Consider the following 71,882-nt stretch of genomic DNA (forward strand, 5'->3'; position numbering starts at 1 on the left):
CCAGCTCTACGTGACCTTATCCTTTCTGTACATTGGTTTCTTGATCATAAAAAGGGGCACAAGAGAGTGTGATACCTTTGCAGTACATCACCACCAAGGAGAAACTCCAGGACTCCAAGCCACAGCTCAGGCAGTCCTGGGAGCTCAGGGAGAGTAGAAATTCTACCTTACTTCTCCCTCAATGTGTCCCTTGTTGAACTCCTGACCTACGGAGGAAGCTGGGCTGTGTTGGGCCTGGAGATGAGGTGACAGACTGGGCAGACAAGGAGAGCAGAGCAGGCAAGTAGAAGATGAGAAGGGTGCAGCTATGCTGGCAGAGAACCAAAGGGTGCAGCAATGCTGGCAGAGCAGGCTGGAGGGTGGGAAGTGGATCCCCGGCTTCCTTCTCCTCCCAGTCACTTAGCCTATGGGAGGAAATGGAAGGAGCAGAAATGCGGGCTGTGAACATGGGGGAAATCGGGGAGTTGTCTCTGGAATTTTGCCAAGAGGAAATGTGCTAATACTGCCCCCACCTTGAGTACAGGACTTTCTAATGGGGCCCCTGTCTGGGTACGGGTTGTGCTTACCCTGTGGTTTGGGGAGAGATGTTCTCAGGCTCAGATTTGACGTCTTCCTTCTTTTGTAAAGGCTAGACCTACCCTGCTGGTCCTGGCAGGAAGTCCCAGGGTTCATAGGAGCCCACAGGGCCACCATTGTGGGAGAGGCAGGACTCGGTGAAGCCTTATCCTTCAGGAGGAAGCTCTAGTTTCTAAACCAACAAGACTTCCATGTAGGAAAGTCTACCCTGGCTTATCCCTGACTCTACTCTGCATGACTCAAAATGTGTGAATGTGAGAGAAGGCCCAGGAAGCAGTTCTGCCGAAAAGGCTAGAGCAGACACAGACTGTGGGAAGATTGATAGCTTCATCCAGGGCCAGACTCATTATTCTCTGCTCACCTGCCCCAGGTTTCTCAGCTCCCAGGTCCAGGTTAAAATACCAGACGCTCTATCACATGATGTTCAAGGTCATAACTATGGTCTTTAGGTGAAGCATGGAAAGCCTTTTTCTAGACTGTATTTTACCCACTTAGATCCAGATAAGTAAAATTGTCCTGCCTCTACCATTTTAAACTGACCACCATTTGGCACTGTTACTGTGGAATCTGACCCCCATCCTTTCCACTGGAGCCCAACCTGGATACTCTGCTGTGTCCTCAGTGGGATGAGAACTTTCCCAGACTGAGTTCTGTACAACCTAAAGGGTAGCCCCATGGACAAAACACACAGGAAAGAAGAGCCATAAAGCTGAATTAGGGGATAAATGTCTACACTGGTCAAAGAAGGAATTAAGTTCCATGTCCCAGGTCCATAGACCTATGGTGCATCAGAGCCAGAGGTTGGGATATCAAAGGCCATGAGAAGCTGGGAAAAAAGTACTGGCCATTCTGGGAGGAATGTGATGTTTAAGAAAGTAGGTCTGAGCTAATAAAGTGACTTCTGGAAAAGGATCTTGGAAGAGGAACTTTGAGCATCTGTCAGTGAATGGAGCAGAAAATAGCCATTGGATATTTCCTTCCTCTGACTTAACCTCTCCCTAAGGGTGGAGGGAGCATAAAGACTGCACTGCAGTTGGAGGAATTAGGCTTAGATAACACTACTGATAGCCTCTGGGACAGGTAATCTGGAAAAGCACACTCTAATGTCTCCATGTGACTGGGCTGGTGAGGAGACATTCCATCCAGAGAAGACTGTCAGAAGAGCATGGTCTTTAGTCAGATGAGGGTTGATACAAATCCTAGTTCTATAACCCAGATGGGTGACCTTGAGTAAGTCTGTTAACTTCTCAGAAACTAAATTCCTTATCCATCCTATGGAAATACTAACAAACCATAAATCATTAGGAAATCCACAGGTCAGCCTATGCCAAATTCTCAGAACACTGCCTGACAGAAAGATGTCTCTCAGTAAATGCTGCAGTGTCCTAAGCCCCAACCCCCACCACTACCCCTCCAAAATCTCTGTAGAACTATTGATTATCTCTCACAGGCTCCACTTATACTCTGCAGGGACAGAGCCAGGTGGGACCATGAGAGATAGCTGGATTCTATATGGCCTACTCTCAACCAGACTGCACTCCTCTCTGGGCCTGGGCCTTTTGTCCTGCTGGGGTTACTGGGACAGGAGGCCTTGCATGCCTGGATTTCTGTGCCTATGTGCTTGTTGTACATGACAGCTTTGGCAGGGAATGCCCTTCTATTGGGGCTGGTGGCAGCTGACAAGACACTCCAGGCACCCATGTACCAGATGCTAGGACTTCTGGCAGCTACTAACTTGGTTCTGGCCATATCCACAGTGCCCAAAGAAAGTCTTGGCTGTGCTCCAGGGTGTGTCAGGTGAGGCTTTGGGGCTTACCTAACTCAGCTCTTTATTGCCCATATGTCCTTCACTGCTATGTCCTCAGTGTTGCTAGCCATGGCTGTGGACTGCTATGTGGTCATCTGCCAAACTCCACACTATGGGATATTGCTGGCCCAGTGCGCAGTAGGTATAGTGGCCATAGCCATCGTAACACATGGTGCCTGTGTCATGGTACCCTTTGTGGTCCTGCTGCAGAGACTGCCTTACTGTGGCCAGAGGGCACTGCCCCACACCTACTGTGAAGGCATGGGTACAGCTCTCCTGGCATGTGGTGACATGCACCCCAACACCTGGTAGGGACTAGCCACCATGCTGCTCTCTCCTTCCTTGGACCTAGGGCTCATAGGTGCTTTCTATTACCTCATTCTTTGTGCTGACTGTTGGCTGCCATCCCATGGTGCCCGCCAGAAGACCCTGGGTACGTACCTGTGGGGCCCATGCAAGGGTCATCACTCTCTTCTACAAACCTGCCCTCTTCTCCTTCCTGGTTAACTCTTTTGGTCACCACACAGTGCCCAGCCATGCCCACATCCTCCTGGCTAATCTTTATGTGGTGGTGCCCCTGCTCTTAATCCTGTGGCCTATGGAGTGAGGACCCAGCAGATTTCTCAGAGGCTCACACACTTGCTTCAGCTCTGCTGGGCAAGGGCCAGTTAGGGATGTGGGCCTTGAGAGGGCCTCCCATGGAAATGAATGAGTACCCTATTTTCTCCAGTGTGTGCTCTCAGATGGCCAAGTAGTGCTGCAGGACCCATCTGGGCTGAGCTCTAACTGAGACATCTCCATAATCTGCCAATAGAAGGCGCTATGCTCACCCCAGTCTCATTCCATCATGGGGGTAGAATGCACATTGAATTGACCTGTGTCTACCATGCCTGGACTATTCCTGCTCTTTCTAATTCTGTACTGATCTCCATGGATGCATCATACATATATAGAAGAGTCTGGGCCTGGACCATGACAGATAGGGAGGCCCAGGATGCAGCCTGTGGATAAGGATGTTATCTTTCTCTAACACTCTGCTCAGCCAGAACCAGATTAGTGAGAGGCAGCTCTGAATGGGGCCTTTTGGACAGTGTGTGATACTAAGCAGGAACTGCACATTTCCTGAAGGGATGAAAACAGAAGAGGCTAGGGAAATAGCACACTGTGAATAAAACAGAAAACAGTTCACACAACTGACATGGTTTCTGACCTGGGTGATTAATACCTAAATTTTGGGAGACCTGTTGGCTCAGAGAATAAGTACCTCCCTCAGCTATTTCCTCACTTAGCTCAGATGCTGAGCCTTCTCCTGCTTTTCCAACTAGTACCACTCGCTAGTTTCAGCTGGTAAATAATAGGAAGATGATCCCCGCACTAGTCGTCATGCTTCATGCTCTATCTGTTGTTCCACCCTTCCTTCTCCTGTCCCCTCCTTCCTAAATTTCTAACAACACCCACCTGGACACTGATTCTGGATAGGTTTCCTGCTCCATACAACTTAGTTTTCCCAACTCATTTCTTTCTTACCTCCCTAACTTTGGTGGTTCTTCTGGATCCCATGGTTATAGCAAGGCCAGGCCAGAGGAGTTAGATAACACGATTGACAATGGATTCCTGGCCTTCGGCAGGGAGTCAGAGGGTGAAAATCTGTAAAGCAGGATAAAGGTATGATCTCTCATCAAGGATTGCCTAACAGAGCTCAGGCCATGTCTTCTTAGAGTCATACGTTCACCTAAGCGCTCGGACCCTTTCCCTAGGAGGAGAAGTAGAGGCTTCAAATGCCTTTCTATACTAGGTATTAGGCTGGTGCAAAAGTAATTCTGGTTTTAAAGGTTAACAATTGCAAAAACTGCAATTACTTTTGCACCAACCTAATATTATGTGCTAGGCAAAGGTCTCTATAGGATGCGATGAGTAAGCAGAAGGTCTTTATGCTAAGTGCCCATAATAGCTGAAGTGGGGGACGCAGTGAGAAGTTGGGAAGTAATAAAGGACACAGATCTCAGAGCTACAGACACCTAATTCCTCTGTGGGAAAATGGGGTTGGGGGGCAACACACACTTCCCAGGAGATTTGACATCTCCCTTGGGTGGGTGTGAGACTCGCCACTGCCTGACACGTACTCAAGAGACATAGCAGAAAAGGACAGAGTAATTTAGGGGGGCTAGCACTAGGGACACTGAGCTATGACTCCTTGTCCAAGACTCAGGACCCAAACTCTTCCTTTTCTGTAGGGATACCCCATTCAAGAGCCCAGAGGACTGGAGGTTCAACAGGCTCCTATGGCTGGTTAGAAAATATTGGGAGGGAGCTTTCATGAAGGACAGACAGGGAGGCTACTAGCATCAAAAGCTTGAATTGGGGGCTACATTAGAGTAACGAGTGGGTTGGAAATGTTTAGAGAACCCAGAACAGTGGAGGAGACACATTTCTAGGGGTGAGGCAGAGCACATAACAAAGTAGGCCAGTAGAGTTGCTGAAGCAACCCTCCCCACCCCCAGATGTACACCTTGGCCCTTATCCAAAGGTGAGTGGTTGAGTTAATGGCTTCTGTCCTTCAGATGGAGCAGGTAGGGTTGAATTTCCTTCCCTCCCTCAAAGCTGAGAGTAAGAGCATAATCCCTCCTGAAAGGGACCCATTCTAAGGCCCCCACAGGATGTCTCAGGTTTGCCTTAATCTGTTTGGACAGGGGGGCCCAGCAGGACAAGGGTTAGCCCTCAGCTTGGGGATGGACAAGAAAGACCCTGTTTGTAGTGAGAAACTTACTGCCAATTCATCTCTGGAGTCACCAGTCTGTCGCAACCCTTCTCTCCTAACCTCTACTCCCATACTCTCCCCACACCCTCTCAGACATTTCAGATGTCGAAATCTGTGCCCCTCCTGCGAAGACTATTCACTTGGACCAGAGATAAAAACATGAAGAAACTCAGAGGTTTTAGTCCATCCTACAGCTGATGCAAGATGCAACCCATCCCAACCCTCCTGACCACTCTACTGCTGCTGCCTGTGGTACTCCCAGGACAGCCTCAGGTACAGGCAGAGGGTGGAGGGATCACAAGCAGGGAGGGAGATGGTTCTGTACTTTGGGCTGGCTTCCCTCACTGCTCTGATCCTTTTCAAGAATCCCCAGGCTCTGGGAGAGAGTGAAGGTGGAGAGGGACACATGGAAGGAGGGTGGGGTACTCTGCCTGTTCTGATGACCTCTGCTTCATTATCCCCCACAGCTAAACTATTGGGCTGCAGTTGCAGGCTGAAGACACAGCCAGATTAACTACCAGGGCCACAGAAGCTATGTGTGGGGCTATTCAGAGAAGGGCAGGGCGACATCTAACTTCTTGAAGATTCTGTAAAGAAACTCCAGCTGGTGCCACAGTCCTAATCAACAACTTGGGAAGTAGTCTTGGATTCAGTACTGGCTCATCCAGCTCAAAGTGGGAGTGGAGAGATGGACATAGGGGATCATAATAACTAATGGGCTAATAAGAGTCTTAATAACCAATGGTAATAACCATAAGTTAGTAGGAGTCTTTACAAATTAAACTCTACATATATTTATAATTCTTAAAATGAAACACAAGTATCCTCATTTACACACAAGGACACTGGGACAGATAGATTAAATAATTTGCCTATTTTCACTGAGTCAGAAGTAGAACTCAGGCATTCTGGCTCTAGAATCAGTGGGTTTATAAGTAAGATGATAAGTAAAGGGGAGAAAACCCCAAATCATGCATCTTTTACCCTTAGAACCTTTCTCCCCTTATTCTATTTAGCTGAGGAAAGGCAGCTGCCTCCCCCATCATTCTGTTGGCCTGCATTGCATACCCACCCCAACATAACTTGGGGCTCTGCTGCTCCCTTAGGAATAAAAGCAAAAAATCTAGTACAAACATGAGACCTGCAGGCAGCTTGCAGCTTGCTCACTTATTAATCATGTGACCCTGAAATATTTTTTTAAAAATTCTCAGAAACTCTGATTTTTCAATTGTAAGATGTGGATTACAAGTCCTACCTTGTCACGTTCTTGTGAATGCCGTATATCAGTCCAGAATGGTGCCCCATGGTGCAGTTAATATTAATTTTCTTTCTTTGATGATTTGAAACTCTCCGTTCCTGCTGTCTTCAAGACAAAGTGGGAATATACTAAATCTCTGTGGTGGGGGAACTGCAGAGAACCACAGCCCCTGAGCTGGTCCTTTGATACTTTTCTTCGTAGCACCTTTCCTCTCTCCCCCAGAGCATCAAGGAAAAGTCTGCTTCCAGCTATATGAATGGCAGCCAGATCGAGCCAATACATGAGGTAGGGTGAGGGTGGCCCTTCCAGTAAGAGCGGGAAGGAGACTGTGGCTTCAATTCTGGGAAGTCAAGGAAAAGGTCACACAAACCCATGGCAGAAGGAAGCCCAGGCAGTCATGAACAACCTCCTGTGCAGACAGCCGTTCTCAGGCACACCAGAGTAGGCTCAGACTCTTCTCCTGCCTCATGTTGCTAAACAGCACATTGTGCCCTAACATATATGCTTAATGTGCCTGTAACCATGCTTTTGCAGCTTATAAGAGGTGTGCCAGGCTCCATGGATAAAGATGGCACATGCCATTGTGTGGTTTACCTGCCCAACAACGCCATCTACCTACAGCAGCTGGAACAGCTACAGAGTACAGCCCAGGAGCTTATGGGCAAGTATGAGCAGGAGCTGTCCTGGGTGAGTGCTGGAGTTGGCAGCTGGGGCTGGGGCTGGGGCTGGGAGGAGCACAAGCACAGCCTCTCCCAGACCCAGCTCGGGAATGAGCCCTGGTAGTAGAGAAGAAGCTGAATGAAGTATAGTCCTCTTCTTCGAGGTGATTCTTTAGTATGAAGGGAAAATTGGGTACTGTTTTGGGATCTCCAGAGATAGTAACAATACAGAGATGCTTATGTAGGCAATACTTCCTACATTAATGGGTGAATTCATTTTTATTTTATTTTATTGGGGAATATTGGGGAACAGTGTTTCTCCAGGGCCCATAAGCTCCAAATTGTTGTCCTTCAATCTAGATGTGGAGGGCGCAGCTCAGCTCCAAGTCCAGTCGCCATTTTCAATCTTTAGTTGCAGGGGGCACAGCCCACCATCCCATGCAGGAATTGAACCAGCAACCTTGTTGGTTTAGAACTCATGCTCTAACTAACTGAGCCACCCGGCCGCCCCTCCAGAAGCTCTGGAAGCTCAGCGGCAGCTCGATGTCTTCAATCTAGTTGTGGAGGCTGCAGCTCACTGGCCCATGTGGGAATTGAACCAGCAACCTTGCTGTTCAGAGCTCACGATCTAACCAACTAAGTCATCTGGCCACCCCTAATGGGTGAATAAATGAATGAATATGGATCCACTGGGAGATGGGAAGAGAATATAGAACACGAAAAGGCTTGGAAGTGGGATGACCAGTGCAAAGGAGGCAGGAAAGAGTTTGAGGAAGAGTTAAAATGGAGGCAATATATGGAGAGATTTGTAGGCCAAGCTGGTGAGCTCGGAATTGATGCTGTAAGTAAGGATGAGTGAATAGAAATGTTGCATCAGCAGTGTGATGTTGTTTTTTGTAATGGTTACTAGTGGAGCTCCTGGGGAAGGTTGATGGGATGGGGCCAGACTGGAAGCTGGAAGTCTGTCCATTTCTGTACTCACTAAACCACTTCCGAGAGTGTGTGGCTTTAACTAGTAAAGGAAAGATAGAATCTGGATGATGCAGGGGAAAGAGTTATTATTTTTCCTGCAGTGAAAAGGGTACTAGTGTCCCTCAAGAGCTGTTCATGGAATCAAGTAAGGTGGCAGATATGAGAGAATTTTGTAGGCTGTGTTGCACTGTTGGGAATTGTGAATGCATGAGAAGAGTCATAGGAGTTGTGGTTTGGGGAAACTGTCTGACCCTATCCCCCATGTCCAGGTCAGTGAGTATGCACGCACCATTGAAGATCAGGAGAACCAGGTCCTGGAAATGAACAGTGGAAATCCTACTTTCCTGGCTTCCTCCTATGAGTTCCCAACTTTCAACCTGCTGCGCCTGGAGCTGGAGGGAGCACAGGAGTTGGTGGCCCAGCTTAAGGCTAAGGGAAGAGTTAGTGGGGTCAGCGACCTCCTCCATGAACTCCAGAGCCAGGTATGTGGATGGATTAAAGAATCTCTCTCCCCTTCATATCCTCCTGTCTTATCTAACTTCAAATTTGACAGTTTCCAAAATCACTTCTTTCTGAGGAAGAAGATCCTGAGCTGAGAAACATGGGAGCCTGAGTTTGGTTCTTAACAACATTCAGTGAATCACATTCCTGGTCTCTCCTTTCTACAGGTGGCTAATGCCAGCCTCACACTCAAGCTTCTGGCTGACTCTGACCAGCGCAGCTTCCGTGCTCTCCGCCAGGAGGTAGATGTCCTGGAAAGCCGGCTACATGAGTGTGAGAGGGAGAAGGAGCAAGAAGAGACCTCCATACATCCTGACCCACCCCTGTCCCCAGGTGAGGCCTCAGATGAGATCTTCCCAAGATCTCATCTCCCCAAGGACAGGATTGGACATTCAGGGCTGCCTATGATATACTGAGGGGTGGGCAGTTGAAATCTTGACGTAGAATAAATCTTCCATTTCCTTGTTTGGTGTATCACTAAGGGATGCAGGCCAAGATTGGTACATTCTCACACATGGGCATACCCACATACACACACATGTAAATACACCGATAATCAGACATAAACACTAACATTTATTCATATACAATTATACCTCCTTATAGATTTGTATATGCACCCAGGTGCATAAACATACACTCAAATGCACACATGGTTATTACACTTTCATATTCTCCTCCCGGTGAGTCATGTGCCTCACACCTAGCTAATACCTTGCTTGCTCTCTTCCCTAGGTTCTTGTGCCCATGGAGGCCTCCAGAAAGTCAGCAGACCTCTCGTGGTGCAGCTTAATTGGAGAGGCTTCTCTTATAAGGCAGGTGCCTGGGGCCGAGACTCGGCCCCCAGTCCAGCCTCTTCCCTCTACTGGGTGGCTCCTCTGCGTGCAGATGGCAGGTGAGTCCAGGAGGGTTTCTCTTCTGGAATGAACCAGGTTCATTCCAAATGTTTTCTACCCTGCCCTAATAGGTTTCTTTGTGGCCCTATCCCTGCTTCTTCTATTTCAGGTGTGCCCCTGGGCAAATTTAGCCTAGGACTGACAGATTACCTCCTCTCATGGGTGCTCCTCTCATGGGTTAAAGATGGACCAGACTGCCCTCAGCTTCCTTCACAAATTCACTGTCTGAAATTTCTAATCCCCTTGTAATCCAGAGCTGGTTCTATTCCTAACCTGATTTTATCTCAAGAACAAACTCTTATACATATGGGCCTCAGAATCCTAACTTCTGCTTAGAAGAAGTTCAGAGGATGAACTTGACAAAGCTTGAGTCTTAGAGTCAAACAGGCCTAAGTATGACTCTCAGTACTGCCACTTAAGCTGAGTGACCTTGGAGAAATGAATTAACATCTCAGATGTATTCTTAGCTAGCTATAAAATGAGAGTAATTAAACATATGAGAATATCACGTGCGATTACATAGTAGATACAGATAAATATTTGTTAGAGGAAAGAACAGCTAAATGAGTCAATGAGTAGGTGAATCAGCCCTTCAATAAACTGGCAGTCTGACTAGGAAGACAGGGAGTTTGAAGTCAGTACATACAGAAGTGTGATACAGAACCAACTGAGTAGTAGGTCATGGGAGAGAAGGATAAATGTGGGTTGAACCAGTCATTGAAAAACCCCAGTTGAAGCTCATCTTAGAAAGATGAGCTTTTTACTGATAATAATGCTCCCCAATTCCTATAGACATTTTGCAGCACGTGAAACATGTTTACATGCTTCTGTTTTTTAAGTCCTCTCAACATCTCTGTGGGTAAGGGAGGACATAGTGCCCAATATTAACAGATGGAAATACTCTTAAGTCAGGAATGATTTAAGGGACTTTCCAAAGTGAACTTCTGAGCATAAATCTCCCTGAATCCAGCTTCATAACTATGTCCTGCTACAGGGCATCTCTGTCTCAAGGTCAAGCGCAAGGCAGTGACGTCTGGGCACAGAAGATTATCCATAAAGAAGAAAAAAAAAAATAGCTATCATTTGCTTACTTTGAGATGAATACTCTAGGACTTATTTTATTTGCATTATCTTGGTCAGTCCGGACAATCAAGGAGGTAGATTCTTTTGTTTTTCCTTTTAGGAATTTACTTATGAGCCGATTGACCTTGAACCAATTACTTAACCCTTCTGAGACCCAGTCTCCTAATCTGTGGGGAAAAAGCCTGTCTGACAGTGTTTTTATTATAATTAAATGAGATAATGCATGCACAGTGCCTATTAGGCATTGTTGCAGTTGATGTTATCACTATTGTTACTTTTTAAAAAACAATTATTTATTATATCATAGGCTATTGTAAGTAAAAAAAAAAAAGCACAAAACAAAACAATTAAAAATCCATTCTGTTTGATTCCAAAGCCCCCACTATGAAATAGAACACGAGCTTGTCCATTTTTAATAGCAATTTTGTTACCCTGCTTCTTGCTTCTTGCTGATAATTCGGTGTGGGGCTTGGCCTAGGTACTTTGACTACTACCGGCTGCACAAATCCTATGACGACCTGGTACTGCTGAAGAACTATGAGCAGTGGAAGATGGGCTATGGTGATGGCAGTGGCAATACTGTGTACAAGAACTTCATGTACTTTAACTACTACGGCACAGGTGAAATGGCCAAGGTGGACCTCTCCTCCAACAGCCTGGTTCTGCGGCGCCCATTGCCTGGTGCCACCTACAACAACCGCTTCTCCTATGCTGGTGTGCCCTGGAAAGACTTAGACTTTGCTGGTGATGAGAAGGGGCTGTGGGTTCTCTATGCCACTGAGGAGAGCAAGGGAAACCTGGTTGTGAGTCTCCTCAATTCCAGCACCTTAGAAGTGGAGAAAACCTGGCGCACCAGCCAGTACAAGCCAGCTCTGTCAGGGGCGTTCATGGCCTGTGGGGTGCTGTACGCCTTACGCTCACTGAGCACTCGCCAAGAGGAGATCTTCTATGCCTTTGATACCACCACTGGGCAGGAGCGCCAGCTGAGCATCCTGCTGGATAAGATGCTGGAAACACTACAGGGCATCAACTACTGCCCCTTAGATCACAAGCTGTATGTCTACAATGATGGCTACCTGGTCAATTATGACCTCAGCTTCGTGACACTGAAGAGCAGGCCACCCGCCAAAAGACCCTCAGGCACTCAGGCTCCACCAAAAGCCATCAAACGCATCAAGGCCTCCAGGACCTGAGACTCCAGGGCGGAGCACTGGGAGAAGCATGTTCTCCTCTTCACCCTCCAAGTGGACCACTCCCCCAATAGCCATCAGCCCTGATGATTAGTGGCATTGATTACATATCTAGTTAGTTCTTTATACAATATCTCAATCAGCACATTAAAGTTCTCTTTAATAATGGTCTAGGTGGATTTGATTGGGAAACAAAATATGAGATGGAAAATGTTACTCTCTACCAGATTCCAAATTGTAGGAGCTAAATGTATCATTTTAAGAACAGATCTCATATTCTGTGTTTTGAGGACTCTGTGAGCTAGCTTTGGAATTGTTTAACTCTCAGGTTGAGAGCCTCTGGTTCTGGTGCAGAAGATCCAGGGGAGTTGTTATTAGAGTGGGATGTGCACGTTCCCTTTTTTATCCCCAACCTCCTGTGTGGTACCTGGGGAAAAAAGAGGCAGTGTCTTGGTGTGAAAATCAATGTTTCATTGTCCTCAATCAATCTCAATTTTGAATGTAATTGAGAGAGGGGCTTAGGTCTGAGTCCTACTCAAAGAAGTGGGCAACTGATGGCTGAGCTTGACATGGGTCTGACATGGATTGGGCTGGAGGTCCAGACATTCTCAATACAGAATCTTTTGGTGTGATAGCAAGAAGTCTCCTAGCCAGCTATCTGTAGTTTCTTTGCTCATCTTCAACACACCGAGAATATATGGGACTGAACTCTTTGCTTGACACTTACCTTTCTGCATGGTACACCTCCCCTCCAGACAGGTGGAACATTCAAAGTTTCAGACCCTGAAGTCTTCCCAGTCACACAGAAACCAGAATACTTCACACACACTGTCTCATGCCTACAGTTTCACATATGCATTCACAAATATATATCCAATCAGACGTATGCCTTCTCATTCTTACATATATAATATTTCCATTCACACCCAAACATCAACATAGATATAAATATCATTTAAACCTATTCACTAACAGAAAATTCATCTGCTACCCAAATAAAAATCAAGCACTATCCTCCAAATCATGTTACATAGAACTGGAAGTCAGTAAAAAAAGTAATCAGCTCCTTCCAATGGGAGAGATTCCATTCTTACCCACAGGTATGTGGTTTTATCTATGACTTCAATAGACCCAACTTTTCATACAGCAAGCTTAACATACCTATAAGGAGCCCACACTTATCACCAGAGAAATACACATCCCACATAAACAATCGGTTTTTTTTTTTTTAATTATTCCATTTTAAGAACTTTGTCCTCAGTTTTCTAGAAAATTATCTTATTTCATTCATGGAGATCTGGACAAATATGGTTTCCTTTTCCAGCTAGTCCTGGCAGGGACTGTGAGGCCAGATTAACATCACAATATCCCTTTTCTGAAGAGGTTCTGCTCCTGATGGGTGGGGCAGGGGGAGGGGCAGCCCTGGGAGGAGTCATGTCCACTTCGTCCACCTTGCACCAAGTATGAGTCAGTAGCGACGACAGGCTTCAGCTGGCCACATCTGGAGAACTGGGGTGGGGGTAGAACATTGCAAAATATCTGGCCCCAGCCTGGTTACTCATCCTTTTTTGGGCAAAAAGGAAGCTAGCCTGAGAATATAATACCTGACACAGGGGCCAGTGGAACAATCTGTCTGCCCTCACCCTTCCTGGCCCTGCTTTTACCTGCTCCCCATCTGCCTACCCACTAAGGTCCATGCCACATATCTTCTCTCAAACACCCAGAATGGCTCCGGCTGGGCGTCCTTCAGGTCTGCCTGCAGACAAGAACATCTCTCTGAGTGTCATTCGAGTGATAGTGAAGACACCAGGCAAGCAGAAAGACTTTATGATAACTGAAGATACCTCGGTAAGGCAGTTTAAGGAGAAGCTATCGGCTCACTTTAAATGCCAAATGGACCAATTAGTACTGGTTTTCATGGGCCGTCTTCTCAAAGACCATGACATACTGAGTCAGTGGGGCATCCTAGATGGCCACACTATCCACTTGGTCATCAAATCTAAAGAAGGATCCAGATCCCTGGCCCATTCCTCCCAGAAACTTCTGGCCAATGAGCCCTGCTACCAGGACAGAAACACCAGAGGAAACAGCAGTGGGGTATACCAACCTGCTAGTGTGAGTCACACCCTAGTGGAATCAGCTCTCTCTGTAGAGCCTGATGCATCTCAGGTGCATACCCAGCACCTGGAAGTGGGAAGTCCAGAGCATGCAGCACAGGAGATGGAGAATCCTAGCATCCAGCAGCTTCTGTCCAACACAGATCTCATGATACAGCTCATCTCAGAGCACCCAGACATGCAACAATTGATGCAGCAGAACCCAGAAGTCTCACACATCCTTAACAATTCTGAGACCCTACGGCAGATGCTGGAGCTGGCCAGGAACCTTGCCATGATTCAAGAGATCATGCAGATCCAGCAATCTGCACAGAATCTTGAGCATCCACTGAACACACCATCACAGCTGGGAGGAGAGAAAATCCCAGGTGGGTCCAATGTCTTGGGTCAGAGCCATGCTGATTCCAATGATCAAATGCTGAACAGCTCCCAAGATTCCTTTAGGGACAACATTTTCACAGCTCTCCTGAGAGAACAAGTGCTGGAACATGTCCAGTCCTCACCCCCATCTCCACCCTCACCCCAGGAAAAGTGGGACCAGCTCCTTAAAACCCAAGTCATCTATACTAGTTCTTGTGGCTTATCTTCAATGACCTCAGACAGTGCTACTCCCAACAAGGTGTATCATACCTCTAGGGCCAATACTGCTGCTAATTCCAGCAAGGGCCAGAGTCATACCTGTACCATTCAGCAGCCAGCTGGGATACCTGCCTTGCCTAACATAGAGATCACCGAGCAGCCCCAGGAAGAAGGCAAAGATGCCACCTTCTCTCTAGATAGCTCTGACCAGAGGTTAGAGGATGAGCAGACCAGCTCTCAGATCACAGGAAGCATGATGCAATTGCTTTTGGACAACTCCTACCTGGCAGCTCAGATGATGTCGTTCATGAGTATGTCCCAGCTGAGTGAACAGTGGAGGCAGCAGCTGCCCACCTTCCTGCAACAGACACAGCTTTCTGACATGCTCATAGCCCTAGCCAACCCTAAGGCATTGCAAGTAATGCTGAAGATTGAGCAGGGAGTGCAGCAACTGGCCACTGAGGCTCCCGTTCTTCTGCCTTGGGTTGCACCTTACCTCTGGGGCCTGGGCTGGCTTCCTGCCCCCAGCTGCAGCTACCCTGACACAGAGCCCTGGGACTGGGATGTGCCAGATGTGGCTGAGACCAAAGGGCCTGAGTGCAGCCACAAATCTGGAGCACTTCTGCAGAAGCTACAATCCCTAGCTAGAGATCCTTCCCACATTCCGCAAGCCCCTGAGATTTGTTTCAGCAAGCAAATGGAGACTCTTCAGGCCATGGGATTTGAAAACCACCACGCCAATCTGCAGGCCCTCATTGCCACTGCTGGGGACACCAGTGCTGCTATTCGCAAGCTCAAGAGATTCCAGGGGTTCTAACAACCATGCCTGCCTATTTGCTTGTTACCTGCATACTGACCCACTTGACCACCTCTTCTGCTGCTTCCAGCCAGACGTCTTGGAGCAGGAGAAACCAACCAATGCTTTCTCTACTGAATAATAGACCACTGGCTGAGGCTGGAAGACCTGTCAATAAAATTGCTACACCCACTTGCTCCCATCTGAGGTTTGGCTTTGTTTCTTTTGCGAAAAAAGGCAACTATCTGTGTGTGATATCCCTGTCTCATCTACCTACATACATGAACAGGTACACACACACACACACACACACACACACACCACATGCATATGTTAATACAGAGTCATCATTGCATACATAGACCACAAGCACAGACATCATACCACACTCACATACCCAATAACATGCATACGTATGTACACATACACAAGTCACATAGCTGAAAATTCACATATATAGGCACATAAAGTCAACAAACAGGACAGATATACACACCCCTGTGTATACCATATATACACACATACATAGGGTACGTAAACAGACCCACATGTAAGGAAGACAAAGCATAAAAGGGAAAAATCCTACAGATAGACTCAGATACTTAGTCATAAAGACTTCCTTGATTTCTCAAATCCAAGTTTTAAGTTTCTCAAATCCAAGTTTGAAACTGGAAGAAGAAAAACCTGGTGGGCCAGGGTAGGAAAAAAGTCCACATTTAAGTCACGTCTTGATGCATGTCCTTTATAGGAGTCTTCTACTAATTGCCATGTTTACAATCATAGGGCTTTGCTGGACTGTTACTATTCTCTCCTAGCACAGAGACATACAGTTGCTGCCACCCTCACTCTTATTCCATGTACAAAAAAACCAGGTGTCTGTGGGGCACATCTTCCAACAATATCATTCTTCAGCATAGCTAATGTGTATAGCTTATATTTTCTACAGTTAGCCAATGACCCTTCCTCCTTTTCCTGCCTCACCAAGAGTATTTCAGCCGATTGGTACGAAAACAATTGTGGTTCAACTAGACAATTATTAAATAATTTAATAAGCTCTTGCCATAATTTAAGAAGTCAAATATTTTAGGCATTGAATAAATAGTAGTGATAAAACAAAGACTATTTCTGGAGTTTACTTTTTTGTGTGGGGATACAAACAGTATTTAACTTATAGACATGTTAGGTGCTAATAAGTGCTATGAAGAAAAATGAAGCAGGTTAAGCTGTTCTAAATAGGAAATAGTCAGAAAAGGCCTCTCTGAAAAGGTGGCAGTTGAGCAGAAATTAGAAAGAATTAGGAGAGGTGAACGTGCAATTTCTTGGGAGAATTATGTTCCAGGCAGAGAGGGCTGAATAAAAAAAGTAAAAGCCCTGAGGTAGGAGTATTTTTGTAACTGAAGTATAACAAGGAGATGATGTAGCTGGAGTTGAGTGAACAAGAAAATGGGGCAAAAGAGGACATCAGAGGAATCATGCAGAGCCTTTGTAGGTCTTTTAAGCACTTTGGATTTTACTATGAAAATCACTGCTAGATTTTGAACAAAGGAATGGAGTGATTCAATTTATCAGTCTGGCTTCTGAGCGGGGAATTCTGTGGTAAAGGGAAATGTTGGAAGCAGTAACACTAGTTGGTGTTTTTGTGATAGAGCAGGTAGGAGATGGTAGTGTCTGAGACTAGGGTGGCAGCAGAGGAGGTGGTGAGAAGTGTTCAGATTCTGGACTGCAAAGGGGATCCACAGAGTTGTGTGTGCCCCTCACTGACCACCCATCCTCCAGCCTTGACAAAACCTTCACTCTTGGCAAGAGCAAAGGACAGATCCATAGAACTCTGACTGTGTCTAACAAACATACTGCCAAAGACACCCACTCCACCACGACAATCTACCAAAAAGATACATCACAAGAAAGAAATTATAGCTAAAACTGATTTTTTACCTCCCCAATAAGACATATCTATTAATCCAATTAAGCCTTAAATCTTGATTGCCTCAGTTTACATAAAAAGCCCAAGCTCTCCAGGTTACCTTTCTAATTCTTATCCCAATATGCTTGAAAATCTCTCATCTGACTCAGTGTTCCACTCATCATCAATTCTCCAAATCTTTCCACTGTACCATTTAGAACTCATAGTTTAGCAACAGCAAAACCCTTATATCCACAGCTTTCAAAATGTGCCCTCACCTTTCTTCTATAACTGAAATCTGGCTGTCCACTGAGGATACTGCTTCTCCAGCTGTGCTGGCTGCTTCTTTCATTCCCTGTGGACTTAGAAGTGGGGTTGGTGTTCTCCTTGAACCTTCTTTTGTTTCCTGACCACTATTCTCTAGTTTCAACACTATGATCTACGATCTATCAGTATAATCATTCTGACATAATACCTAGCAAACTCACCATGGCATATCCAACTCTGCCCAGTCTCTGAGTAGACAGAGAAAAGCAAACAATTGTGCTGACTAGTCCTACCTAAATTGATTACCAAAGGCCTTAACTGGTCTGGCAGTAATCTTACTACATTTCCCTACTCCGATAATTCTCACCGGAATCTGCATCAGAATCACCTGGAGAGTGTCTGTCATGCACGGTCTCCGCTCCTGTTCCCCACAGAAACACGCAGGATATGATGAGGCCAAAAAGGAACACCCACGGAGCCATAGGTAGGGAAGTCATACCACTATATTCTCGTTTTTGGCTGGGTTGGAGACAGGAAGCAGGAGCCGCAGTCCACCATCCACTTCTCTGCCGACCAACCAACCCCCTAGCGTAGCCATGGTAGTTATATTAGTGGCTAACGGCTAACTAGTTACAACTGATGACTAACTAGTTACAGCTGATGACCATCTACTACCAGAGCCAACACCTTTCCATGTGAGGCTGAGAGCCTGGAAACTGCTCTGTGGGACTCTGTCCCCATAATGTCACAACTCAGATTTCTGAGCTCTATTCCAAGAGTTTCTCACTCAGTAGGTCTAGATTGGATCCCCAGAGTTTGTATTTGTAACTTTCCAGGTGATGCTGATACTGTTGGTCTGGGGACCACACTTGAAGATTTAGTGCCCTAGTTAATTCACTACCTTATTCATTGAGATCATTTGATACCTTTTCTGCTCTTCTTAAACCTTCACCATCTCCTTTTCGTTTTTTAATTAAAGCTTATTGGGGTGACAACTGTTAGCAAAGTTACATAGATTTCAGGTGTACAATTCTGTATTACATCATCTATAAATCCCATGTGTGTTCACCACCCCAAGTCAGTTCTCCTTCCATCACCATATATTTGATCCCCTTTACCCTCATCTACCACCTCCCTCCCCCTTTACCCTCTGGTCACCGTCTCCTTTTCTATTCTCAACCACAGGTGATGTTTTGCTTATTCCAACAAGAAGACAAAAGTGATCAGAGGTGACTTATACCAGTGTCCATCACTAAATCCACCAACTAACTTGCATCTGTACCTGTACACTCTGCCTTCCAACCTATTGTATTGAATAAACTGGCCATACGCCTAAATAAAGCTCTCCACTAATCTATCTACTCAGTAATTTACTCTTACAATTATTTTATCTTTCTCCTGTATCAATTTTTTCCTATTGAATTGTTTCCATCAGAATAAAATATGATTTAATATTCTCATCTTAAGAGAAAAACAAAACAAAAAAAATTTATCCTCACATTCTCATACAGCTATTATCCTTTTTTTTTCTCATTTAAAATACTCTTGTTGGATTCACTTTTTTTCCCAATTCATTTGCTTTTAAACCCATTCCATTCAGGTTTTCTGTCCCTGCCACTCTTCCAAACCTGGTCTCATCATGGTTCCAATTCTCTCTTGTCAAATCCAGTATCAGTTCTCAGACTTTATCATACTTATTTACCAGCATCATTTGACATATTTTGTAATCTCTCCTTTTGAAACACTTCATCTGCTTTTCTCATTCTCTATGCTTTTTTGACTTTATGTTTTATTTCTTTTAAATATCCTTTGCTGAATTCATCTAATCTTCCAGACTTCTAAATATTGTAGTGCCCATGACTCAGTCTTTTTACCTCTATCTTTTTCATGTACTCACTAATCTCATGATTCTAAATACTTTGTCAATGTGAATGGACTCTAGACTCATGATACTGAATTACCTTTTTACATTTCCATTTGGATATAAAATAGACATCTCAGATATATGTAAAACTGAACTCTTAATGTTCTGTTTAACAACTATATTTCCTGTTTTTTGTTTTATCTCAATACATGGCCAATCCATTCTTTGAGCTCTTCTGGGGGATAATAATGATTTTTTTAAAAAGTAAAATAAAAATTTCATGTCATCTTTGACCCTTCTCTCATACTTTAGTAGTTAGTCTCTTGCCCATCAGAAATTCAATACTTTGAAAATATATAAAGAATTCATGGCTAATGTTGAATCAGAGAAAAGACAGGAATATAAGATGCCAGGGAGAAGAGGGTTGACTGGAGAGTAGCTGAATTTGTCTTAATGGGGACACAAAAGATTAAGGAGTCTTTCTTAATTGTCCAATCCAAGTGAGTCTCCACATAGCACATAGCAGGGTACGTGGAAGGAGGACTCTTGGTCTAAGAAGAAGGGTCATCCCAGGTCCCTCATTATGAAAAATGCAATTGAGATAATGGAAGTAGAAAAGTTAAAGGTTGGGAGAGAGGATATTCCCAGGGCCCCAGAGCACCTTGGAGAAATCTCAAGAATCCATTGTATGAGACTGTGATGTCAGCACTGAGGTCACAGAGGTGAACTGATGGAGTGGGTTCCAGCTCAGAAAGCTTCAGGGGTGGCTGTTCAGCAAGATGAGGGTGGTTTGGAGCCCTGTATAAGAGGAAAAACGGGGTCACAGCTGACTGGTATGTATTCCCTAAACTGAGCCCTTCTTCCTGCCATTGTCCCTTCACTCATCAACAGTCGACCTCTTTCCCAGGGCCACAGGTGTGCCTTCTCTGACCCCAACATCTCTCAAATCCTTCATCCTTCTAAAGCATCCTGTCCCAGGAACCTCATAGGTCTTTCCATGTGGCCCTCCAGTTCCCCCACCTTGAGATTCCAGGCCCTCTTTCTGTTCACATTTCCGACTTTCACCACTGCCAAAAAGAATGATCTTGGTCTCCCATTCCCATTCCCCAGCTGTGTCCCCACAGACCTGGGCCTCCTGCTGCCCACCATGGCCAAAAGTGGAGAGGCCCTGCCACAGGGCAGCCCAGCACTAGTCCAGGATCCCCACCTCATCAAGGTGACAGTGAAGACGCCCAAGGACAAAGAGGATTTCTCAGTTACAGACACTTGCACCATCCAGCAGCTGAAGGAAGAGGTAGCTCAGCGCTTCAAGGCTCACCCTGAACAGCTGGTCCTAATCTTTGCTGGCAAAATCCTCAAAGACCCTGACTCATTGGCACAGTGTGGAGTGCGAGATGGCCTCACTGTTCATCTGGTCATCAAGATGCAGCGTACCCTGGGCACTGAGTGCCCAGCTGCTTCAATCCCAACCCGAGCCCCAAGTCCTGGAGTTCTCCCTCAGCCAAGCTCCATTAATCCAGCAGATGGGCCACCCACCTTTAGCTTAGGTGTCCTCACAGGCCTCAGTGGGTTGGGCCTGACCTCTGGTAGTTTCTCTGACCAGCCAAGCTCACTGATGTGGCAGCATGTATCTGTGCCTGAGTTTTTGGCTCAGATCATTGATGACCCCTTCGTCCAAGGTCTGCTGTCCAACACAGGCCTAGTGCGCCAGCTAGTTCTTGACAACCCCCGTATACAGCAGCTGATCCAGCACAACCCTGAGATTGGACATATTCTCAACAACCCTGAAATCATGAGGCAGACACTGGAGTTTCTACGCAACCCTGCCATGATGCAAGAGATGATGCGTAACCAGGACAGGGCGCTCAGTAACTTGGAGAGCATCCCAGGTGGCTACAATGTGCTTCGGACCATGTACACAGACATTATGGACCCAATGCTTAATGCAGTACAGGAGCAGTTTGGTGGCAATCCCTTTGCGGCTACCACTACTGCTAATGCTACCAACAACAGCAGCCAACCTTCAAGGACGGAGAATTGTGACCCTCTTCCCAACCCCTGGTCTTCCACATGTGGAGGCTCAGGTGGCAGGCGAGGCAGGCAGCCTGGGGAGCAAGAAGTATCGGCAATTAGAAATAGGGTTCCCAACATTCTGGGTAATATAGGGCTCTATGACTATCTCCAGTTACATGACACCCCCCAGTCCCTGAGAACCTACTTGCAGGGGACTGTATCTAGCGACCTCAGACCAAGTCAAGAAGCACAGCCACCAGGAAACCAGGTTCCCCCACCTTCACCCTCATCCCAGAAACCTGAGTCAGGCCAGCTGCTCCCCAAGGAATCAGTAGCAATCAAAGGAACACCCTGCTGCCCAGGGTTGCTGAAATACCCCACAGAGAATATTACTAGACAAAATGGAGGCCAACACAATATGACAGGGACTGGCTCTACTTGTCACAGCACCAACATGCCTGATCTCGTCTCGGGGTTGGGAAGTGCTGCCAGGACCCCATTTGTTTCTTCACCACCATCCCCGATGGTGGCTACCCCTGGAATCTCTGAGCATGCCTGGCAGCCACCACTAGCTTACCCAAGACCTCTGAGGTCAGCCAGCATAAATCAGGTCCCACAGTTGCATGCTGAGATTCACCGGCAGCTGCCAGTGTTGCTGCACCTTCAGGCAGCCGTGGCAAACCCTCGTGCTATGCGTGCTCTACTGCAGATTGAGCAGGGTCTGCAGGTCCTAGCTACTGAAGCGCCCCATCTCCTACTCTGGTTCATGCCTTGCCTAGCAGGGTTTGGAAATATGGCAGGAGGTACAGAGCCTAGAGAGGGTACTCTTATGCCTGAGGATCTTCCCCCAGCCCCAGCTCCTGAGGTTCCCCCAGCACAGGGCTCTGTGGAGCAAGGCCTCCATTCCACACCCTTCCTCCAGATACTGCAAGCCCTAGCTAGTGCCAATTCCCAGCAGCCCGAGACACACTTCCGGGTGCAGCTAGAACGACTGCGGGCCATGGGCTTTCTGAACCCTGAAGCCAATCTCCAGGCCCTCATTGCCACAGGGGGTGATGTGGACGCTGCAGCAGAGAGGCTGAGGCAGTCATAGGTGGCCTGAGTTGTTCAGACCATATCTTTTCCTCTGTGTTCTTTCCCTGGCATCCCATTGCCCAACTCCCCTATTCTTGAATGTAGCCGCACTAAGAACCAAATTTACTATTATGCCCTTACTGTGGAGACAATGTTGTTCCAGAGTCAATGAGGAACAATGAGAGACAGAAACAAGGTGGGGGTGCTGTGAGTGACCCAACTACCCCTGACTCTGTGCCAACGTGGGACACCAGTCTGAGCTCTGCACATACCTGTCTTGAGATGCAATTACATCCAATCTCCAGTATCAGTTGCTTCTTGAGTCTGATTCTTTGTGGGCTGTGAGAAAAGGGAGCACGTGGGAAAAGAGGTGGTGATAAGAGCGACTGTGCATGAATGGGAGGGCTTGAGAGGAAATTGAAAGGTCTGAAGTTAGAAGATTAAGAGGCATGGAGAACAGAGGAAGGAGAGCGGAGGCAGCTTGTTGATGTGCCTTCAGAGGTCCCCAGATTCTCTGTCCTGTAGGAGCTGCCACAGGCTGCTGTCACCATTTAGCAGCCTGGCTAAAAAGTGAGAGTGGGCACAGTTTCTTATTTTTATTACCCCTGAAGACTATCCCACAGGTGGCTCTCATTTTCTGGATCCGTTGCTTATCCCTGAGTGGATAGATAAAGAGCGGGATTCAGGCTAAGTTCTAAGATTCCCTAATCTCACTGTTTACAAAGTTACTGTCCCTAGTAGCCAGATTCAGAGTTGCTTTCATTGCCACAAACTACTTGTCCTGCATTTTGTCTTTCTTGCAACTCCTAGCTCAGAAATTGAGCACCTACTCTGTGCTCAGCATTCAGCATTAGGCGTTCAATGTGAGTGAAAGAGACATGGTCCTACCCTCGTGAGATTATGATCTAGTAGCAGGAACCATTCATACTGTGAGTATTTAAAGAGTGCTCATATGTAATTACAAACTGATAAATGCTATGAAGATAAAGAAGGAGAGTATGAAATAGCATAGCAAGGGTTTGATCGAGTCTGGGGAGATAAGGAAAGCTGCCTTGGATATTCATTCCAAGCTACAATCTTAAAAGTAAGAATGAAGTAAATAAAGATTTGAGAGGGGGAGGGAAGAGTACCGCAGTGAGAGAGTCATTAGGTACAAACGCACTGAGTGAGGTTGATGTATGCCAAACACAGGAAGCGCTCTCGGCATCTCAGATTAAATTCTAGTTTGCACTCAAAGATGATTCCAATTGCCCACATACTTCTAGGATGAAAGTGTTGCAACTCAATTCATAAATCAAGCGAGTGAACCATGACTTCCAGTGCACATACACGTAAATGTGCCTGTGGACTCACACGGGTATGTATATTGTGGAGAAATACACCAATATGCAATGCATATTCACAGGTAAACATACCTTCACACGAGCACATCCTGTGTCCACGTGGGTAAGCAGATGCACTCAATACCGTCTGCTATAATTTTACCACACAATGGAGTGTCAACATTAAAAAACACACACATTAATGCTATATTCCTGTCAGGAAAAAAAAGTGTCTTTTATAGAGGATACATCTACGGTAAAAGTGGCCGTGGTTTGTGTTTAAACATCCGAGACTCAGTATTGGGGGTCCTTTCAGGAACTGGGGGAAACAGAATCTCTCCCTGGAACCCAGGATACTTGGACCAACCTGTCTTTACATTTTAAATACCAGTAAGTGGCTTAGAGATAAAATGAGCTTTGGGGACAACTTTCTCCCACTGTTTGAGGTTTCAACCTCTAGGAGGAGCATGAGATTTCACACACCCTTCCCAGCTCCACCTCCCCATTCCTCCAGCTTTGCTCCCCATCAGTGGGATAGTTCTTGTCCAGATCAAAGGAATTGTTGTTTATGGTGCTGCTAGGGGAAACAAAGAGAAACTCGTCTCTTTGTTTCCTGTAACTAGCAAAGCAAGAATTCTGGAGCTCCCTCTGACTGGGGACGATGTACGTGTAGAACACAATCTCTAATTTCCATCCTGGAAAGACCAGGTAGGTCTGAGGAAAAAAAAAAAAAACAGGGAAAAAAATGTTGCTGCTTTTGTCTTTCATATGGGCAAGGGAAGAATGAAGGCTCATATGAAGGAAAGTCGGCTCACCAAGGCAGACAGCAGGTGGGTCTAAAAGTCCTGGCTAGGGAGGAGAGTGTTCATTTAATGGACTCTCTTTTGTCCATATCCTCTTGAGAGACCCCTATAGTTGATGGGGCATTTAGAATCCTTGCCATAGCCTCATCAGTAACTGAACTCATCCCTATGCCCAGCTCCATGGTGAAGGAGGTGAACTTCAAGGAGAAGGAGGTTCCTGGGTCAGGAACAGTCACCGTCCTCCACCTAGAGCTAACATAGGGTCTGGCACATGGAAAGCACTCAATAAATGATTGAATCAATGTCAAATGAGGAGTGAGGAAGTGAATGACTAAAGGAGAAAATGGTTGAGGAGACTAGGTAGATATGAATCAAATGGGGATACAGCTGTACCAGAGCTTGTGCTTGGGGAAATAAAGACTGATGGGGTTTGGGGAAGAGGAGACTCCTGCAGGCTTGATGTTACTGAAAGGGCAGGCCTCCCAAGACGGCCCATTTGTGGTCCCAGCTCTCATTCTCACACTGTCAGTGCTCCAAGACAAATAATTTGGGCCTTGGAAGAACCCCACACTAGAGGGTTGTGTGGGTGGACTATAGAAGTTAACACATTTTGAGGTTTTCCTATATGCCAGGCTCTGTTCCAAGCTCTTTACATCTAAATGCACGCAATAGTTCTTTAATGCAAGTCATATTATTATCCCTATTTTTCAGATGAAAACCGAAGCATAAGGAGAGGGGAAGTACACTGCTTAAACTTACACAGCTTCTGCATAATACAGCCAAGATTTGAAATTAGACAATCTATTTCCAGAGCCTACATTCTTAGCTACTATACTAAATCAAGTTAATGCTTTAATTCTCACCCATTTGAAAGGGGCAGAATTTGTGGTATTTAATTGTAATTTTTACACCCCTGACTCTTGAAAATATCTTCACTGGATTGAAATACATTCTTTATCATATTCTACATATGCGTGTATATATGTATATATAAATATATACACACTAATACCATACTTCTTTAATTATTATTATTATTTTTTAATTTATTGAGGTGACAATTGTTAGTAAAACTACATAAATTTCAGGTGTACAATTCTGTATTACATCATCTATAAATCCCATTGTGTGTCCACCACCCAGAGTCAGTTCTCTTTCCTCACCATATATTTGATCCCCCTTACCCTCATCTCCCTCCCCCCACCCCCCTTACCCTCTGGTAACCACTAAACTATTGTCTGTGTCTATGAGTTTTTGTTTCTCATTTGTTTGTCTTGCTCTTTTGTTGTTTTTGGTTTATATACCACATATCAGTGAAATCATATGGTTCTCTGCTTTTTCTGTCTGACTTATTTTTCTTAGCATTATACTCTCAAGATCCATCCATGTTGTCACAAATGTTCCTATATCATCTTTTTTTACTGCCGAATAGTATTTCATTGTGTATATATACCACAACTTCTTTATCCGTTCATCTATCAAAGGACATTTTGGTTGTTTTCATGTCTTGGCCACCGTAAACAAAGCTGCAATGAACATTGGAGCACACATGTCTTTATAGAGAAATGTTTTCAGAGTTTTTGGGTAGATACCCAGGAGAGGGATTGCTGGGTCATATGGTAATTCTATTCGTAATTTTTTGAGGAACCTACACACTGCCTTCCATAACGGCTGCACCAGTCTGCATTCCCACCAACAGTGTATGAGGGTTCTTTTTTCTCCACAGCCTCTCCAACACTTGTTACTATTTGTCTTGTTGATGATAGCCATTCAGACTGGGGTGAGGTGATATCTCACTGTGGTTTTTATTTGCATTTATCTGATGATTAGTGATGTCGAACATTTTTTCATATGTCTATTTGCCATTTGTATGTCCTCTTTGGAGAAATGTCTCTTCAGGTCCTCTGCCCATTTTTTCAATTGGGTTGTTTATTTTTTTTGTTGTTGAGTTGTATGAATACCTTGTATATTTTGGATATTAGCCCCTTATCGGAGGCACTGTTTGCAAAAGTCTTCTCCCATTCAGTTGGTTGCCTCTTTATTTTGTCAATGGTTTCTTTTGCTGTGCAAAAGCTTTTAAGTTTGATATAGTCCCATTTATTTATTTTAGCTTTTACTTCCCTTGCCTTTGGAGTCAAATTCATAAAATGCTCTTTAAACCCAAGGTCCATAAGTTTAGTACCTATGTTTTCTTCTATGCAGTTTATTGTTTCAGGTCTTATGCTTAAGTCTTTGATCTATTTTGAATTAATTTTGATACATAGTGACAGATAGCAGTCCAGTTTCATTCTTATGCAGGTGGCTTTCCCATTCTCCCAGTACCACTTATTGAAGAGTCTGTCTTTTCCCCATTGTATGCTTTTGCTTCTTTGTCAAAAATTATCTGTCCATATTTATGTGGTTTTATTTCTGGGTTCTCAATTCTATTCCATTGGTCTATGTGTCTATTTTTCTGCCAATATAATGCTATTTTGATTATTGTTGCCCTGTAGTACAAGCTAAAGTCAGGGACTGTGATACCTCCAGCATTGTTCTTTTTTCTTAAGACTGCTTTGGCTATTTGGGGTCTTTTGTGGTTCCAAACAAATCTGATGATTTATTGTTCTATTTCTTTAAAAAATGCCTTTGGGATTTTGATGGGGATTGCATTAAATCTGTATATTGTTTTGGGTAATATGGCCATTTTAACTATGTTGATTCTTCCAACCCATGAGCATGGAGTGTCTTTCCATTTCTTTGGGTCTTCTTCAATTTCTTTTAAAAGTGTCTTGTAGTTTTCAGCATATAGGTCTTTCAAATCCTTGGTTAAGTTTATTCCTAGGTATTTTATTCTTTTTGCTGCAATTGCAAAAGAAAATTTTTTTTTTAATTTCTTTTTCTGAGATTTCTTTGTTAGTATATAGGAATGCAATGGACTTTTGTATGTTGATTTTGTAGCCGGCAACTTTACTGTATTCGTTGATTGTTTCTAATAGTTTTTTGGTGGAGTCTTTAGGGTTTTCTATATATAGCATAATGTCATCTGCAAAGAGTGACAATTTAACTTCTTCATTCCCAATTTGGATGCCTATTATTTCTTTCTCTTGCCTCATTGCTCTGGCAAGGACTTCCAACACTATGTTGAAAAGCAGAGGTTATGGGGACAGCGCTGTCATATTCTTGATTATAGAGCAAAGGGCTTCAGTTTTTCACCATTATTTATGAGATTAGCTGAGGGTTTGTCATATATGGCCTTTATTATGTTAAGGTATTTTCCTTCTATACCTATTTTATTAAGTGTTTTAATCATACATGGATGTTGTATCTTGCCGAATGCCTTTTCTCCATCAATTGATATAATCATATGATTTTTGTCCTTTATTTTATGTGATGTATCACATTGATGGATTTGTGGATGTTGAACCATCCTTGTGCCCCGGGGATGAACCCCACTTGGTCGTGATGAATAATCTTTTTAATGCATTGTTGTATTCAATATGCTAAAATTTTGTTTAGGATTTTAGCATCAGTATTCATTGAGTATTCATTGGTCTGTAGTTTTCTTTTTTTGTGTTGTCCTTACCAGGTTTTCATATCAGGGTAATGTTGGTCTCATAAAATGAGTTAGGGAGTACTGTCTATTCTTCAATTTTTTGGAAGAGTTTGAACAGGGTTGGTATTAGATCCTCTTTGAAAGTTTGGTAGAATTCACTAGTGAAGCCATCTGGTTGAGGACTTTTGCTTTTGGGAAGGTTTTGGATGACTGATTCTATTTCGTTGCTGGTGATCGGTCTGTTTAGATTTTCTAGTTCTTCATGGTTCAGCCTTGGAAGGCTATATGTTTCTAAGAACTTGTCCATTTCTTCTAGGTTATTGAATTTGGTGGCATATAGTCCTTCATAGTATTCTTGCATAATCCTTTGTATTTCTGTGGTGTCTGTGATAACTTCCCATTTTTCATTCCTGATTTTGTTAATTAGTGTCTTCTCTCTTTTTATCTTAGTGAGTCTAGCCAAGGGTTTGTCAATTTTGTTAATCTTTTCAAAGAACCAGCTCTTTTTTTTTTTTTTTTTTTTTTTTCAATTTGAAAACAGTCGCTGTTTATTTTATTAACTGACCAGATTACAAAAATACCCATGGTAGACACCTCAGTTCATCCTCCTAATCAGCCTGTTGATCTGGTCTTCCCTGTTGCCAGCATCTCCCCCTTCTACGAAGTGGGTGGTCTTTTTCTTCATGCCACCTCGTGGAGAGGACAATTTGAAGGGCCAGAGGAAGTTGTTTGCTTCTTTGAAGCGTTTTCCAACAGTGTAGATCTCATGAATCAGATCCTCCATGCAGATGATGCCATATTTACCAAGAGACCGAGCAATCAATGTGTTATCTGTCAGGGCAATTCGCTGTTTGTTGATTTTGCCATAACCACGCTTGTAGATCAATTCATTTACGGACTTCAGGTTTGGGTACCCCCATGCGATGTATGGCTCCACGATCCTCAGCATGTTAATGGAAGCCTTGTTGAGCTTGACAAAGGTGCCATTGAAGATCTGGCGAAGGCGAAGCAGCTGCAACACCTTCCGGACCTTTGGGCTCACGCCGTTGATGCCTCTGATCCTGATGACAAATGCCAGCTTGGGCTCCGCAGGCACGTAGAAGTTGCCGGCTTTCCTTGCCATCCTCGCCATGCGAATCTCCGTCCGGTACATCTGCCTGTATTCTTTGTGGTAGTGCTTGGCTTTTTCATAGATGAGCTTCCTCCTCGCCTTTCGAAGCATCTTTTCGGCGAACTTCTTTCTCAGGCGCTTGATCTTCAGCTCCGCGAAATTCCTGCGCTTCTTCTTGAGGGTTTCGGGCACGGCGGGGACCTTCTTCTTCTTCTCCGGTGCAGCCTCCATGGTTCCGGCCGGGAAAGCTAAGAGGCAAGAACCAGCTCTTTGTCACATTAATTTTTCTATTGCCTTTTTTTCTCTATTTCATTTAGTTCTGCTCTGATTTTTTAAATTTCCTTTTTTCTGCTGACCTTGGGTTTCACTTGTTCTTCTTTTTCTAGTTCTTTAAGGTGTAACATGAGGTTATTTATTTGGGATTTTTCTTGTTTCTTGAGATAGGCCTGTAATGATATAAATTTCCCTCTTAAAACTGCTTTCACTGCATCTCCAAAATTTTGGTAGGATGTATTTTCATTGTCATTTGTTTCTATGTATCTTCTGATCTCTCCTCTAATTTCTTCTTTGATCCGGTCGTTCTTAAAATTATGTTGTTTAATTTCCATATGTTTGTGTTTTTTCCTGCTTTCTTTTTGTAGTTGATATCCAATTTCAAAGCCTTGTGATCAAAGACTAAGCTTGGTATCATTTCAATCTTCTTAAATTTGATGAGGCTGCTTTTATGTCCCAATATATGGTCTATCCTTGAGAATGTTCTATGGACACTAGAAAAAAATGTACAGTCTGATGTTTTAGGATGAAGTGCTCTGTATAAGTCAATTATGTCCATTTCATCTAATGTGTCGTTTAGGGCTGCTATTTCATTATTTATTTTCTGTTTTGATGATCTATCCATAGCTGTCAGTGATATATCTAAGTCCCCTAGTATAATTGTGTTTTGGTCAATTTCTTCCTTTAGTTCTGTTAGCAGTTGCTTGGTATATTTTGGTTCTCCCTGATTGGGGGCATAAATATTGATGACTGTTATGTCTTCTTGTTGTATAGTACCCTTTACCATTATGAAATATCCATCTTTGTCTCTTGTTACCTTTTTCACACTGAAGTCTGTTTCACCTGATATCATTATGGCTACACCTGATTTTCTCTGGATGTCAATTTCCACCCTTTCACTTTGAGTCAATTTCCACCCTTTCACTTTGAGTCTATGCTTGTCCTTGTAGCTGAGATGTGTCTTGGGGACAGCATATGGTTGGGTTTAGTTTTTTGATCCACTCTTGTACTCTGTGCCTTTTTATAGGTGAGTTCAGTCCATTTACATTTAGGGTGACTATTGATATGTGAGGATTTCCTGTCATTCTATCTTTAGTTTTCTGGCAAGGTTGTGTCTCCATTGTTTCTTTGCCTTTTTGTTGTTGTCTATTATTTCTATGTGGTGGTATTCTATGATGTTCCCCTCTGTTTCTTCTTTTATTACAGTATATATTTCAGTTTTTTTTTTTGAGTGGTTACCCTTAAGTTTATGTAAAAGAAAGTTTGATATTTAGAGTATTCCATTTTTTTCAGCACACTTACTTTCTCCATTCCCATATTCCGGTTCAGGCCTTTACTGTCCCCCTTTTTATGTTGCCACAAATTGTCCCTGTTGATGGTGGTCGAATAGCCTCTTTTAGTATTTCTTGTAGTGCAGGTCGTGTATTAGAAAATTCCCTCAGCTTCTGTATATCTGGAGAGGTCTTTATTCCTCCTTCATATCTAACGGATATCTTTGCTGGATATATTATTCTTGGCTCTTAATTTCTCTCTTTCAATAGTTTGAATATTTGGTTCCACTCCCTTTTGGCTTGTAGAGTTTCTGCTGAAAAATCTGATGATAACCTAATGGGCTTTCCTTTGTAGGTTACCGTCTTCTTTTCCCTGGCTGCCTTGAGAATTCTTTCTTTGTCATTGATTTTAGACAACTTCAATACAATGTGCCTTGGAGAAGGCCTGTTGAAATTGAGGTAATTAGGTGTTCTATTTGCTTCTTGGATTCGAGGATCCAGTTCTGTCCACTAGGTTGGGAAGTTCTCATCAACAATTTGTTTGAATATATTCTCTGTTCCCTTCTCTCTTTCTTCTCTTTCTGGTATGCCCATTATTCTTATATTGGTCTTTCTGAAGGAGTCAGAAAGTTCTTGTAGAGTTCTTTCATTTCTTTTAAGTCTCAAGTCTTTTTCTTCTTCCATCCATGTAATTTCCAGGTTTCTATCTTCGATGTCACTGATTCTTTCCTCCATCTGGTCAACTCTACTACCTAAGCTGGCTGTTTCATTCTTCATTTCTTTATTGAGTTCTTAATCTCCAGAGATTCTATTTGTTTTTTTTTTTTTTTTAATTTCAATCTCTTTCGTAAAATGCTCATGGTGTTCTTTGATTGTGTTTCTGAGTTCATTATACTGCCTTTCTGTGTTTTCTTGCATCTCGTTGAGTTTTTTCAGAACTGCAATCTTGAATTCTCTGTTATTTAAGTCACATGTTTCCATGTCTTTAAGTTCCTTTTTTGGAGACTTTTTACTTTCTTTCTGAGCTATCTTGTTGTCTTGGTTATTCATGGCAATTACTGATTTATTATTTGTCTTCCTACACATCAACAGGGTGGCTTCTGCAACAGGTTGATAGGAAGAGGTCTTTCTTTTGTTTTCCAGTACTTGTTGATAGAATGTTTTATTTTCTCTCCGACTGCAGCCTTTTTTTCTCTCTCACACGGTAGTGCTATGTTTTCTCTGCACTATTCCAGCTTCTCACACAATGTGGGGATTCCCTGGGAGAAGGGTTTCTCCTCTGTTAACAGTTCGCCTGGGTGATAGGGTGCCATGTCCCTGTGGGGATGCGGAGAGCTTTTGAAGTTCCAAAGCTCTTTCTGCACCAGATTCAGAGGCCGTTTGTTTCAGCAGTTTGTTTACTCCTGCAGGCATCCACACAGATAGATGGGGCCAGGGGCAGGGTGAGTTGTGAGAGGTGGCCCAGAGCAATGGCAGCGACCACCACCATAGCCAGTCCTGCTTCCACAGCTCCCTCCCTTTTCCCGGAACTAGTTGGACTGCAAATCTGTGTCTGCAGTCCACAGTTCTCAGAACAGCAAATATTCTGTTCTTTTGATCTGACAGTGCTGCTGTTCCACTTCTAGCACCGGGCAGGTGGGGACGGGGTGAGCTCTGGGAGGGTAGGGACGGGGCGGCTAGTCTCAGTGCCTAAGGCTTCCGTTCTCTGCTTGGCAGTGAGGGCTTAAACCACCGTTTTCAGCCTTCTTCCCTCAGTCCTTTCTCCGAGGTCTCTGCCGTGAGCGTTGGGTTCAGCCGTGTTATATGCTGCCCCCTCAGCCCTGTGGGCCGTAAGCGGAGCCCTAGCAGTCCGAGTCCTTCCCTCTCCTGCAGCTGCAGTAGTTCTGGGATGCATTGAGCTCGGAGCACTGAGTGAGGTCTGCGTCCTGTGCCTGCGTGGCTCCATCTCCGCACTTCTACCTTCCTTCCTCCCCCGCTCGTGCGATTTTCCCACCTTTAGGTGAATTCAGTAGTGGGCCGCTTCGTCTTGCCTGTCTGCTGTGTAGGGAGTCCTTTGTGGAATTATTGTGCGATTAGTTATAAATTCCAGGGGAGCTTTACAGAGGGTCACGTCATGCTGCCATTTTGATCCTTCTTTAATTATTTTAACTTTGAAATATTTAATGACAAAAAGATCAATACTTTACTCATTATTCCTTTGCAAATCGCATTGTCTAATTTTGTTTATTTTTCTGAATACCCTTTATATTAAATGTAAAATTTCAGCAAAGGACAAATGTCATTTTGATTGGCTTTCCATTATGTTTATAAATTAGAGGAAAATCGAGAAATGTATAAGAGATGGTCTTTTCTTTTAGAATAAGGAATGTTTCCATTCAAGTTTAATTTGTTTATAAAGAACTGTAGTTTCTTTATATAACTTTTATACATTTAGCTTTAGTTAAACATTAGATATTTTTTGGTTATTTTGAATGAATTTTTCCCCCCATTATATTTCCAGAATGGATATTGCTGTGGTGAAACTGTGCTGTCACTTGTTACATTACAAATTCTTATTTCAGAGAGAATTTTCATTGTTTTTCATACAGCAAACATATGCCTCCTTGATAAATTGTCACAAAGCCTCCACTCTTCTAATAGTTAAACCTCTTTTCTAAAACCATAATTTGACTTGTTTTCTCAGTTTCAAAGTTTTAATATTTTAAAAACTATGTAGTTAAGGTTGATAAGTAAAATAAGAATACAAAAACACCCAGCAATAATCCCATTACCCAGATAGTACTACTAATACCAAGATGATGTCCTTTCACACATTTACAAAACCGTGACCATATTGTATATAGTGTTTTACAGCCTGGATTTTTAACTTGATGATACAGCATGAAGATTTCCCCCAACTTATTAAATTAGCCTTTTGCAACTCATTAGTTCAGTAAATATTTCTTGATTACTTACTATGTGTCAGAAACTGTGTTTGGTGCTAGGAATACAATGGTAAACAAGATAGATATGGTTCCTGCCCTAAGGAGCTTACAATATAGTGGACATAACAGACCTCAAACAAACAAGAAATAGAATAGGTAACACAGAGCACTCACCAAAAACTAGGCACCGTTCTGTAAGCTTATGAGTACTAACTCACTTAGTACTTAAAACAACCCTATAAGGTAGGTACTGTTTTTAAAACCATTTTACAAATGAGTAAACTAATGAAGTAGGAATATTTTTCTGTGAGTCCACAAATGATGTAAATGATGTTGGATCTGCAGGCAGTTTCTGGGTGTGGGCCAGGATGGTGTCTCGTGAAGCCGAAGAATGGACACACGAACCAGAGAGAGGCAAAGAGTTGTAAAGGAAGATAGTTTATTAGAGGCAGGGGAAGAGGTTGCAGCTCCTGAGTAGGAGGGGGTCCTGAATGGGGGTGCCCAGTGACTGAGACAAAAGCTCTTACTTTTATACCTTCCTTTGCCTGTTTGGGAAAGGGGACTGGCACCTTCTAGTGGAATTCATCTATCAGGTTTGTCCTGTTTGCCCATCCTGAAGGGATTAACAAAATAACCCATTCCTATCTATCAGATCTGCTCCTTTGTCTGGCCAAAAGGGATTTGATACACTTTATTAACCTTAAGGAACGTTCTTATGTCTTTGTCCTGGAGTAAAGGAGACATTCCAGAACCTGGAGTTTCAGGATATGGCTTTTTTTTGTTTATTCCACCAAGGACCTCCCTGTCTACCTAGCAACATAGTAACTAACCCGTCTCACTAAGGCATAGGAATGTTAAGTGTCTAGTCTTAGGCAATTCCTCTGGTATGGTAGCTCCAACTCCGTTTTATAATGGCAAAAGCACAGTTAGTAATGGTGGAATGAGAACTGGAATTTGAACCAGTGTTTCTAGAGGTCACACTCAATCTCTATTTGATATTACTTTCTATTACATTAAAAATATTGAATTAAGGGGCTGCGGCCTGTTGGCTCAGTTGATTAGAGTGCAGTGTTCATAACACCAAGGTTGCCGGTTCGATTCCCACATGGGCCAGTAAGCTGTACCCTCCACAACTAGGTTGAAAACAACGACTTGACTTGGAGCTGATGGGTCCTGGATAAACACATTGTTCCCCAAGAAAATAAAATATTGAATTAAAATACATTTCATACAGGAAATAAGGTAATTTGCTAGTGTATATAAGGGGAGCAAGGACATATTTGTAGAGGGGTGGTCAGAGTGTATCTCTCTGGAGGGAGTATTTATGCCAAAACTCAAAGAGTAACAGGAAGCCAAACACTCAAAGAGCTAGGGGAAAAATGTTTTAAACAGATGGGGAAGTATGAAAAAGGAACTCAAGTTTGGATAGAGTTTGCTACATTGGAAGAAAAAGAGAAAAAGGAAAGAAGGCTAGTGTGTTGTGGGGGAGGAAAAATAATTGCTCTCCTACCCTTCTGAATTCTTCTGGCTGGACTAATAAATTAACACAAGGCACACTAACAGGAGAAAATGACCAAGTTTATTACATATGTATGTATGAGGGGACCCAAGCATATATTGGGCAGTTGGGGCTTATATGTCATTTTGGACTCCTTAGAGGGAGGCAGGGGTCTAGGATTTCAAAGAGAATGGAGGCAATTCACAGGTAGATGAAATGAGAAACTGCAAACACACGGTAAACAAATTCTTGCTGGGCCGCCCAAAAAATGGGACACAGAGGGGAGTCTGACAGACTTTGCTTGATTCCTCTCTATCTGCTTCACATAGTTTATATTATGCTAAATTGATAGGTACCTTCCTTTAAGCAGGTTTTTTCTGTCCTAATTCCTTTAGGTAGTTCAAGATTCTTTCTGAATCTTTTGCTTCTTAAAAGTAACCAGCTTAAAATAATCAATATACTAAAAAAGCATATTTTGGTGTAGCAAACTCTATTTCTCCTTAGTGTCCAGAGTGCAGAGAGAATGACAGGAAGAGTACTTCAAAGTGAAGTGGGAGATACAGGTGAGTGCAAGATTGGGGCCCTCAATGGATTTGACTCTCATTTTATGTGGAGCATGAATGAGAGGGTGACAAGGGTGGAAGCCAAGTCCAGTAAGAAGACATCTGCAGTCATTCTAGTGAAAGATGGTGTTGCCTTTAAACTAGAGTTCTCCACAGGGCATATGGCACGAAGTGGACAACCAAAAATATATTTTGGAGATAGAATTTGTAATACTTTCTGATAAGATTGAATGTGCAAGACTAAGGGGAGGGAGACTTGAGGACTCATTTATTTATTCAGCTAATATTAATTGAACTCCCTCATAGGCCAGCTCCTGTGCTAGGTGCTGGCGATAGGAGGTGTTCTAGTCACAAAGCTTTCCCTTCACAGAATCAACAGAGAGCAGGGACAGGCACCAAGTAATACAATTTCAAGCAAAGGGAGAAGCTGAGAAGAAAGTAAGGAGGGTAAGGAGATAGAGATCCACAGATGGACTCTTTTTGGGTGGTAATCAGAAAGAACATCACTGAAGAGAGCATTTAAGCAAAGGTTATGAACAAAAAGAGCTAAGTGAACATCAGGAGCAAGAGTTCCCAGACATAAGGGGCATCAGTGAAAAAGCTGGCAGGATCTTGGTGTGATCCAGGAACACAGGAAATCTGCTGTGACTGGAGCAGAAACTCAGGAGACGGAGTCAGTGAGGCAGCCAGGGGCCAAATTATTAGGGCATTTTGGTCTTGGTAGGCATTTAGATTTGATTCAAGTACAATAGGAAAATTTTTGGTGGTTTTAGGTAAAGAGGTGAGGTTAATTGATTACATTTTTAAAAGATCTCATTCACTATTTGTAGTATGTGCCTTGACAGATGTTTTTTCTTTATTTGTAATACAAGTGGCTGACTTAAGCACTTAAGCTTTGATTTCCCAGACATCCACTTCAAAGACCGCTATCTCCAAAAAGAATGAAAAACAAACAAAACAAAACAAACCACTACATAGCCAGCCACAGGACTAGATAAAGAGCCAGGATGATCCCCTCCCCTCTGATTTTTCCCTTGTTTTAGAGATCAGGGCTCATTTTCGTAACTGACCATTTGGGCAGCTTGTTTTTTCTCTTCTTGAAATATAAATTCCTGCTCTTTTGTTTTAAATCCACCAATTAAGAGTGACTCTATGAAATGCTAGGCCCTTACTATTGACCCCCCAAAAAAGTAGAACCCCAAGTCTGCGATCTCTCTCCCTCTCTCTCTCTCTCTCTTTCTCTCTCTCTCTCTCTCTCTCTCTCTCTCTCTCTCCCTCTCTGTCTCTTTCTCCTCCTCCCCCGCAACTTCACTGTGTGGCCCCAAATGTGCTGTGTAACTTCCAGGAGTTGTAAGTAATAAGTCCCGTCTTTTTCAAAGCTTCCTGATGGTTATTGCTGAGGGTGTCTTGCGATCATGAGAACCACGTGGCCAGTCCAGCTGCGAATCATATGTTGGTTATCAATAAGCTGAGATCGGCACAAAACTGTAGAATATAGCAACTCTAATGGGCGAAAAAGGAAGCAGAAAAATCAGTTAGCAGGCTATGGCAGCATTGAAAGGATCGAGGTGATCAGATTCGTGATATATTTTGAAGAAAAAGTCCATAATGCTTGCTGATAAATTAGAATTGTAAAGAGAGGAATCAAGAGTGATTCCTGTATTTGGGGCCTGAACAACTGGTTGAATGATAATCTTATTAGAAAGGAGAAAGGGACTGGAGGGAATGGCAAGTTTGAGATTCTATTTTGACATGGTCTTGGTGGTAAACATAACTGGGATCCAGAAAACTATTGGAGAAACAGGTTTGTGAAGAGGTGAGTTCATTTACTGTTGTGTATTATTCTGTTTACCATGACAGCAAAGGATTCTAATAGATGCTTACTCCATATTCATGAATAAAGTAACCTAAAAATAAAAGGCCAAAGTGAGAGGCAACAAGCATTTCTTTGACATCAGAAAGTATTGCGATTCTGGGAAGCACTGATTCAGGCAGAAATCCAAATATGTTCCCATTAGGAGGTGAAGACAAGTGATAGTTATGAGAAAGGAAAGGGGAATAATTACATGAATAGAGGGATTCCTATTGGTGTTAAAAAAGAAGGAATGTATTTCTACTGGTGCAACTAAGCAAGTTACTGTTTAGCTATGCACCGTGGTGCTAATTCTAAAGAATGTCTTTCATTTTCAGTCCTGTATTCAGCATGTCTGCTTTCCTATTAGTTTTGAAAACAGTTGTTTGAAATATAATGTTGCTTTGGCCCAGTCCAAAAGTTATTTTGCCCAGTTTAAACATTCCAAAGATTTGAGGAGTAAGTTGCACAAGGCAATTCCTCTGGGATGGCAGCTCTAACTCCTTTTTATAATTGCAAAAGCCTAAAACGGGGTGATCTTCACAGTAAAAAAAACCCACATAATTGCTGCAGGGATTATAGGCTTTACCCTACGGCCTTGAGTGGTCAAAACACTGTGTGGAGTGGTCCCTGCCTGAGAGAGATTCCCTGTTTTCAGTTTTTACAGCTGAAATATGTCCCCTTCTATGTAACAAAACTCCTCTTCGAATATACTTTAAATCTAATCATTGTTAAATCATAAAGACTAAAGTCAAACTGTTACTTTCTTATAATTTCTCTTGTCTCAGCTCTAATCCTCTGAGAATTGAAATTATAGTTTATCTCTTTGAGAGCAACTGAGAGTTTACAAGTTCTTGGGAAACATGATGCTGTCTTTCTTAGAACCATGTAGATGGGTTACTCAGCCTCATGGGCCTCAGAGATATAAGCTGCCTACAAGACCCCAGTGAGGCTGGATAAATGAATTATACACATCTTCATTCTGTTCATGTAGAAATGGGAACCTGTAGTCTTGAGTAGGCCATGGTTAGTAGACAGTAATTTAGTGGAAGACAGGTGACTAGAATCAGCACTTAGAATAGCAAGATAGTTTTATGGCTGCCTTTTCTACTCAGCTATCGTCATTGATCAAACTCAGGTAGTTTGGTTTTTAACAGTGAAATAGGCTGGTGCAAAGCATGTTTCTAGATAGGAATGTTAAACTCATTTTCTATTGCTGTTTAACTCAAATCATAAAGAGAGCCAACCTCAAACAGGTGGTGGAGACCTCTGCCCTTCCCCCATTCAGATCTCAACTGTGACCTCATCGCTGACATCATATCCCTAAGGCTGACCCTGGAGAACAGCAGCTGTCACCCCTGTGGGAGCCAGGTGGCTGCAGGGCTACACTGGGAGGTGGCGTCCATAGTATGTGGATGAGAGGACGTCACTGGACACTTATCGGTCCCTGGCCTCAGGTGTGCTCAGTGCTACATCTAGGCTTCTGTAGGTCCTCAGGTGACCCTGCATCTGCTCTTGAGGAAATATGGCACAAGCTAGGGAAGAAGCAGGGGACAGCCACCTGGTGTCTGGTTGTGAGCCATCATCCCATGTCATCAGAGTGTCTGTCAAGACCCCACAAGACTGCCAGGAATTTATGCTGGCAGAAAATAGCAGCATCCGCCACTTTAAGAAACAGATCTCCAAACGTTTCCACTGTCACATTGACCGACTAGTGCTCATCTTCACTGGAAAGATCCTCCGGGATCAAGACATACTGAGCCAACGAGGCATCCTTGATGGAACTACGGTCCACTTGGTGGTGAGGACCCCTTTGAAAGGAACTCTGCCCAGTCCCGGAAGTCTGCCAGACCCCACAGGCCACTGCACCCATCGTTCTGAACCCTCTACCTCAGAGAGTGCTGGGATACTAGCTAGGCTAGGCCGGCTTGTCCGGAGCTCACCTGATCTGGCTGACTTCCTTGGCCAACTGGCTCAACTCCTAATGGCTGTGCCCCAGCCTGTGGTGTCATTCTTGGAAGAACCTCTGGTTCAAGGCCTGGCAAATGAGAAACCAGCCAATACCAGTCATGTTCCTGAATTCTCAAGGCCAGCACAGAAACCCGAGCCAGCCTTTAAGGCTCTGGAAACCTTGCAGAACCCAGCCCAGCAACAGGAGCTCCTGCAAGCAGACAAGCGGGGTCTAGAGGCTTTGAAGGCAGTGCCAGGTTGTGATAATGCTATGCGTCCAGTCTGCTCTGATATCCAGCAGTTCATGCTCTTCACTCTGTCCCCACTGGTTGCTTCCAAAGGCAATAACCCATGTTTAGAGCTTTGCAGAGGTGAGGCCAATGCTCACAGCAGTACTGACACCACTGCTGCCATCCCCAAGGTCTCTGCCCCTGCCAGGCCATTGGCACAGGAGGTCAGTGCAGGAGCAGTTACCCAGGCCAGGGGCATGGCCTCAGATGAGGCCAATTCAGAGTGCAGGACCAGTATGCTGGATAGTTCCTCCCAGGATGGCCAGCAGTCCATAAAGAAAGCTACTCTAATCAGTCAGCTGGGACCCTCACCCTCTACCTTACGTAGATCCTTGCATGTCCTCCAACAAAATCCAGCTCTGTTACACCAGCTGGCCACTGGCAGCCCCCTGCGACATCATATACCACTACTTCCCATCCTCACCAACCCACGAGCACTGCAGGCATTGATACAGATAGAAAAGGGCCTGCAGGTACTGTCCAGGGAAGTGCCTGGACTGGGGCCTTGTCTGTGGGGCTCAGGTAGACCACATAGGACGACAGGAGCCCATGAAACTAGGGGTGGAGGACATGGTCATAGAGCAGACCTCGAGCAACCCACATTGGCTGTTCTTCAGTTCCTCCATGCACTGGCCAATGCCTGCTCCCAGTCTACCCAATCTTCACTGTCCTCACCCCCGCTCACTGAAGGCCATTACCAGCAGGAACTGGAGCATCTGAAGGCCATGGGCTTCGCTAATCATGATGCTAACCTGCAGGCTCTGATAGCCACAGGTGGAGACATCCACGCTGCCACGGAGAGGCTACTGGGGGAACCAGAGGCCTAGGTCCCTCCAGCTGATGCCTTCAATGCACCACCCCATGCAGAGGGAGGAAAACAAAGGGGAAGGGGGATGGCAGGCGTAGTACCTTATTTTGGGAATTCCTCCTACTCAGATCATATGCACAATGGAATAGCCCTCCTCCAATACCCAAGCCTGCTCTACATTAAAAAGATTGCTTGCATCTCGTGTAATGTCGATTTGAGGGTAGGTGGGCAAAGAGAATGTTTTATGGGAGGAGAGATTGATCATGTTAAATGGTCTTGGATTTGAGTTTCATCTCATATCTTCAATCTCAAAGTGTTTTCCAAATTTGAACATGAGGTAGAAAATCCTGAGTATTTTTACTCCTGTTTAATTGGCAACCCAGTTCCCCACCAACATTACCATCATCACGATGAGCCACCTCTATTCCAACTCCAGAGTGAAGGAATCCTGACTTTTCTACCCCAGGAAGCCATGACTTTCTTTATGGCCTCTGGAAGCCACCCACTCTGACCATGTTTCTCTGTCTTTTGATCCAGTCTCTTGTTATTGCAGAAAAGATGCTTAACTTTCCTCTCAGCTAGGGTTCTTTCTTTGATAATTGCCTGTGTTAAGACCCTGCTCTTCTGAGGTCCCCCACCACTACTTCTGAAGCTCCATCCTCTCCTCCTACACAGACTTCTTCCCGTTTGCTGCAAAATGCTTGAGTCTGCTGCCCTATTGATTACTGAACTTTATCTCTCTTTTTTGTATCTGAATTTCTTGAAAGTGTCTGCCCTTCCAGTGATTATGTTTCACCATGATCTACAGAGACTTATCCCCAATACAGTGCAGAAGCTTTCTCTAAACTGTTTCTCACTCCTCATTTTCCCAAATTTTTCTATGGAAATTCATATACTGACTTTTCTTTAAGCTGCTTCATTTAGCCTATTTTTAAAAATCCAATTGTCTTGTAGGGTGGTGTTTCCTGAGAGTATATTACTCCAATTTTTTCTTTCTTTATCCTTCAAAGAGTTTCGTTGTTTTCTTGGTTCTGTTCTTACTTCTTTGTACCTGGTTTCAAAATCTGAGTCTACTTATACTTTCCACAGCTTAGTACTCTTCCCTTTGGGTCCCAGAGGATCTTCTGGCTCAGCATGCCCCAACATAGCTTAGTATCTTTCCTCTGACCCCCATTTCTACTCTAAGTTCTGTGTTCCCTTTGTCTTTAGTGAAAGCCATCAATGCTTTCCCAATCTACCCATTCTCTTCTGTAAACCTCTGCTCAATCAGTGAGGTGACTCATAGTGTAGGCATATGGAGCATCCCCCTTCTGGTTTGTAACTCTCCCAAGGTCAAACAGTTTGTGATTGACAGAGATGAAGAAACCCCAGCTCTTTGATTCCCAGGTTTGTGCTTTTAGCTTTACACTGCCACACAGCCAGAATCAATCAGTTTCCATGAAATTGTTACCAAACAAAGGGTATGAGGTGAAGCCCATCACACACAGAGAAGCCAAAGGAGGAGGGAACAGGTTTTCACAGATTTATTCCTCAGGCAGCCAAAGGAGTAGACACAAGACAAGGCTCAGATCAGTCTGCCCTGGACAAAAGCTTGGAGTAAATTTAAAGGATGAGGTTTGGAAGGGCTATACATATTTATTAATTCTAATTCAAGAGCTGGGATTGGATAGCCTTGGAACTAAGTTATCTAAGGTAAGGAATGTGGAGAGGGCAAGAGAGAACAAAAAAAATTCCAGTCTGGTGGAGTTTGATTAATCAGGTCTTTGTCCAAATTTGGTCCTTGCGCTGGATCTTCCTTACTGATGAACCCCTAGCTTCCTAATGGTCTCCTGTTGGTAAAAGTAGCATCTCTGCTAGTAGAGTTCTGTGACTCTTGGTTCCACTGTGCTCTTGAGGTCAGCTCAGGGTCATTTAGCTGCTCACTGCACCTGCCTAAGTCTCTGGAACCAGTCTGATCTGGGTTAGTCTGGTGGTCTCCATATTGCTGTGAGGAGGCCTATTGTTATCTTCTGAAAAACACTAAAAATACTAGAGGAAAGAAAGAAAAAGTAAAATAATAATAATTTTAAAAATGGCTATCAGGGTCTGGTTTCAATGCCAGAGCCCAATTTCAAAGTCAGTGAGTAAAAAGTATGTCCTGTGCTGCCCTGACACAGAGACAGGACAAATACATTTTCCAACCTTTTAGGAGTTTAGAATCTCATTTAGAGAGGAACAGCTCAGAGAATAATCTAAGTCACCGTGAAGAAATTACCTACGCCTACTTATTATAGGCACAAATCGAATGTCTTCCTGCTTGTTGCTCGTGTTGTTAGGATATCAAAATCAAAGTGGCAATCAGGAGACAGTGAGGGGCAGTAGGGAGAGTTTCTTCAGGGTTCAGAGGAAAGAATTTGTGTGTTTTTTTTTTAAATCCTACATATACAAGAAAGTGTGTGTGTGTGTGTGCGTGCTTTATAAGAGAAATAGACAGACTTGGGAGTAGTAGGATGGGACAATTCTAGGTCTGTGATAGGTCTATGAAGATGGGCTATGATATTGGGGAAAACTTGGCAGGATGGCTCCTCAGGGCCTCCCCAGGGCTGAATCACTTAAAATCCAGATCAAAGGGTCTCAGCACAAATTAAAAGTTAGACTCAGGGCAAGAAGAAGCAAGGATATCCAATAGGGCAGGATTCCATGGTTAGGCTCATTGTAAATGATTCTCTGAAATTGGTCAATTGCACTGATTCATATGCCAAAGCGTGGCACACCTCAAATTCTTCTATAAGAAGGGTTGCTTAAGGCTTTAGCAGGGCCAGGCTCACAGAGCAGGCTGAGTCATCTGCACATGCTGGATGGTTTGTGACTTCTGTGTATCCTCAAAAGTTTAACTTTTTCGTGTGCACTTAAGAATGGATGATACGGAACACTGTTGTGATCAGGGAATTATCACCTTGGGAAATCTTGCTTTCTTCCATTAACCACTAACTTCACTTTACTTCAGCGTTGAGTTAAAACTGAAGATTCTTAACACACACACGGAACCAAAGACACTTTCAGAGGCGGTAGATATCCTTGGCTGTGGTGATGGTCATCACAGGAGTATACATATGTTCAAACGCATCACATTGTATACACTGAACATGCACAGTGTTTGTATATCAATTTTACACCAATAAAGATGTTAAAAAACTGATTGAGATTGATCCATCACTGTTTCAATACAAATTAATTCATAAAACTTTTGAGAGCTGCACATATATTTTGACCCTGGTCTGGCTTTTGAGGCCTCTAGGAATTGAATCAGACGTGACTGGCCCTGGCCCATGACAGCTCCCTGAATGTGAACTTGCCTCTACAGCTAGACTTGGAGTTCTCCATGGCCAGAACGGACACTTCTCCTTTTGTCTCACCCATGGACTTGGTGATACTCTTTCCTCTAATTGTACTCCTCAGTAGAAAAGCTCCCTTCCCTCTATCCTTGTCCTTGTGAATATGCCTTCGTCTGATCAGCCCAGTGTAATATAAACAAAAATCAAATTATTAAGGACCTACTGTGGGCCAGACATTATGCTTGACAACACATTGTCATTACTCATCACAACAGCACATGAAGATATCATTCATTAGTTTATTAATTCAACAAAGAATATGACATATACCTACATGGTCCATAGCCATTTTTTCCATAATATTTAATAAGTGCTTATTAACTATATGTAGGAAACACATGAGACTCCTGCAGTGATGAAGTTTTAGAATGCTAATGAATAAATTGATCAAGAAGTAAATACATAAATAATACAGATTATTTTCAGTCATGAAAATATAATAAAACATTGCATACTTTTATAAATTTAAGGATTGTTAACCAAATACTATCAACTTCCACCAATTTTTATTGAGTGCTTGATTTACGTCCTGCACAATAATAAACACTTTACTAAAATTGGGGTTCATTAAGTGGCATGACCTAATTTATACAACTACTAGTACATAAGGAAGTCAAGATTTAAGCCTAATGTTATTTGGATCCAGATATCACATTTCTTTCCATTATAAAATACTGGGTAATATGTGAGATATTGTCCATATAAATGCATAACCTTAAGCCTCTCTGAATCACAGGCTCTTAATTGAAAATGCAGATAATAACAAGCATATTTTTGAGTAATTGGAAGGAGTGTTTGTGGACTTATTTGTGTATTTTATTTTATTTCAATTTTTTGTTTTTCAGTTAAAGTTGACAATATTATTTTATATTAGTTTCAGGTGTACAGGATAGTGGTTAGACATTTATATAAGTTATGAAGTGATCCCCTCAGTTAGTCTAGCACCTACCTGGCTCTATACATAGTTATTACAATATTATTGACTATGTTCCCTATGTTATACTTTATATCCCCGTGACAACTTTGTTTATTTGTGTATTTTAGAATTGAAGTTATTAAGACAATGAAAGAGAATTTTAAAAGGCACTTGGACAATGAGCAGGCTTCCCTGAATCCTTAATAAAGAATTACTTTATTGCTAAAAAGAAAGATTTCAACATGGAAGGCAAAAGAAGTAGAGAAAATAAAGTTTTAGTGAGCACTATTTATATTCCAAGCACTGTCTAAATATTTTAGAGTTGTTATATAACATAGTTACCATGATAACCCTATGAAATGATATAATACAAAACAGTTCTAAAGAGATTATAACTTGGCTAATAATATTTAGAGAGCTTACATAGCTTTCTCTTATTTATTTGTTGAGCATGTTACATGTTAGGTGCTGTCTTAAATATTTTCCATTCATTAATTTATTTATTCCTCATCACAACGTTAAGAGATAGATATCATTATCCTCCATTTAACAGTTTGCCAAACTGAGGCATAGAAAGATTTATTGACATGCTCAATGCCACAAAACTAGTAAGCAGAGGAACCAGGATTCAAATCCAGGCACTCTGGCTTTAGAACTTGTTTGCTTAATCACTACTCAAAGTATTAGAACTCAGATTCAATTTAATTAAAATGTTTTTTCTCTTTTCTATTTAGACTCACAGTAGAATATCCCCACCATGAAACCAAACTCCTTTCAACAACAAGAACTGACTTACTCTTTAGTAATTTTGAGACAAAATTAGAAATATTATCACCTGTCTGGACTATTCAGAGTTGCTCAAGAGCGTCAGGAATAAGATATTTCAATGTAATTATTGATATCTCCAATTTATCTGGACTTTCCTTTTCTTTCCAGAGCTTTATCCCATGTAAACACATTCCTCTCTTGTTAGAGGTCTTCAACCATGTACATGTATTTATTCTCATAATTCAACATTTATTCTCATAATTCTGCTCAGCATTCATATTGAAATCTATCTCAAATGAAGTAGTCTTAGAAGTCGAGCCCGAATCTCCTTGGTCCTAGCCCCATAGATGATTGGGTTGAGCACAGGAGGCACCAGAACATAGAGATTAGCCAGAAAGATGTGCACATGCTTGGGGACTTGGTGTTGGCCAAAACGGTGGGTGAGGAAAGAGAAGAAGGCAGGAATGTAGAAGACCAGGATGACCGCAAGGTGGGAGCCACAGGTACTCAGAGCTTTGTGTTGGGCATCGCCAGATGGAAGACGAAAGACAGCATGGAGGATAAAGCCATAGGAGATAGCAATGAGAATAGAGTCCAGACCCATGGCCAACAGGGCCACAGTTAGCCCATAGACAATATTGACAGTGATGTTAGCACAGGCCAGTCGAGCAATGCCCATATGCTCACAGTATGTGTGTGCCATGACATGGTGCTGACAGTAGGGCAGTCGCCTCAACAAGAAGATGAAGGGGGAGACAATGGCCATACTACGGAATATCCCAATAAGGCCAATTCTGCCTATGATGGTATGGTTGAGAATGACTGTGTATCTCAGTGGCTTACAGATAGCCACGTATCGATCAAAGGCCATGGCAAGAAGAACCGAGGACTCCAGAGCATAGATGGAATGGACACAAAACATCTGGGCCAGGCATCCACTGAAGGAAATCTCACCAGCACGGAGCCACAAAATGGCCAGCATTTTGGGCACAGTGGTGGAGCTGAGAGCCAGGTCAGTGAGTGAGAGCAGGCAAAGGAAGAGGTACATGGGTGCACGAAGTGCATTGTCCATGGCAATGACCAGGATGAGGGCAGCATTCCCAGCCAGTGCTACCACATACATGGTACAAAAGGGGATGGCAATCCAGATGTGGGCCCACTCCAGCCCTGGGATCCCTGTCAGGAAGAGAGTGACTGGGAGACCGTCATCACTAATGTTGGAAGCTGACATTCTTCCTGGCAAATAAAGGGCTCTATCCAAAGGGTGATGGTACATCTGTCCTGTAAAATCAGGTATTTTGTTCATTTATATAAAATGATTACATATCTGTGAATCATCTATTTTAGACTGAGACAAAGTATTTACCGCTATTAACTTGTCCAAGAATCTTAAGAAATACTATTATATATATAATCCATTTTTATCATCTGCCATTTTCTATATTCAAAATTCATGTTTTGACTTCTATGTTCCAAGCACCAAGCCAGGAATTTAAGCATTCATCCTGTCTATCCCTTCCAGACTTATCACCCACCACATGCTGCACATCATTCACCCTCTTTTGTACTCATAGGTCTAGAAAAATTGCTTGCCTCTTTTTTTAGTTTATGCTATTCCATTTGCTCAACGAGCCTTTCCTTCCTTCCTTCCTTCCTTCCTTCCTTCCTTCCTTCCTTCCTTCCTTCCTTCCTTCCTTCCTTCCTTCCTTCCTTCCTTCCTTTTACCTCCCTAGTTTCTAAATATTGGGCAAGTGCCTCTGACTCCCAGAAACCTTTCATCTCTCATCTAGTCCTTAGTCATCTTTATATTTTTTTATTGACCCACTACTTTGCAAAATCCTACTGAGCTGGGAGCTATGTCTTTATACAATTGGAGCTGCCACACAACATGGCTGTGTCTATATCTAGAAATTTTTATCACTATTCACGAAAAGAATCAATTTTGATAACTCTTAATAATACACCATTCTTGCCTTAATGCCATAATGTTTATTTACTTACTCTGTGTAAGTAAATATTTACTCAGGTATACACCAAATGGCTTATTTTTATATCTCACCCAAAGTGCCTTTAAAGAGTCTAGGCAACCTGAACCCACTCAAATGACTCGTGACTGATTAGCTACAGTATTTTGAGCACACACGTGGGTACAATGGAAGAAAGCAAGAATGCATCAGACATGCTAGAAGACAGCACTGCTAACTATGGCAAAGCCAGCTTAAAGTACTGTATGACCATCAGTGTAATGGTTGGATTAATGGCCAGTTCAGAATGTCAAGTGCTGATAGAGGCAGATGGAGGGAGTGAGTGGAGTATCCTGGTCTTCACCAACAGTAGACGTTCTGGAAGAGTGATTTTTTTTATTTATTGTTGTTGTAGAGAGCTAGTACTAGGTATATCCTCCCTCAGTAACATTGTACACCTAAAATAATCCTTTGTAGGATACCTGGAATCCTGAATTTTAGTCCCGATTCTATCACAAGAGTGTTATATGACCTTGAAAAAATTCTTTCCCTTCTCTGGGAAGTCTAGATTTATAAACAACTCTGGAATCCTAGACTCAGCTTTTCTACCTATTTACTGTTTGGCATTGGATAAGTCCCATGACATTTTTCAAGACTTAATTTTCTCATTTATAAATTGGAAATGACACTACTTGGCTTTCTTATCTCACACGGTTTTTGTGGTTGAGAAAGAGTAAAGTATATGGAATTAAAAAGTTTGGACACCAAAAAGAATGTCATCCCCATTTTTATAAGCTCTTTGTCCCATAGCCTCATATGGTAGCAATATAAAGGATAATATCATTCTCACCTCTGTCTTACCAAGTAGAAGTGCAGGTTTAGAGAAGTGAATTGATGTAATCCAGATCACAAAGCATGTTACTATCAGAACTAAAATTAGGTCTCACATCTCCTGATTCAACATTTGTTTTTTTTTTTCATTTCACTTAACTTTCCATTGATATGACCAATACTTGAATTCCAGTCTTTTTCCTTCCAGGCACTATAATATCAGTATCTGATGCTGCAATCACTTTACTCTTCTGGATTCCAAAGACACATATAAAAGTGGAGAGCCCCTCTGACTTTCCGGTAGACTTTTACTGATGGCCCCAGTCACTAGAGGAAAGAAACTTGGGTGGTGATGAGTGGAGAGCTGGAGTCACTATCATCTTCTCTTCCCATTTTCCCCCAGACTATCCTGCAAAGGAAGATTTCAAATACACATCATAGTTGTTATGAGGAAACTTCTACTTTGAGCACTCTGAGCACCTGTGGATGTGCGTACCAGAAATATTAGGTATAAGCAAGGTTTTTTCCCAGGGAAAAGACAGTGAGCTGAAGCATTACTCTGGGTGAAATGGGGCATCCTCCCTAATTTGTCTCACTCAGACTTGTCTCTGGATCAAGGCCTATACCTATGATGGCCTTAACCTATGATGGTTAAGTTTTTCAGCTCTCCCTCTGACTTCAATAAGTGAACTCTGGGTTCTTTCAACACAGATTTTTGGGGAATTTGATATCAAGAACATACCTGTATGAGTGACGTGTGTTCACAAGTTGAGCACACAGGTTGGAGCTCTGTAATGGGTGTCATATGTGAGTGTGAGGCTATGTGGGATAGTGGGTGGTGGAGTAATAGCTTGTGCAGGTGATATATACCTGAATACAATGGTTTGGTTAGGGGTGTGAAAGCTGTGTTTTTGTGCAGGTTGTATAAGTGTGATTTGGGGATAATGAGGTGTTGAAATGTCTGGGTTGAAGTGGGGTCTGAGTTGAAATGTGTAATCTGTCCTTGGTTTTGTGAGCTCAATGAGTGTCTTCAGTTTAGCTCTGGGTTCCAGCCTCGTCTGGTCAAGGGGATTGGTAAGTGAGATTATTTATTGACTCTCTGTGGCACTCTGGTAGGAAGACCCAAGGGGTTTGCTCTAGGGATTTGAGCCATGGTGCTTATTCTTTTTCTTTTTTTAATTTATTGGGGTGACAATTGTTAATGAAATTACATAATTTCAGGTGTACAATTCTGTATTACATCATCTATAAATCCCATTGTGTGTTCACCACCCAGAGTCAGTTCTCCTTCCATCACCATATATTTGATCCCCCTTACCCTCATCTCCCTCCCCCCACCCCCCCTTACCCTCTGGTAACCACTAAATTATTTTCTGTGTCTATGAGTTTTTGTTTCTCATTTGTTTGTCTTGTTCTTTTGTTGTTTTTGGTTTATATACCACGTATCAGTGAAATCATAGGGTTCTCTGCTTTTTCTGTCTGACTTATTTCACTTAGCATTATACTCTCAAGATCCATCCATGTTGTCACAAATGTTCCTATATCATCTTTCCTTAACGCCGAATAGTATTCCATTGTGTATATATACCACAACTTCTTTATCCATTCATCTATCGAAGGACATTTTGGTTGTTTCCATGTCTTGGCCACCGTAAACAAAGCTGCAATGAACATTGGAGCACACGTGTCTTTATGTATAAATGATTTCAAATTCTTTGGGTAGATACCCAGGAGAGGGATTGCTGGGTCATATGGTAATTCTATTTGTAATTTCTTGAGGAACCTCCACACTGCCTTCCATAGAGGCTGCACCAGTCTGCATTCCCACCAACAGTGTATCAGGGTTCCTTTTTCTCCACAGCCTCTCCAACACTTGTTACTATTTGTCTTGTTGATAATAGCCAATCTGACTGGGGTGAGGTGATATCTCATTGTGATTTTTATTTGCATTTCTCTGTTAATTAGTGATGTTGAGCTTTTTTTCATATGTTTATTTGCCATTTGTATGTCCTCTTTGGAGAAATGTCTCTTCAGGTCCTCTGCCCATTTTTCAATTGGGTTGTTTGTTTTTTTGTTGTTGAGTTTCATGAGTTCCTTGTATATTTTGGATATTAGACCCTTATCAGAGAAACTGTTTGCAAAAATCTTCTCCATGGTGCTTATTCTTAAGCAGAGAATAAGAAGGGATTGAAAATGGGAGGAGGAAATGAGGAAGGAAAATATTCCATAGGGAATTTCAAGAAAAGTGGAAATTGTATTTGGTAATTTTTATGTTCGTTTTCCCTTCTGTTATCTTACTTTCTCTTTATCTCTCTCCTTTCCTCCTTAATACTGTGCATCTCATTGCATTTACATATATCATGGGTTAGTGGTATTTTGTGTGCACAGTGCGTCTATACACTATATGCAAACAGAGTGCAAGAAATGGCTGTGAATATTCTTCTGCTCTATTGTCCCATTAGCCTTCATTTCACAAAACATAAGTTCAAAAATAAAGTATTAAGAACGTCAAGAACATGTCAACAGAACATTGAACCAAACACAGGAATCTCTGAGCATGGGCCTGCTGCTACTTCCCATGTTTCATGCCCACAAAGCTAGACCTGAGAGTGAACATTTGTCTTTTAGTCAGATCCCCTCACATCCTTTGACATTAGCCATACATCCAGTCTTTGGACCAAGGATTCCTTCAAACAAAGCCTTCAAAATGTCCCATTCTTTTCCCTTTTACATGCAGTAGTCCTCCTTATTCATGGAGGATATGTTTCAAGACCCACCCTTCCACCATGGATGCCTGAAATCACGGATAGTGCCAAACCCTATAGATACTATACTTTTTCCTATACATTCCCACCTGTGATAAAGCTTAAGCTACCCTTGAGCTTTGGAGCCATTATTAAGTAAAATAATGGTTACTTGAATACAAGAACAATGTGATAGTGCTACAGTTGATCTGATAACCGAGACGGCCACTAAGTGACCAATGGGCAAGTAGTGAATACATCGTGAATGTGCTGGACAAAGGGATAATTCAGATCCCCAGTGGGACAGAGCGGGATGATGCAAGATTTCACCACACTATTCAGAACGGTGTGCAATTTTAAACTTACGAATTGTTTATTTGTGGAACTTTCCATTCAAGATTTTTCAGATCGCAGCTGGCTACAGGTAACTAAAACTGTGGATAAGGGGGCTACTGTACCTATCTCCTCTCATATTAATTCAAACAAGTGGTCTTCAACATTTTTGCCTGGGTACTTTCTAAAATAATTTTGCAATAGTATAGGTCCCCTCAAAAACATTAAGTTGACATCTAAAAATTGTCATTTAATATCTAAATAGTAGAAAAGTATATAACGTTTAGCATATTGCAAATATTGATATTTTAAAATAAAACTCTGCCACCTAAGTCTTTTAATTGTATTCCATGGAGCTTTTTTTTTTAGAATGATGAAAATGTTCTGAAATTAGATATTGGTGATGATTGCACAATGTTATAAATACACTGAAAACCCCTGAATTGTACACTTAACTGAATTTTATGGTATGTGAATTATATATATAATATATATATATATGTATATATAATTTTTTTGGTGGGGGGGATTAATCCGCAGGTCTTTACTGAGTACAATGATGTATAGAGTTCAGTGCTAAGTGCGGGGCTGAACACAAAACAAGGAGCCGCAAACGTTGGGGCCTTCCCTGGAAGAACTTAGTCATGTAGAGGAGAAAACAACAGGTCTCACAGAAGGCTGTGGGAACAACTCCAGCAGGATGTGCTTCTTTATCATAGCCAGGGGGCCAGGGCTGCTAAAGGGGTCCAGGGGATGGTTGCCAAGCTAGTGTGGGAAGGCCCTTATACATCTTTATATCTCACCCTCATTTCTCAGGTGAAGCTTCAGGCTCAGAGAGGGGCAGAGAATTGTCCAGATCACACAGTGAATCAGTGGCAAAGCCAGGACTAGACCCCGGGCCCCTGGCTCTCTACACAGTGCTCCCACTGCTTCCCATATGGCTTGAGTTCAGGCTGGCATCAGGGAAGACTTCCAGAAGCGGGGACTGCCAGGCACTCTGACCCTGGGCAGTCCTTTGGCAGCTGGCACAAGATGCTTCCCCGGGAAAGAACCTACCTAATTTGTAACCTGGGGTGAGTCTGCCTGGTTGGGCTCAGCAGACTGCTATGGAAATTTGGGGAGGAAGGGACCACCTGATAAAGGCTATCTCATGTAATCCTCCCAATCCTCTGATGTAGGAATCAAGCCCTTTTACAGGTAAGCAAATGAAGGCTTAGGGAAATGAAGTGACTTGCCCAAGGTCTCTAGGCAGTGACAATCCAGTCAAGCAATGCCCTGTGCTGTTTCCATGAGACCATTCTGCCTGTACTCGGACTGTCAAAACATACAAATGTTTCCTCCTGACATTCCTGCCAAGGTGCCTGAAACCCCACCAGAAGCTCCCTTTCTTATAGTTACCACAAACATCCCCTTAAAGAGCAGGCAATACCTGAAGGCATTATCAGCCATTTATACTTGCGTGTAAATTAGTTATCAGACCCTGAGACTGGATCTGAATACAGGGCAGTGCTCAAAATGACACACGACAGATGAGAAGGGAGAGGCTGTGCCATGGGAGTGGCTGAGGAGAGCTTCCCCTGATCACCTGGGCCCTGTGTCCAGGTGGCACTTTTACAGGTAGGTACCCAAAGGGGAGGCACAGGGTGAAGTGGAAAGAGCACGGACTTTGCTTTCATTCCAACCCGGGCTCGACCACTTTCTACCTGCATGGCCTTAGCGAGCCACTCACCTCGCTGAGACTTAAAACCTCACCTAGGCCATGGGGGTTCTAAGACTGTACCTGCCTTGCAGGTGGGGTGCTTGAGAAAATGCTCCCTCCACAGAGGGAGTATTAGAATCCCCTGTAGGGCTCCTTAAAACCTTAAGGCCCCACCCCAGAGTTTCTGCTTTAGTTAGTCTGGGAGGGGACTAAGTGTTCTGACAAGTTCCCAGGTGGTTCTGACGCTGCTTCTGCTGGGGCCACTTTTCTATACAAATCAGGGGAGTTTATAAAAGCTGAGAGATCTGAGGGGGGCAGTGCAGAGCCTAGAGAAGATGCCAAATACAAACCTGATATTTTGCAGTGATTTTGCTCCCCTGTCACCAGGGTTGGACAGAGGGTGCCTAGAAGGAAGGGAAGAGGTGGCATACAGGGCCATGGGTCAGGGGTCAGGGCTCTGAGCTCTCCCTGGTAACCACTCCCATGAATGCCGAAGCCTCCCACTAAATGTATGATGGCAAGTGCTTCCTTATGTGCCACGCACTCTCTTAGGGCTTCACACGAACCATCTCCCATAATCTTCCCCACAAGCCTATGAGGCAGGTTATCAATATCCCCATTTTATGGGTAAGGAAACTGTGGCAGAAAGGATAACGGCCCCCAAAGGTGTGTCCCTGTCCCAACCCCCAGAATCTATAGACTGTTACTTCACCTGGCAAAAAGGTGAGGTGTGATCTTGAGAAGGATCTGGAGATGGGGAGGTTGTGGTGGGTTATCCAGGCGGTCCTGATGTAATCAGAAAGGTCCCTCTGTAGGTCAGCTTGTCAGTCTGCTGGTCTCTATTAGGGGACCTTGGCACACTCTTGAGTTAACGGATGAATGAAATTGTTCATTTAAAATGAGTGAATGAATGACTGATTGCACGTTGAATTGCTTTGGGGGTGCGGGTCATGATGCAAAAGCTTGCCGCTTTAATGGTCGTCCAACAGGGGTGGCGGGTTGGCTCAGTTGGTTGGAGCGTGGTGCAGAGAACCCCAAGGCTGCTAGTTCAATCCTCACATGAGCCACTGTGAGCTGCGCCCTCTTTGCAAGTTGGCGCAGGCAATTAACTTTTTTAAAAGTTGAGTTCAATGCCAGGCATTTAGCAGGCACCGGGTGGGCTGGGACGTCCGGGAGGGAGGCTGATTTTCCACCCCACCCGTTCCCTTTCGGGTATCCCAGCGCTCCTCCCCTCCTCATTGTCTGGCCCAACAACCCCGTCTGCTCGTGCTGTGGGTCCAGGGTTCCCGGGCAGAGGGATGGGACGGGGCGCAGGTGCCCGAGCCCAGGCCTGGGTAGTGGTCTGGGGTCGTGCGCCCTGAACTGAGCAGACGCCCCAGAGTAGCCCTCGGGATGGTGGGGGTGGTAGTCCTCGGGTAGGAAGGTGAATTATATATTAATAAATTTAAAAAAAAATCATAGAAACATGTAATCATTGAAACTTAAAAGTACAACTGCCTGGAACCCACCTGTCTATGAGATGCTACAAATAAAGTAGATGGAAGCCCTGGATCTGGGTGGGGATACAGAGGAAGGGGTCTAGTTTGTTTCCCAGATCTTAGCTGATGGCCTTATGGGAAAGTCAGAAGTTTAGAATCACCAGAATGTGAAAGATTGATTTTAGCTTCTTTTTTTCCCCCTTTTCCCATTTTCTCTGTTTTTGAGGGAGGTTGCAGAGAGAGAGGCAAAGGCAGAGATACAGTCCATTAAATAGGAAGAAAAGGATAAACACACAAACAAAAAAGGTAGAGTTGGTAACGATTAACAAGTAGATGAAGCATGTTTCAGGGTCTTAGCTGGATAAAAATTATTAGGTTTTGAAAATGTTAGGTGAATAAGTGAATGGTCTATGTTTGAATGCAGCTCTGCCACTCAATAGTATTATGACTTTGTACCTAATTCTGGGGACTCCTTTTTCTTATCTGTAAAATAGGTAGAGAGTATTTCCCTCTAAGTTTGGTTGTTAGGATTTCAAGAGACGATGTCCACAAAATTCTTGATGGAGTTGTGGGAACTCCACAACTCTGGGATTATAAACACTGAATATCATTGATGATTATTATGTTTCTATCACCTTCATCTCTAGCCAAGCCTATATTCTGGCTTCTGAAAAGATCTTAAGAGGACCTGGAGTGGTGACTTGGTTTGAGGAAAAAAACCCTAGAGCTGAAGGTAAAGAAGAATGAGTTATATTCCTGGCTTACCATTTACTAGCATTGGGCCCCTTGGCACTCACACTCCTCATCTGCCAGAAGGTCCTTAGGACCCATCCTTGAGCGGAACTCAAGGACCCAGAGGACATGGTGTGGGGGCAGGTAAGCCCTGCTCAGCTGGGAAGAGAGGAGAGGAGGTGTTGCCTTGGCCTTTGCAGGCCTACCTGAATTACCCATGGGGATAGATAGCCCGAGGCGTCCACTGGGAACCCATTGTTAGGAGCCTATGCCTGGCAGGTTTTGGCAGAAGGATATTATGGCTTACCATGGGAGGAGGGCAGACTTGTGGGATTGAGACCGTACCTGTGGGACCTGATATCATCTCTGGGTAGTGTTAGAATTTATTTGAATTGTAGGACACCCAGATGGTGTCTGAGAATTGCTTGGATATGTGAGGAAACTCACCTCCTTAACCTGCCAACACACACACACACACACACACACGGGAATTGGTACCAGACCGTTAGGGTGCTTTGCACATTCTATGGCATAGGAAAGTTTCTCTACAAACAGTTGGCACAGGAGAGAAAAAAAGTATGCGTTGAAATGAAAAACATGCATACTTAATAAAAAAAATCTTCCTAAAACAATAATTAATAAAAAAGTCTTCCTAAAATAAAATGTGAAGGAGAAAGTCCCTCAACAGACAAATATGGAAGATGAAAAACAAGAAAAAGACATGATCAAGAAATAGAATACCAACTCAGAAAAGCAGTAGGACAAATTCCTTAATTTCAGCTTCTTAAGAGAGCTGAGAAGCACCTGATCCAGACAGAGCAAGAGAATAGAGGGCTTCAAGAACGAGTTGCCAAGAAAATTAAAAAGCATTTAACAAAATGCATTCACTGAGCTATATAACACTAGTGCTATTTAGTGTTTCCTTAGGAGTCTCCCAAACAAGAATATTAATTGTTATACTTACTCATCTACACATTCCAATGACTAATGGGAATGAATGACTTGCTTTATAGTTTACTTTTATTAACGTATAGCTGACACCATAAACAGGGCAGAGACTGTTACCTTGTCATACACAAAAAGACAATCATTTTTTCGTATGGGAAAATTTAAAGAGCTCGACTGATGACCAAGGCACAAGAACATAAAATTCAGATAAATCCATGTGTATTGATCAGTGCTTGGATGATTTCCTAACTTTTCCCATGACAGTCAGTGTGACTGAGAAGAACTAGATGTATATTAGGTAATGAACTGAATCCTTTGGCCCGACTTGTGTATGAGTGGAATTGCTAAAAAGCGACTGCATTTACAGCTTGGTTAGTCTCAGACAAATATTAGGTACCTGAGAAGTTCTTTCTAAACCCAACTTCTTTTACTCTCCTCCCAATCTGTTCAAGTATGTTTCCTGTTACTAATCACTATTCCTTTCTGCTTATATCTGCTAGTGTTTTCTTAGAAACGAGTTGTGCTAACTTGTCAAGAAGTTATTCTCATTGTGTTGTACACTTAGATCAATATCATTCCCAATTGTTTTACTTTCAGGACCCAATATTTGGGATTTAAACATAATCATTACCATCTATTAAGTGTTATATGGCAGCCGATGGCTAAATGCCTTCTATGCCTTAGATTGTTTAACCCATCCCAATCATTCTATGATGTAAGTATGACTATAGCCCATTTAATAGGTGTGTGTTGGTTAGAAAATTTCTCCAGGCAAGTGGTGAGTCTCAGACTTAAGCTCAGGTTCATCTAGCTCAAAACATTATCAGCTAATCCTTATTACTTATGCTGTCTTCCTAGCAGGTGTTCAATACACATATACGAAAAAAGTAGCATAGTGCAGTGCTCTTAACACCTTCTTAACCAGGATAAATGCTTTCTATAGTTTGACCTAGAATTACACTGTGTGTATGGTCAGTCACAGTGTACCAGTGCTTCTTAAACATACTTGGGGTGAATTTCATGGATGATCCAGGTGAGAATTTCACATGTTCTAATACATTCAAATGTTGAAATTAATTTACATGTGACTTAAGCACTGTTTATAGGATTCAGCATTTCTTGTGGATGTTGGCCATACACATATAATAGAAAGGCCATAAGCTAAATTGGAAGACCTAGAGTTAAATATTCTGCCACAAATAAGCTGTATAAATTTGAGGTGTCTTTTTTTCTTTCTAGGCTCTAATGATGTCTTCTATAAAATGAGGGGCTAGATAGGATATTCTCACAGGTCCTTTCCAGTTCTGATCATCCCTACTCCTGTAGGAATGAGTGATGAAACACTAAATCAGACAGGTGTGGAGCACTGTAGATGCTTGGTATTTTCACCAGTCTGTGAGCTCCTGAGCTGATATAAACTCAAGGGACTTCCTGGATGCAGCCTTATATTGCTCAGGACCAGTCAGTTGGCAGAAGTAACTGGGGGCTGAGGGCAGGGCATGCAGGACCTCCATTATTGCTCTTTCTTCCTCTGCACCTTCCACGTATAGGGCTCTCCCAGGTAGGTAAGTTGGAGTGTCAGAAACTCCAGAATCAGGACCTACGGCAGTGTGCCTCTAGTTTAGATATCCTGAGTGCTATAATGTGACAATCTGAAGGAGAAAATGCTGTCCTTAATCTGAGTTAGACTTTTTCCCCCTGCCTGTTTTCACCTTTATCACTTTCCCAGTTCTACACTTTCTATCTGTTGCTCTTGCTCTCTGAAATCTAGCAATGCTTTCTGCTTCAGAGATTATTTTCCCAGCAGGGACACCCCATCAATTTAAATGCCTTGGTGTGAATAAGTACCCTACACTTTTCTCAGAATAATGTGGTATAAGTGGGGTAACATAAAAAGCCACTGGCTGCTTTGGGAGCCACTTGGCAGGACCTTACTTCGTGTTAACAGACTCCAAATCAAGGGCGTCTGCATACTGCATACAGAGGCAAACAAAAACATTTATGAAGTGTTTTCAGGTAAGAGAAACAAAGGGGTCCTAAGAATATTGAATGGAGAAAAAATGCATTCTGAAAAGAAAGGACAGAGGAGTTGTGAGGCAGATGGAGGAGCAAAAGCAGATGAAAGGCTGGAGGTGAGGGTGAAGGGCAGGCTTTAGAACTCAGAGTTGCAAAGTCTTTGGGCCTAAGAGTTTTCACAACTGTCTACTTTGGGATCTTCACAACCTCTTAAGCCAAGTTTCTTAACATATCCAGCTTACAACAAAGACAGCCAAAACCCAGAAGGGATCAGTAACTTATTGAGTACATCTCCTGTTTAAGATCTTGCACTAAGCACGGCAGGGATTCAAACAACAAATGTGTCAGTGCTGAGTTCTTGGAGCTGGTGAGTTAGAAGGAAAGATTGGACTCACAGCTATAATGCAGGGCAGGTGGAGAAACAGGTACAGAAGGAGATGCAAACCTATCGCTGTGAGAATATTTGGGGAGATCTTACCTCTGCTGGCAGTGACCAGCCACATTTCCATGGAGGAGGGCATCATTGATCCTGGGGTCAGGCAGGTGGATGGAATGGGCATGGTCACACCTTCTGGGCAAACTCCAGGAGCTGGGGAGCGGCTGTTCATGTTTAGATGACAGAAAATAGATCTACCTGGATATCGTGAGGTACAAAGAAGGAAAGTTTGAGATTTGAGACCAGAAATATTGATTTAGTTTTGACCACAGAGGGCTTTTAATCTAGGCTAGTGAGTTTGGATTTGATCCTTTGGTAATGTGGGAGCATTCAAGGTTTCTAATCACAAAAATGCCACTTTAGAATTTGCCTTTAGAAAATATTAGTCCTACTCCAAATTAGAAAATGAAATAGATCGAAGCATGAGAATTGTTAGGAGGCTGTTATTATGGTACAGGAATGCAATTTCTTGGGTCTGAAGTGTGAGGCACAGGTGAAAGAAAATATAGAAAGGTGCTGACAGAGGCACTTTGGGGTCAGTGTTTTCATTAATTCCTACCTGCTTTAGTGTAATACATAAAGGAAAGAAAGCAAAAGTGATGATCGAATCTCAATCTTAAGCATAATAATGGTATTATTCACAGAGGTGGAGGACACAGGTGAGAAGCAATTTTATGTTATAGAGAAATGATTATTAATCCAGTGACTTTCAGGAGTGATGTGCTGAAGAAATGTTTAAGAAATGACTTTCAGTAAATTAAATTATACAGGGGAAAAAGTGATGCCATAAGCTAAATGGATACAATGAAAAGATGAATAGAAAGATAGGAGTCAAGCGCATTTTGATGAACATTTGGAAGGTTATTTCTATGTATGGATATCTTTCTGTCCATCTATCTTCTGTCTGAATGAATGTATGGAATAAATAACTGAGAGACTACAAAAGCTGGGGAGTCAGCATGTGAAATTGAAAAGTTTATGGTTTGATGAATAAGTAGAATGTTTAGAAGGAGGACAGGATAGTCAAGAAAGCAGTGATCAGGAGAGTTTTGTCTCATGTCTTTAACCAAATGATGCCCATAGATTGATAAAGAAAAGAGTTCATAGCTTTAAACATGAGAAAGAGCATGGTGGCAATAGACAACATAACCAGTTCAGGCAGCTGGATGTAAGAAAAGTCAGACAAATCCAGAAATCTTGGTGACAATGAGAGGCAAGGATGAGTGATTTGCTGAATAAAATTGAGTAATGCCATTAAGTGAAAGGCTGGATGGTGTATAAGAGCCTTAAAATATTAGGTCTAGGCCATGGATAAAACTATGTTTTGTCTTCTTTACAGGAGAGTGGTCTTACAATCTAAACATTCATCCCAGCATGGGAGATAACCCCCACAACAGCTCAGAATTGCCTTCTTTCATCCTGACAGGGCTCCCAGGGCTGCAGACTTCCAAACACTGGGTGTTTCTGCTCCTTGGTACCTTCTACGTTGTCTCCATTGTGGGCAATGCCCTTATCCTTTTCATTATCAAGGAGGAGCAGAGCTTGCATCAACCTATGTACTATTTCCTGTCCCTGCTTTCACTTAATGACTTAGGTGTGTCTTTTTCCACGCTGCCCACGGTGCTGGCCACATTTTGCTTTTATTTACGGAAGATCAGCTTTGATTCTTGCATGGCTCAAATGTTCTTTATTCATCTCTTTTCCTTCACGGAGTCTGGAATCCTACTAGTTATGAGCTTTGACCGTTATGTAGCCATCTGTAACCCGTTGCGCTATGCCACAGTGCTCACTGATGCCCATGTGGCATGCATGGGCATGTTTGTTATCATCCGCAGTTTCTGCATGGTTTTCCCACTGCCTTTCCTTCTGAAGAGGTTGCCTTTCTGCAAGGCCAATGTACTCTCCCATGCCTACTGCCTGCATCCAGATCTGATCCGCCTGCCCTGTGGCGACATCACCATCAATAATATTTTTGGTCTGTTCATCGTTATCTCTACCTTTGGCCTGGATTCTCTACTCATTCTCCTCTCCTATGTGCTCATACTACGCTCTGTAATTGCCATTGCATCTCGGGAGGAACGGTTAAAGACACTCAACACGTGTGTGTCACATATGTCTGCTGTGCTCATCTTCTATGTGCCGATGGTTGGTGTGTCCATGGCAGCTCGCTACGGGAGGCATGCCCCTCTGTATGTGCACACACTCATGTCCCTCATTTATCTTTTTGTTCCTCCAACACTCAACCCTGTCATCTATTCCATCAAAACCAAAGAGATTCGTCGGAGGCTATGCAAAATACTACTGAGAACCAAGTCTTAAGCAGTAATCATGTTGAAAGGCCAAGAGTCAGAGGATATTTATTGTTACTCCACAAATTTGAGTTTTTAAGACATTTTGACCAGGCTTTTTAAATTCCCTTTGGGACACTACCTTACTTTTAGAATTTCTGCCACCAGATGTTTAATGATATCCTGGAACTACCTAGGACTCCAGCCAAAAGGTTTTGGCGAGGTAAATAAACTAGGTCATAATTATAGCAAAAAATATTTGCTCAATTTTTCTCTTTTTTAATCAGAAAAATGTACATTCTCATAATAAGTCCCTAAATTTTTCACAATATATTTCTATTATCCTTGTTTAAAGTGAATCATCACAAAGGAATTTATTACCATGCCACCATGGGTAAAAGATTCTTTTCCCCAATATTAAGGCAAAGTCAGTTGTATTTTCAATTCTTTGAGGAACTCCCATACTAGTTCCCATAGTGGATATACTATTTTACATTCCCATCAACATTGTGCAGGGTCCAGATTCCTCCACATCCTCACCAACACTTGTTATCTTTTGTTTTCTTGATAATAGCCATCTTGACTGGTTTGAAGTGAAATTTTTGTGATTTCAATATGCAGTTCCTTGATAATAGAGACATTGAGCATTTTTTCATAGATCTGTTGGCCATTTGTATGTCTTCTTTGAAGAAATGGCTATTTAACTCCTTAGCCCATTTTAAAATCAGCTTATTTATTCTTTTGTTATTGAATTATAAAAGTTTCTTATATATTTTGGAGATTGACCCTGTATCAGATAGATGGCTTGCAAATATTTTCTTCCATTTCATAATTTGCCTTAATACTCTGTTGATTGTTTTATTTGCTGTGAAGAAGGTTTTCAGTTTCATGCAGTCCCACTTGTTTATTTTTGTTTTTGTTGCCTGTGCTTTTGATGTCCATATTCCGTGTTTCCCCAAAAATAAGACCTAGTCGGACAATCAGCTCTAATGCATTTTTTGGAGCAAAAATTAATGTAAGACCCAGTCTTATTTTACTATAATACAAGACTGAATCTATAACATAATATAATATAATGTAATATAATGTAATGTAATGTAATGTAACATAATGTAATGTAATATAATATGTAATACCAGGTCTTATATTAATTTTTGCTCTGAAAGACACAGTAGAGCTGATTGTCCGGCTAGGTCTTATATTCGGGGAAACAGGGTCACATGACCCAGTAATGTCACTTTTGGGTATTTATCCAAAAGAAATTAAATCAGTATCTCAGAGAAATATTAGCACTCCCACGTTCATTGCAGCACTATTCATAATAGCCAAGATGAAGAAACAACCTAAATGTCCACCAGTCAATAAATGGATAAAGAAAATGTAGCATGTATATACAATAGAATACTATTCGGCCTTAAAAAAGAAGAAAATTCTGCAATATGCAACAACATGGATGGATCTTGAGGACATTATGCTAAGTGAAATAAGCCAGTCAGAGGAAGACAAACATTGGATGGTTTTGCTTCATATGAGGTACAGAAAATGGTCAAATTCATAGAATCAAAAAGTGAAATGATGATTGCCAAGGGCTTGGCAGAAGGTGAAATGAGTAGTTACTAATCAATGGGCATAAAGTTGCAATTAAGCAAGGTGGATAAGCTGTTGAGGTCTGCTGTACAACATTGTACTCGTAGTAAACAATAATGTATAGTTCACTTACAAATTTGTTAAGAGGGTAGCTCTCATGTCGTGTTCTTAGCACAATAAAAAAGTAAAATAAAATAATTATGTTAAAAGAATATTAGTTAAAATTACACACACACACACACACACACACACACACAGACACATACACCCCAGGGAGACAAAAAATGTATATAAGTGAACACTTTGGTCAACGTTGCTCAAGCAGTAGTTTGCTGTAATCAGAACTGTTTGGATGCTGATGGTAACCACTTTGAGCACCCCTTGTAATTGCAGAAATTAAGCGTGACTTGTATTCATCTTTTGTTGTCGGTATATATTGAGTATTACAATTTTAATAGTTTATTTCCTTTCTTAAAGTGTATATATATTTTTTGGCACTCTGTGTGTATGTATTTATATATATATATATATATAACATATATATGATACAATAAGTATAGCTATGCATGTCAGTATTTATTTCAAGTTAGAACACTGTTCACCCCACTTTTACTATGAGATAAATATAGTTGCATAGAAATTTTATTAAATAATCTAACTTTCAGTAATAATAACATTTGGTAAATTTGGGTAGTATTTTTATGGAAAACAAACAAGGGAAAGTTAAGAAATTAAGTATTCAATTTAGGACACTATAAAAGAATAAAATACTATATAAAATAATTGAAAATAGTTAAAATAAAAGATGTGAATGAATGTAAATAGGAAAGAGTGAAAATAATCCAATAACTAATCCTTTAACAAGCTAACCGAATAGACCAACCTTTGGAAAATCTAATCAAATGGAAAATAAAACTTAAACATCATATATAATAATAGATTAGAGTTATTTTTAAAATGATAGTAGAATGTTCTACAAGTAATTTGAAATCTTGAATAAACTGCTATTTTGGGAAAATTATAAAGTGTAAATAAAAGAATTCACTGATAATTGAGCAAGAAATTGAAAGTTAACAGTTATACTCCCACCATTTCCAACATATCTTTTTACTTGCTACCCCACAAATTTCAAGAAACAGGTCATTCTTCTTATATGCAGAGGAAAGGAAAGGAAAGGAAAAAACTGTATTAAAATTGCAATACTCAATATATACGGACAACAAAAGACGAATACAAGTCACAAGTGACTTATGCAGTTACAAGAGCTGCTCAAAGTGGTTACCATCAGTGTAATTTTAATAGTTTTTTCCTTTCTTAAAATGTGTATACATTTTTTTGGCACCCTCTGTATTTTAAACCATAAATAAAATTGGAAAGCTATGTAAAAGGGCAAATATAATCTGTATAAGCAATACAGAAAAATCTGTATCAGCAAAAATTCTATAGATTAAATACAGTAATGGAAATATATGAAAAGACAGTGGAAAGTTTGTGAACTTAATTGTCTGACCTCCATATGTGTAATTACTAAAAATTGTGAACATAGTTAAGCAATACAGACAAAGAATAATTGACATATATCCTAGGATTTTAAAAAACTGTTTTTTCAGAAAATTTTCAATCACCTTCATCATATTAATAAGCAAAATAATGAAAAATATGTGTAAACAGTAGTAGAGACCAGAGAAGATATCTAATGAAAAAAAAAATCCATCCTATATAAAAAATTAAAAAGTTTCTGTATATTTTCTTAATGTATTAGATCATATACTTTCTGGTTAAAATAAGAGAAAAATAATTTTGTCATTTTGGCTATTATTATTTACCATTTTTTAGAAGAACCTTTGAGTAATGCAACAAAATGTGAGATAGAAAGGAGCTATTTTATCTTATCCTTTTACCTGTAATTGGATATTAAATCCTGACAACTCTAATTAGACTTTGGCTTATCCAATCGTTGCCTCTACCTCACCAGTGCTGCCTTCTTTTGGCCCTTCATTATCACCCCTCACCTTGGCAATATCTCCAAAATGATCTGATTGTTCCCCATTTTTGTCTTTCAGTTATCCATGCTATAGCCAGAATGATCTTCCTAAAGAATCTACCTGGTTATAAAACACCCATAGTCTTGAATGACTCCTACTGCTTAAGGATAAAGTCCAAAACCCTTAACATGTCTCTTAATAATATTACCATTGAATCCATCTCTTATATCTACAATCTCAGGCCCCTGCCCCCCCTCAAAAAAAACAAAATTGTCCCAGCCATATAGAACTGCATGTAATTCCTGAACAAACTGGCTGCTTTACGCTTCTATATTTTTGTTCTGATAGCCTTTGTTTTGAATGTCCATTTTTATCTGCCTGGAAACTGCTATCATTTTAATTATTCATCTAAAACTAATTTTTAGACAGATACCATGAGCCAGACACTGGCTCAGCATTTTTAGCACTTTCTTTACTACCTGCCTTCCATCTCCCTGGTCCCCTCAGCTCCAACAGTGGTATAATAGATATTTTATTATTTTTAGGTATTTGTAATGTATTTGTGTAGAATTATACCACAACACCTAGATACCATTCTTCCCTTCTCTGTACATGAGCTCCTTATTTTATTCATAAGCTTCTTGAATGAATGGATGTTTTTTAATAGAAAGAGTGTAAACTTTGTGCAACATAGATTTTAGGTTTGGAAAAATCCCAGTCTCTCTGAGCCTCAACTTACTGATATATAAAATTGCTACAAAAATAACCAGATTGTTGTGTTTTAATAAAGTTTAGAGATAATGTATGTAAGATAATAATATATGTAAAGTGGTTGGTACATTGCTTGGCATATAATAAGTACTTAATAAGGAAAACTTTTATTTTATGATCACCAAATTATCGTCAGGACTTAACAATATTCAAATTAAATAATAGATGTCAATAAATACTTATGGATTGGATAAATGAATGAATGCAACCATATTTGCAAGTAATGTAATTTGTGAATCAAGAAAACTTAAAGAGAGTTTAAAGGGAAGGGTTACCAAAAATTGAGAAAATTTGCCAAATGTAACACAATAACACAAAACTAGTACTTTCAAAAATAAGGCAAATATTTTAATTACTAAATATTTAAATTATGAAACTTAAACAATTAATGCATCTCAGTAATATTTTAATGAGACATTTTATGGAATAAAACTTCAAGTATTATTGATAGGTTAGAAATAAACTTGAATTAATGGTTACAAATGCATGTGCTTTGGTGGAAGATTAAACAAATAGTGAAGGTGTCATTTTTTCCAAATTCAGTTTACTTAATTCTGAATATTTTTCAGAATACAGCAACATGATTTTAAAGTTAATTTAGAATTACTGTACAATTGAGTTACCCTCCCTCAAAAGTACTAAGAAGGTAAGAAATGGGGCAGGAATAGAGTAGACCTCTCATATGCTAAAACATAAAGAACTCCCCTCCCCGCGCAAAGTTATACTAATTAAAATAGAGGATATGGCTACAACAACAGATTTCTAGCATAAGATAGCTTAGAAGAATGTATAAACCACTGTAAAGTTGTATTTCAAATAAAACATTTTCCAAGTAATATTTCTAGCATGCTGACAACTTTTTTCTTGGTAAAAACACTAACATGTAATATTATTTTTAAATATTCATACATTTGCACAGATAAAGTATTTGGAAGCATTAGCAGAAATTTTACTTGTAGTTGTCTAATTAGTGAGAATTAGAAAGTTTCATTTTCTGTTTACTTGTATTTTCTACTTTTCTATAAAACATACACATCATGTTTTAAATAAAATGGGCTGGGGTGGGGAGAGAGATGCAAGCAAATGAATAATCTGAGCAGTCCTAGAAGGTGAGCCTCACAGGGGAGCAGTTTGAGTGTTGGTACTGCAGCTGGCTCCCCATAGAGGTGCTTTCCAAGTGTTCAACTCAAGGAATAAGCATTTGCTTTTCTTAAGGGAGCCATTCTTTTCCAGATGTGGCTAAGAGCTGTGGAGGACAAATATCACTATTCTGGTTCCCAAGAGACTCATCTCATCTAGTGCATATCAGGAACACATCAAACTTTCACTCCCCACATCCCACTTCACCAGAAGCCTGTGCCAACCAGAATGTTTATCTTGTAATCAAAGGATAATATCAGATAATTAGCTTAAAACAAAATAACAGGATATTTATCTATGGCAGACCTGATGCTAAGACTCATCCCACTTGATCTATTCATTCAACTGGGCTAGCTACACCAGTCATTTAAGATCTATAACGCTCATTTTACTAGCTACAAAGTAATATTAATGACAACATTTCTTGATGTCTTAATATGTGCTAGTCAAAGTTCAAAGTTTATTTTATTTTTAAAAACATCATTAGCTCCTATCAGTAGGCCAATGATGTAGGCAAAATTATTATTTTTGTTTTACAAGTGAAGACACTGGGGCACAAAGAGAGCAAGTTGAGGAGCAGGACGTGAACCCAGTCTCTCTCTGAAGTTCATGACTAGCGTGATTTTGAGCTGGTGACATGACTTTGAAAACTTTTGCAAATCTTGTCTTTTCTCTTATTGCCTTCTACAGATAAACATATTTAACAATGATGGCCTAGTTTGGGCTGTAGATCTGTAAGATACTAAATCATGAAGGAAGCTCATCCATTCATTCAGTAGCTATTAACTGAGTACTCATGATGTGCCAGGCACCATGTTACATACTGAAAGAATTTAAGGAGCATAAGGCAGAGAGGTACCTACCCTCTTAACTCACAATGTTGGCACACAGCACAATGGTTAAGAGTACCTAGATTCAAATGCTCGTTTTACCACTTACATTTTTTGTGACTTTGGAAAAGTTATTTAACTCACTGTGCTTCAGTTTCCTTATATACAAAACATAGATAATAGGGGTACCTATTTCATAAGGCTGTTGTAAAGTTTAAATGACTTAGTGAGGTTGACCAATACATAAAATGCTCTATAAGTATATATGAATGTTATTAATGAGGGGAAATAGTTATAATCCAGTGAGATAAGATGCCATGATTACTATCTATGTAGCCCCAAGAAGGGCTAACACAGCCTATTGGGCCAAAAATTTCTCTAGTGAACATTGGCTTATATTAATAAAGGCAGAAAAGTGAATCAGATACTTTACAAAGATTCTGTCTTGTTAGAAATGAAAACATGGCTTAGATTAGGAAAAACATTGTAAAAAAACAATTTTAAGTAAACACCTAAGTGTGGGCCATTCTGCACTGTGGGGCTAGATACACTGACAACAAAAGCTTAGGTTGAATAGGTGTGCTCATGTCATATGTACCTTAACATGTGATTCACCAAATGCTGTGGTAACCCATTTTTTCAGGCACTTATGGAAAGAATGCTGATGCTGTTATGTTGATGGGGTCAGTTATGACAAAAATTTAGTTACATACTTGCTATTTGCTAAACATTGTACTGAATGAATTGAGCATATTAAAGAATAAGAAAGACATAGACTCATCTTTCTTGGAACTTATGTAGTAATTGTAGTAGAAGAGAGGCATGGAATAAATAATTTATTGTTTATATTAAGTCACTTAATCACAACCCTGTAAGTTCTAGAAAAGAACAATGGAGAATGTTATATAAGCATTTATTAGGCTAGACGGTTATGGGAATTGATCATAATGCAGTTAAGCTAAGAGCTAATGGATAAGAATCTAGCCAGAAGAAGGGAAGGTGAATGGGGGAAAAGCTTCTATGACATGGGAAATGGCATTTGTGAAAGCCACGAGGAAGGAGTAAACCTTACATATTAAAGGAACTGAAAGTTCATTACAGTTGCAATAGAAAGAACACAAGGGAAATGGCTCAAGATAAAGTTCAAATGGAAGTCAGTGTCATAACACAGGGTCCTCTGGTCCACATAAAAATTTGGACTTTACCGTAATAGTAATGGAAATAATATGATGTAATTATACTTAAAATATTTTTGTAATTTGGAAAGTGAATTGGAAGAGTTGTGATATAACAGCTGCCTTCCTTTTAAACTTGCTGTGAGAGTCAGAGGGTCTGGGGTTTAATCCAGCTCTACTTTTATCTTACTGATAGATTATTTCTGGGCCTCATGTCCTCTTCTATAAAATGAAGGACAATCCAGTTCTAACACAAAGTCTTTGAAACTTCTTAGGCGGAAAACTGCCAGGTCACAGAAGAGCCATATATCCAAGATTTTTTACATTCCCTGATACCCCAGCCACTTCTGAGCCCTGAGGCTTATGGGACCCAGGGGACTCTTAAGAGGCAGTTTTACAGTTCAGGGCATGGAGGGGTGGAGGCTGGCAAGGAGGTTTTGTGCAGAGTGTGCAGAGTTCTTGGTATTTCTCCCCTAGTAACACTTCACCTACCTCTCTTCTCCTATCTACCAGAGCTGCCATGGAACTTCAGCTCTAATCTCATAGAGGTCTGTAGAAACCTCATTCATAGCTTCAAAATCTTGAAGTGATTAGGGTACAAATATTTGAAGGAACTCATAATACCTTCTTTCTAAGATAGTTTATTTAATCAATACACATATTTATTGATTAGAACTAGAACTGGTAATATCAGTTCTAGTCCCAGGGCTCTATGCCCAGCAACTTGACCAAACACTGAGGATAAAATAAGAAGAAAAACATACAATTATGGGAACTTGTAATTTATTGGAGGAGAAAGATGTTAATCAAATAACCAAACATATATAATAATTCACTATAATTCTGAAATGCGATAAAAGTCATGAAGAAAAATATGTATGAGGATATACAACAGGGATATACAACCATGAGCAGAGATTTAATGAATGATTAGAATAATTGGAAGCTAAGTTCCCAGGTAGTGCTATCTGCCATAGTAAGGATGCTTGAATTCTATTAAAATGTTATTTCAAAATGTTTCACCATTGGAAGATTTTCAGTAGAGTGTGACATCATTTTATTTATATTATAAATAAATAATTTGGCTGCTTTGTGGAGAATGAATTAGAGAGGGGCATGACACTAAGCTGGGCAATCAGCAAGAAAGGTCATATAGAAATCCTAGTTAAAGATGCTGAGAGTGGATTACAGTTGGAGGTGAACTAGAGAGGAGAGCCAATATTAAGTATATTTTGGAAAGGTGGTAATAGATTAATTAGATCTGGGAATGGGAGGGAGTCAGAGATGTCTCCTAGACTTTTCTGGTTTGAGCACATGGATAGATGTTGGTGGATTTTTATGAGATGATAAATATTGGAGAGGATCAAGTATGGTGACTAACAAAAAGTTCAACATTGCATTTATTATGTTTGGGATTCTGATGAGATATTTCGATTGATAGTCCAATAGGTAGTTGTTACTTGAATCTATAGCTAGAAGAGAAGTCTGAGCTAGAAACACATTTGGGATCATTGACACACAGAGGAGAGATTAGAAGGACATTATTAGTGGAAAATAATTTTGAAGATATTAACTATGAAAGAGAGCAGAGAAATGAGTGAATACTAGACTACGTGGAGGCAATTAAGAGGGTTTTGTTGTTGTTTGTTTCCTATGGTGGTAAATCCTGAAATGAATCCTCAATAAAGAAGTTGTTGTGAGGTGGGACATATATGAAGCTCATAAAAATGATGTAGACCTCTCATTTTCAAATGTGGTTGCCTATTACAATCACTTGGGAAATTAAAAAAAAAACCAACTGATTCTTGAGTCTCACTGCAAGAGATTTTGATTTAATTGGCATGAACATGACTCAGGCAAAGGAGGTTCTTAAAGCTCTTCAGGTGACTCTAACATATAGTCCAGTTTGAGAATCCTTAATCTAAACAGAGAAAATACATGTAAATATGCTGGAGAGAAAAACCAAGAGCAATCAGGAGTAGAGGAGTATGAGATTCTGGACCCTTGGTGTGTAAGGGAGGAAATCAAGCAACAAAGAGTGGATGAAGAGCTTCAGTGATGCTTGAGGGCAGGCAAGAGAGGAGACAGTTCAGAATACAGACAAAAATGTCATTACTTGTACAAGAGGGAATGCTTTAGTAAGTGGAGAGTATTAAGGAAAGTGCATGGAGAACATACTGTATTTTGCTTCTTGAAGAAGATAGTGGCTAAGAATTGGTAGAGAAAAATGGCAAAACCATTTTCTACCACTGGAGAAAGATTTGAATCTTTCTGTAAAAAATGCAGAGACAGAAAACATAAGAGATAATGTCCAAAAAAAGAGTCAAAGGATTTTTGTAGGAAAGGAGTCGGAGGCCATGACCCATTTGTAGATATGCTCATAATGCAGAAGGCCTGAGGTATAATCGATGACCCCTAACCTGCTCCTTCCTTACACTTTCATTATCTTTGGTATGGAATATAAGTGTCATTGTCCCTTCCATCCTGAGAACAGTGGCCATTCCTAGTCTTCAAGTCTTCCACTATCTGACCTCACTTCACTCTTGTTGTATTTCCCTAAAAGCCACTCAGGGACCCTCATGAAAATTTTGGAACCAACATCTCAAGCACTACCAGCTTCACACTAACAGCCTTCCCAGAGATAAGGGCTTGGAGCTGCCATCCTCTTGCTGCTTTATTCGATATCCATTTTAGGAAACATCTTAATTCTCTTCACACAGGAGGAGCAGAGCTTGCACCAGCCAATGTACTACTTCCTGTCTTTGTTGTCTGTTAATAACCCGAGTGTGTTCTTTTCTACATTGCCCACTGTGCTGGCTGCCTTGTGCTTTTAGGCCCCAGAGACTGCCTTTGATGCTTGCCTGACCCAGATGTTCTTCATATATTTTTTCTCCTGGGCAGAGGCTGGGATCTTGCTAGCCATGACTTTTGACTGCTATGTGGCCATCTGTATCCCCTTGCATTGTTCTACTGTGCTCACTGATACCCAAGTGGCTCAAATGGGCATAGCCATCATCATCTGTAGCTTCTGCATGGTCTTCCCACTGCTTTTCCTTCTGAAGAGGCTGCCCTTTTGTAAGGCCAACATACTGAACTATTCCCACTGCTTGCACCGGACCTGATCTGCCTGCCCTGTGGAGACACCACCATCAACAGCATGTATGGCCTGTTCATTGTCATCTCTGCCTTTTGTGTAGACTCAGTGCTCATCCTCCTTTCCTAGTGCTCACACTGCATTGTGTGTTGTCCATTGCCTCCCAGGAGGAAAGGCTGAAGATACTCAACTTGTGTGTGTCACATATCTGTGCTGTGCTCATCTTTTATGTGTCCATGGTTGGTGTGGCCATGGCTCATCAG

At 41.8% G+C, this 71,882-nt stretch overlaps 7 protein-coding genes and 1 pseudogene across 8 annotated transcripts in view; 6 read left to right on the forward strand and 2 right to left on the reverse strand.

Annotated features, from left to right (window-relative positions):
- Window positions 1-5,345: 5,345 nt before the first annotated feature.
- On the forward strand, window positions 5,346-11,703 carry LOC308503408 (olfactomedin-4-like; the record flags this gene model as incomplete). Its single annotated transcript, XM_081062709.1, has 6 exons — window positions 5,346-5,414; window positions 6,934-7,086; window positions 8,300-8,512; window positions 8,699-8,864; window positions 9,267-9,426; window positions 10,989-11,703. 6 exons carry the CDS (start codon window positions 5,346-5,348, stop codon window positions 11,701-11,703), a joined length of 1,476 nt encoding a protein of 491 aa, XP_080918835.1.
- Window positions 11,704-13,395: 1,692 nt separating this feature from the next.
- UBQLNL (ubiquilin like) lies at window positions 13,396-15,213 on the forward strand (the record flags this gene model as incomplete). Its single annotated transcript, XM_081063444.1, has 1 exon — window positions 13,396-15,213. One exon carries the CDS (start codon window positions 13,396-13,398, stop codon window positions 15,211-15,213), a length of 1,818 nt encoding a protein of 605 aa, XP_080919570.1.
- A 5,066-nt stretch (window positions 15,214-20,279) lies between these two features.
- UBQLN3 (ubiquilin 3) lies at window positions 20,280-22,332 on the forward strand (the record flags this gene model as incomplete). Its single annotated transcript, XM_081063450.1, has 1 exon — window positions 20,280-22,332. Exon 1 carries the CDS (start codon window positions 20,374-20,376, stop codon window positions 22,330-22,332), a length of 1,959 nt encoding a protein of 652 aa, XP_080919576.1. The 5' UTR covers window positions 20,280-20,373.
- Window positions 22,333-28,565: 6,233 nt separating this feature from the next.
- LOC308503851 (large ribosomal subunit protein uL30) lies at window positions 28,566-29,323 on the reverse strand (the record flags this gene model as incomplete). The annotated part of the gene is made up of 1 exon (XM_081063522.1): window positions 28,566-29,323. Exon 1 carries the CDS (start codon window positions 29,310-29,312, stop codon window positions 28,566-28,568), a length of 747 nt encoding a protein of 248 aa, XP_080919648.1. The 5' UTR covers window positions 29,313-29,323.
- Window positions 29,324-38,987: 9,664 nt separating this feature from the next.
- LOC308503785 (ubiquilin-1-like) lies at window positions 38,988-40,529 on the forward strand (the record flags this gene model as incomplete). The annotated part of the gene is made up of 1 exon (XM_081063445.1): window positions 38,988-40,529. One exon carries the CDS (start codon window positions 38,988-38,990, stop codon window positions 40,527-40,529), a length of 1,542 nt encoding a protein of 513 aa, XP_080919571.1.
- A 5,325-nt stretch (window positions 40,530-45,854) lies between these two features.
- On the reverse strand, window positions 45,855-46,799 carry OR52D1 (olfactory receptor family 52 subfamily D member 1; the record flags this gene model as incomplete). The annotated part of the gene is made up of 1 exon (XM_081063494.1): window positions 45,855-46,799. The coding sequence occupies one exon, from the start codon at window positions 46,797-46,799 to the stop codon at window positions 45,855-45,857; it is 945 nt and encodes a 314-aa protein (XP_080919620.1).
- Window positions 46,800-60,123: 13,324 nt separating this feature from the next.
- Window positions 60,124-61,068, forward strand: LOC308503828 (olfactory receptor 51I2-like; the record flags this gene model as incomplete). Its single annotated transcript, XM_081063493.1, has 1 exon — window positions 60,124-61,068. The coding sequence occupies one exon, from the start codon at window positions 60,124-60,126 to the stop codon at window positions 61,066-61,068; it is 945 nt and encodes a 314-aa protein (XP_080919619.1).
- Window positions 61,069-70,372: 9,304 nt separating this feature from the next.
- Window positions 70,373-71,882, forward strand: part of LOC308503409 (olfactory receptor 51I2-like) — a 1,652-nt pseudogene continuing 142 nt past the window's right edge. The window contains exons 1-2 of the transcript in view: window positions 70,373-70,408; window positions 71,089-71,882. The exon at window positions 71,089-71,882 is cut by the window's right edge and continues 142 nt beyond it. The product of the transcript in view is annotated as an olfactory receptor 51I2-like (transcript). The remainder of the gene's footprint in view (window positions 70,409-71,088) is intronic.

This window comes from Rhinolophus hipposideros (genome assembly GCF_964194185.1).
Source record: "Rhinolophus hipposideros genome assembly, chromosome: 10".
In the NCBI taxonomy this organism is placed as follows: domain Eukaryota; kingdom Metazoa; phylum Chordata; class Mammalia; order Chiroptera; family Rhinolophidae; genus Rhinolophus; species Rhinolophus hipposideros.